The 72,089-nt window shown below is 35.6% G+C and overlaps 2 protein-coding genes and 1 pseudogene across 5 annotated transcripts; all 3 read right to left on the bottom strand.

Annotated features, from left to right (window-relative positions):
* Positions 1-17,453: 17,453 nt before the first annotated feature.
* On the bottom strand, positions 17,454-19,165 carry LOC144998343 (GDSL lipase-like; annotated as a pseudogene). Its single transcript, XR_013660264.1, has 4 exons — positions 18,774-19,165; positions 18,565-18,688; positions 17,921-18,142; positions 17,454-17,842 (listed from the first exon to the last, which is right to left on the bottom strand). The product of XR_013660264.1 is annotated as a GDSL lipase-like (transcript).
* A 2,014-nt stretch (positions 19,166-21,179) lies between these two features.
* On the bottom strand, positions 21,180-27,234 carry LOC145048278 (uncharacterized). 3 transcript variants are annotated; one of them, XM_078996734.1, is made up of 10 exons: positions 26,627-27,234; positions 26,415-26,539; positions 26,119-26,340; positions 25,791-26,040; positions 25,478-25,708; positions 22,567-22,764; positions 22,365-22,486; positions 22,086-22,283; positions 21,757-22,006; positions 21,180-21,676 (listed from the first exon to the last, which is right to left on the bottom strand). In XM_078996734.1, exons 1-10 carry the CDS (start codon positions 26,907-26,909, stop codon positions 21,390-21,392), a joined length of 2,166 nt encoding a protein of 721 aa, XP_078852860.1. In that variant the 5' UTR covers positions 26,910-27,234; the 3' UTR covers positions 21,180-21,389. The 3 variants fall into 3 exon arrangements, with proteins under 3 accessions (XP_078852860.1, XP_078852858.1, XP_078852859.1); XM_078996732.1 differs by having other exon boundaries at positions 26,415-27,234; XM_078996733.1 differs by having other exon boundaries at positions 22,591-22,764; positions 26,415-27,234.
* A 94-nt stretch (positions 27,235-27,328) lies between these two features.
* On the bottom strand, positions 27,329-28,981 carry LOC145048280 (GDSL lipase-like). Its single transcript, XM_078996735.1, has 5 exons — positions 28,701-28,981; positions 28,500-28,621; positions 28,194-28,415; positions 27,864-28,113; positions 27,329-27,772 (listed from the first exon to the last, which is right to left on the bottom strand). The coding sequence occupies exons 1-5, from the start codon at positions 28,960-28,962 to the stop codon at positions 27,504-27,506; spliced, it is 1,125 nt and encodes a 374-aa protein (XP_078852861.1). The 5' UTR covers positions 28,963-28,981; the 3' UTR covers positions 27,329-27,503.
* Positions 28,982-72,089: the final 43,108 nt, after the last annotated feature.

Here is a 72,089-nt window from a genome sequence, read left to right as displayed (position 1 = left end):
ATCAAACCCGTTCGGCTAACGACCCTCCACCAATCAAGGAAGTGGTAGGTGAGAGTTGTGTCACACCCCAAAACCCGAAACGGCGGAAACGTTCTGGGGTGGATGACGTCATGTCAAGTATCACAACACATGCATTATAGTAATCAAAGTACAACAAAATATTGTATTAATAGTAATAGTTTTACATGGTTACATTACAATACAACGAAGTATACAAACAAATATAATAAGTACAACAAGGTACTAAGCCGTCTTCATCAACAGCTCCGGGGGTGTACCTGTCTAATGCTAACATGAGAATACAAGTTATTTGAAAAGCGAGTATCAGCATTTTTACAAATGCTGGTGAGTTCATAAGTATTTAGTGACGTTTCAATCAAATAACTTTAATAAGTAGTGGTTTAAGTGTTTTCTGTGTATTAGAGTTCTTTCCAGAAAATCTTATATTTTCTTTAATAAAGCATCCTTCTACCAAGACTGGTCAGTGTTATGTGGTAAAAAAGTAGTTTTCCCTTAATTGCTATCATTATCAAAATACTGAATTTGATTATTAAAGAAAGCAAGAGACGTCAGGGAAAAACATATGCCTCAGCAGTGAGGATTGCTGACTAAGGCAAAGGAATCATAGACTCCAGGAAAGTATCGAACAAACGACATGCCTGGTTCAGTCTAACCAGTGGAGATATAGACCCCAGAAGGCACCAAATGAAAGGTACAACTGGTAAGGTCTAAAACAGTGAATACAGACCCCAGACATTATCAAATGAAAGATACGTCTTGTAAGGTCAAAACAGAGAATACAGACCCCAGACAATATCAAATGAAAGATACGTCTTGTAAGGTCAAAAACAGAGAAGACAAACCCCAAACAGTATCGAATGAAAGATATGTCTTGTAAGGTCAAAACAGTGTGACTCTGAAAATGAATTTCCAGCGTACAGTGTAAATTGTTGGCGAATTCCGTTACCTTAAGGCCATGAATTATATGGTAACCCGGGATACTCGTAACCATACTAACCGACACTAGAGTACCAGACGCCCTACAAGCGTCTATATAATGTGACATTTGTCACCCCTTGGATTGGTGAGCCGTGGACTATAGCTAGCAGTCAGGTGTGGGGGTGTCAATCCCGTATAGATCTATACACACAATATCCGCTCTCCCTATAGGAGATTCTGGTTACCAACTAGATGACGGAGAAGGCCGTGTCCTGAAGATGCATCCCAAATAGTGGGTAGAGACTTCCAAATAGTGGGTAGTGTGTAAGTGTTGAACTAGAGGTAGAGACTTCCAAATAGTGGGTAGTGTGTTTCTAATGTAAGTGTAGACTAGAGGTAAAGACTCTTAACTGAACTGACTAGAGAATTCATGTATATCTATGCTTGTGTAATATATAACTAATGAATCGAACGACCTTCGGATGGATATCCGATCCCACCATACCACATCTCAACGAAGAAAAGGAAATAGGGCGGACAAGCCTTCCTAAGTCCTTCAATCATTATTTATATGCATCTATACAAGCACAAACATACATCTAACTACGCTTGAGTGTGTATCAAGTGGTATCATACAGTGAAGTATAAGTGTACGGTGGAACATCTGAGTCGTGAAGTATAAGCGTACAGAGTGGGAAAATCAAATCATGAAGTATATGTGTACCAAGTGTAAGTGTATCACGAAGTGGAAACGACGATAAGTGAGGTAAGGGCGTCTATTAAGTATAAGCGACTACAAGTATAAGCGAAATAGAGACAATACCAAGTATAAACGCATCACAAAGTGAAAGCGTTATTGAGTATGAGTTTAAAAAAAATAAGTATAAGTGAAGCAGCAATAACTAACAAGTAAAAGTATACATGAAAAACTTGGAAAAACCTTTATACTCAGGAAAATGGAACTTTGATAAAACAATAAAAGTAAGAACATGAACAAGTGAAAGCCCTTTTTAAAGCCATTTATAGTGTCCTACTAAGTAAAACAGTGTACAGTGGTAAAATCTTGTGCATGCGGGTTATCAATCACATGTGATTGATATGATAACTGGCATGTTTAACTTGTATTCCCCCCTATAAAACATGTTAAAACATTTAAAAGGTTCATTCAGGGGTATGAACTCACCTGGTGTAAGTAGGTCCGACGAAGGTGCCGTTTGGGCGTTCGGTGTCACGCGAGGACTCGAACACACTCAATGACCTATTTAACATATGACAACATATGTTCACATACAATTAGTATATTTAATACTAATTAAACAAATATACGCGCTCAAAGGAGCGGAAAACACTTTGGTTAAGTGTTTGGGTGTCCCGGGTAGCATCTAAAGGTGTGTATGGCTGAGGAATGGAGTTTAGTCTCCAAGAGTAAACTCCCAAAGCTTAGTTTATGGCCCAGGGACATCTCACCATGAGTTTACGGCCATAAACTCATGGTGAGGGTATCTAGTGTGTTTCAAAGCTTAATCTTGTTAGTGGGATTTTTCTAAGTATAATTCTAAAAAGGCATGAGTGGGTTTGAGGCTTCTAAGGGCATTTTAGAGGAGTTTACGGCCTAGGGACAACTCCTAAGGGATTTTACGGCCGTAACCCTCATTCCTTGAGTTTTGTGAAGTTTCAAGCCCCTAATACCTTGCTAGTAATCTATAATGGAGTGTGAGGCCATTTGGGGGAATTAAAACTATCATTTTGGCACATTTAGGGGTGTTTACGGCCTTGGTACCTACCTGGGCCGTAAACTCCTTTTAATCCCCCAAATCTTTATGTTTTAATGATCTAAACCCTAAATGGTAAGCCCCTAATTTGTGTATGAAGTCCTAGGGTGGTTTGGGAGTGTTTTTGGGGCTTTATGACTTGTTTAAGAGGTGTTTACGGCCTTGGCATTTGCCTAGGCCGTAAACTCTCTTTTACCCCCCCCCCCCCCCCCCCCAAAAAAAAAATCATGTGATTTAATGTTTAAGCACTCCTAGGCAAATCCCTTAATTTATTTCCAAGCCTTTAGGGACTTATGGGGGTCATTTTGGCCTCTTTTAAGGTGTTTACGGCCTAAGGAGGAGCTGTGACATCCCCATTTTCACGGCCAGAAAAGACTGATTTGTTTATGCTTTGTTTTATAAAATCAGAGTAATCTTTTAAAGAAAACGGTTGCGGAATTTGTTCCCAAAACAAGATATGATAATAACATATCCAAACATTTCTCAAAGAGAATGTATTTTCATTTAATAATAAAACCTCGGGATGTCATGTTCCGATACACACATATAAGCATAAACAGAACTTACATTCAACTACACTAATGATTTACATCTCCTTTAATCTCTCAATGCAAAGCAGCTTCGTATCGATACATGTGATACAATTAAACTGAGTGGGTCAGGCTTGGTAGCCTGGTGAGCATATAGGGTTTTCAACCCACAATAATATAATTATTATATTCAATCATCAAACAATCAACCCAATTACCCATCCCCGTTATCTCCATTTATTTCTTAAGAACCTTCCCTAAGGAATTATCCTAAGGGTCATCTCCTACATCATATTTACCTCTCATCTCCTTACATCACATTTCCTTGTATGTTTGTTCCTAAGGACTTTTTCCTAAGGATCATCGCATGAATACGTAGTCACAACATCGCCTGGACTAGTAAGTCATAATAAGGGTTAGACTATCATCGCATGAATACATAGCCACAACATCGCCTGGACTCATAATTCATAGTAAGGGTTAGAGTATCATCGCATGAATACATAGCCACAACATCGCCTGGACTCGTAATTCATCACCTACAGGTTATGAGCCTGCTGGTGTTTCCACGGGGTCATCTAGAATAGTCCGTGGTCGCCATCTATACTCTGGTAGATGACTACATCGCCAAATTTCCACATCGCCGGTCAAGGTTATGGTATCTCTTCTCATCTCACATCACCTATTTATCATTACCTAATTATCATCACCTTTCTATCATCACCTATTTCTCATCACCTAATTATCATCACCTGTTTCTCATCACCTAATTATCATCACCATTATATCCTCACCTTTCTCTTATCACATTCGTTCAACACACATCAACTATTTCATCTACCCATGTTCTACCCAACATATTTGTAGATATAAATTACATATATAGTTTAAATCATTTAACACCCATATAAAAACATCAATTCCAAGCCCATCGCATATAGACAATTAATATATAACACATAGCACGTATTTCATAGCTAATGCTTTATATTTATGTGTTTAGAAGAGAGTAACCGCACACTCACACATATAAACCACAATATATATACACATAACACGTATTTCGTATAAAATACTTCATAATTATGCGTTAGAAGAAAGTAACTACACACTCACTTGATCAGAAGATGATCGGATAGCATTACGACTTGTAGAAGTAGTATTCTTCGGTAGATCTGGAAGATCTTCACAAAAACCGGACTCCTCGCGGGCAGAGCTTCGGCTCGGGAATTGCACTTCTCGGGATCTTCGGGGCCTCGGGACTTGCTTCGGGGCTCGGGAATGATACCGGGGCTTCGGGATATTTCTTGCACGAAAAACGATGCAAAAACACGAGAAAACGGGAAGAAATGAGCAACTGAATCGGCTGCACTCGACTTCCTTTTATAGGGGGCTGGAGCCCGATTTACGCGGGGCGTAAATTTCGTTATGCAGGGCGTAACGACAATAAGGTCGCTGACTCCCCCCATGGATAATATCGGCCAATTTTTATTTAAATTAAATATCGAAATTATTAAATAAACTTCAAAAATTCATATCTTCCTCATACGAACTCCGTTTTCGACGTTCTTTATATCCACGCGTAGGTGAGACTACGATCTACAACTTTCGTTTAGACTCCGTCGGCTAATTTTGACTTTATTGTTATTATTTATTTTTAGTAGGCCGGGACAGGAAAACTCCGTTATAAAATCATAACTTCTTCATCCGACGTCCGTTTTCGCCTATCTTTTTATCATTTTACTACAATTAATGAGATCTTCAATTCTAATTTAGATTGTTTTGGCTAAAAACCGCTCGGTCTAAAATCGAGCATTCGGGCTGCATACTGCTAAGTCGAAACTTCGAAAAATCATAACTTCCTCATACGAAGTCAGATTCGGGCGTTCTTTTTATGCACGCTCATGGTTTAACGTATTCTACGAATTTCATTTAGATTGATAAGGCTAAATATCGCTCTAACGTAAATTCACTTTTTACGTCGCGCTGTGTCGTGTTGGTTCTGTCGCGAAACTTCGACAGGTCATAACTTCTTCGTTATAACTCGGATTTCGGCGTTCTTTATATGTACGGAAACCTTGTAACGTATACTATAACTTAGTTAAGATTATTCATTCTAAATAATCTTTCATAAAAAATTCATTTTTGACGCCTATCGTATCTAAATTGACTAGCCCGAATCTACGAGCGTTACAATTATCTCCCCCTTAGGATGATTACGTCCCGGAATCATCAATGAAATAGGATTCGTATACTGACTCCATAAGTTATCTCTCCATCCTAAGTAATAACCTTGATGCTCAATTCTGCATCTACTCTTCGTACTATGTTGGACTTTCAATCGAAATCTTAAAGTTACAAAAATAAATCCTTATTGTTGACTCCTTCTTCTTCTTAGGGTAAATACATTCATTTATCTATTTTAACTAACCGATGGGTCGAGTCCCGATGACCTCTCATCGTAGTCGGACTCAATTTAATATGACCGCTAGGGTCAGAATAACCATCATCCCACTAGCCATTACCGAAACAAGGGTAATGACAAACTTGAATAAAATGAAATCAATTACTAGCTTCTTGGTAACCTTGCGACTTTCCCTGATCTAAGTGCGATTCATGTGTTTCCGGTAGTATAGATCTCTACTACCATTCACACCTACTCATACTCGTCCCAAGTATTGTCTCGCAGTTAACCAAGTCACCATACATAAATCATATAATCATTCAACACACCAGATAACAAAAGCAGGGTTTATATTAATTCTTGAAACTATTACACAAAAGTTCAAGTTCACCCTATACTATGCCTCTAATAGGCTACATCATAAGTTACTATTCACACTGTTACTTCATAACTTGATCGTTGGATATAAAATCCTCATCCTTGATTCGCTTCGTCGAGGATCATGTGGAATGCCCTTGGCTGTGGCAGTACATTTTTCTTTGCAGCTTTGTCTTTCTTTGGGCAGTTCTTCGAAATATGACCACCATCTCCACATTCGTAACACTTCCTATTGTCGAACATACAATCTCTGGAATAATGACCGATCCTACCACACTTATAGCAGGTCACTTCTCCATCGCATCTTCCGAAGTGCTTCTTCTTGCACTTTTCACACCACTTGGTTTCATCTTTTTCTCCGGATTTCGAGAGTTTGGTTTCTTTGTCGATCATTGAAGATCCCTCGTGTTTCCTTTTCCCTCCAACTTTAACTCTCTCTAGACCCTTTTCCCTTATTTGGGTCTCAACATTATTGGCTACCCAGATGGCGACTTTCAGAGTGATTGCTTGCTTGACTATCGGACCAAAGTCCGCTGGTAATCCATTGGCAAACTTGTTGACCTTGGAAATTTCAGTTGGAATTAGGTATGGAATAAGCTTCATCTTCTCCGTAAAGCTTGTAGCGTAGTCAGTGACGCTCAATTTTCCCTTCTTTAAATTCTGGAACTCATTGTTGATTTCCAGAAGATCCTGCTCAGAGTAGTATTGCATTTTCATTTGCTCCACGAACTCTTCCCAAGACATCTTGCTAGCTTCCCCCTTGGGCATTAAACCATCCAGTAACTTCCACCAGCTCAGTACTCCAGATTTTAACAGAGGGATTGCAAGAGCGGTCTTCAGTCTGTTGCTACACTCGCAACTTTCAAACATTGTCTCCATCTCGGAGATCCAGTCCATGACTTGCACTGGTGTCGGGCTCCCAGAAAGACATGGTGGTTTGGATGCCATGAAATCCTTGTACTTGCATCCACGTCCATCATTGTCTCCATCCTGATTGTTTCGGCGAACTATTGGTGGGTTAGCTTGACCAATGGTCCCACTATAGTTCCCTTCTTCCGACTGCCCCTCATTCAGCTCAGGTTGTTCAACTGGTATTGAGGGTTCACTCCTGTTGTTCAGCAACAATTGTCTCATTTCCTCCTTTTGTTCAGCCATCATGGCTTGAATCATGGTTCGCACTCTAGCCATTGTAATTTGTTCAGGTGTTGCTGCTACAACAGCCACTCGCTCAACCACAGGTGGTTGATTCCTATTTTCGTTCATGTTTCCAGCTCCACTCCTGGTTCTTGTCATTTTTGATCTATACACCGAATAAGGTGAAATTAGATCCTTATTCATGATAGATATTCAAATCATCCTTATCACTCCGAAACGTTTACATGCTAGTTCTAATATCGTAGACGTACGCTTAGAATCCTACACACATAAGGTTTCCAGATCCGGTCGGCAACAAACCATAGATCCGAACAAATAATATCATATATGGCAACATATAACATTTAGCACATAAAAGCATTTTAGGCATCACTCCTAAAATAAACTAGTGCTTGTGTCAATTTAGGTGTACTACCTAACATATTTTAGACACACTCCTCACAATCATTACTTAGCATTCTAAGTTTAAGTCTAGAAATTTCCTACAATTTCCTAGTTCGCTTAAACTAATGCTCTGATACCAACTGTGATATCCCCATCTTCACGGCCAGAAAAGACCGATTTCTTTATGCTTTGTTTTATAAAATCAGAGTAATCTTTTAAAGAAAACGGTTGCGGAATTTGTTCCCAAAACAAGATATGATAATAACTTATCAAAACATTTCTCAAATAGAATGTATTTTCATTTAATAATAAAACCTCGGGATGTCATGTTCCGATACAGACATATAAGCATAAACAGAACTTACATTCAATTACACTAATGATTTACATCTCCTTTAATCTCTCAGTGCAAAGCAGCTTCGTATCAATACCTGTGATACAATTAAACTGAGTGGGTCAGGCTTGGGAGCCTGGTGAGCATATAGGGTTTTCAACCCACAATAATATAATTATTATATTCAATCATCAAACAATCAACCCAATTACCCATCCCCGTTATCTCCATTTATTTCTTAAGTACCTTCCCTAAGGAATTATCCTAAGGGTCATCTCCTACATCATATTTACCTCTCATCTCCTTACATCACATTTCCTTGTATGTTTGTTCCTAAGGACTTTTTCCTAAGGATCATTGCATGAATACGTAGTCACAACATCGCCTGGACTAGTAAGTCATAATAAGGGTTAGACTATCATCGCATGAATACATAGCCACAACATCGCCTGGACTCGTAATTCATAGTAAGGGTTAGAGTATCATCGCATGAATACATAGCTACAACATCGCCTGGACTCGTAATTCATCACCTACAGGTTATGAGCCTGCTGGTGTTTCCACGGGGTCATCTAGAATAGTCCGTGGTCGCCATCTATACTCTGGTAGATGACTACATCACCAAATTTCCACATCGCCGGTCAAGGTTATGGTATCTCCTCTCATCTCACATCACTTATTTATCATTACCTAATTATCATCACCTTTCTATCATCACCTATTTCTCATCACCTAATTATCATCACCTGTTTCTCATCACCTAATTATCATCACCATTATATCCTCACCTTTCTCTTATCACATTCGTTCAACACACATCAACTATTTCATCTACCCATGTTCTACCCAACATATTTGTAGATATAAATTACATATATAGTTTAAATCATTTAACACCCATATAAAAACATCAATTCCAAGCACATCGCATATAGACAAATAATATATAACACATAGCACGTATTTCATAGCTAATGCTTTATATTTATGTGTTTATAAGAGAGTAACCGCACACTCACACATATAAACCACAATATATATACACATAACACGTATTTCGTATAAAATACTTCATAATTATGCGTTAGAAGAAAGTAACTACACACTCACTTGATCAGAAGATGATCGGACAGCACTACGGCTTGTAGAAGTAGTATTCTTCGGTAGATCTGGAAGATCTTCACAAAAACCGGACTCCTCGCGGGCAGAGCTTCGGCTCGGGAATTGCACTTCTCGGGATCTTCGGGGCCTCGGGACTTGCTTCGGGGCTCGGGAATGATACCGGAGCTTCGGGATATTTCTTGCACGAAAAACGATGCAAAAACGCGAGAAAACGGGAAGAAATAAGCAACTGAATCAGCTGCACTCGACTTCCTTTTATAGGGGGCTGAAGCCTGATTTACGCGGGGCGTAAATTTCATTACGCAGGGCGTAACGACGATAAGGTCGCTGACTCCCCCCATGGATAATATCGGCCAATTTTTATTTAAATTAAATATCGAAATTATTAAATAAACTTCAAAAATTCATATCTTCCTCATACGAACTCCGTTTTTGACGTTCTTTATATCCACGCGTAGGTGAGACTACGATCTACAACTTTCGTTTAGACTCCGTCGGCTAATTTTGACTTTATTGTTATTATTTATTTTTAGTAGGCCGGGACAGGAAAACTCCGTTATAAAATCATAACTTTTTCATCCGACGTCCGTTATCGCCTATCTTTTTATCGTTTTACTAAAATTAATGAGATCTTCAATTCTCATTTAAATTGTTTTGGCTAAAAACCGCTTGGTCTCAAATCGAGCATTCGGGCTGCATACTGCTAAGTCGAAACTTCGAAAAATCATAACTTCCTCATACGAAGTCAGATTCGGGCGTTCTTTTTATGCACGCTCATGGTTTAACGTATTCTACGAATTTCATTTAGATTGATAAGGCTAAATATCGCTCTAACGTAAATTCACTTTTTACATCGCGCTGTGTCGTGCTGGTTCTGTCGCGAAACTTCGACATGTCATAACTTCTTCGTTATAACTCGGATTTCGGCGTTCTTTATATGTACGGAAACATTGTAACATATACTATAACTTAGTTAAGATTATTCATTTTAAATAATCTTTCATCAAAAATTCATTTTTGACGCCCATCGTCTCTAAATTGACTAGCCCGAATCTGCGGGTGTTACAGGAGCTTAGGCCGTAAACTCCTTTTCCACAGCTTCTAAGTCCGATTTTTGGGCTATGAACACAAATCATAATGTTTAGAATAAGCTAGGGTAAGCGGACTTACTATTTGGAAGCGTTTGGTTGCGGATTTGGGGCGAAAACGGGTCTAGTGAGAGAGTATAGAGAGAGATTGTAAAAAAGGTTGAAATGGGGTTTACTCCCCTTTATGTATGGGTGGGAGTTGGAGCTCAGTGGAATTCTACCCAATACTGCCGTTAAACGGGGCTTTTGGTCGCACCCGATTTAGTGGTCGTAATAATAAAACTAACTTTTCCCAAATAAATGGAAATGTGTGTTATGTGTTTTTATTTCCTTTTATCACGACTTAACGGCATATTAAATGTAAACAAATGGAATGTTTATTAAATTGACGACCTTTAATTAACGGAACTTTTATAAACTGAAATATTCCGTTAACGGTAACAGGGAAATTTAACGGGACAATTTGGGTTGTCACAAGTTGACACCCATTCAACTACCATTTTATAGCCAGTTTCCTTATACTCCCCTTATAGACCGACTTTGTGAATGTAGCATACTAGAGGTTCAACTAACTTTGTCTTATACGTATAGGAATAATTAAACATTTGAAGTCTACATATATTATAAGGCGTATTTTTCAAAACTTTTTCAAAAATACTAGATTATATTTTAATATTTGAAAATTAAACCATTAATTTAAATTTATAATTAAGTTCAATTAATATCCAAACTAATTATTTATACACTTAAAAAGTAATCATATTAATCAACAAATAATTAATCAAGTCAAAGACTTATCTTCTAACTTCTATGATTTTATTTTATAATGATAGATTCAGTAAAATCGGATTTGAAAAATAAATATAGCAGATAATTATCACATATAAGCAGATTAAGCAGATAAGCTTCCAAAAATTAGATCTGAACTTAGATCACGTCATGAACAACGACTTTTCAAAAAATTTAGTTTCTTTTTATTTGATCAATTCACCAATGTACAAATACATGTAAGAAAGTCATAGACTTTGATACCACTGATGGAAAATGTAGGTTACAAAATTCTATGCACTAAATGGAATGACATTTAACAATTAAATGACTAGGGCACATGTAACCTATGAAGGATCTGTCTTTCACGTGAAGACAACATACTATAACTATAATCCTACAAGACTTTTGTATATGTAACCTAATTCATAAGGATGAAAACTTACCTTAATGATTGTTATTGCAAATAGTCTTAAATTTTTCTTCAAATATTTTGGAAGCAAGCACCACAAATGTCATGCCTCTGATGGTTCACACTCAACGCAAGCAAGAAGGATATTGAGGAGAAAAGGAAAGGGGATCCAAATTTCAGCCTAACTTTTATAAGGTATGAGTGGACGAAAATCATAGCCCTAGGGGCCTTTATATAGTGCAGTCAAGAAAACCCTAGATAAACCCAAACCCAATATAACAATATTATCTTGAACCGAGTAATTATCTAGCTTACTAATTATCCATCGAGGAGGGTTCTAGAATGCTTCTTGTTCAACTATTGAACAATTGCACTTCAATACCTGCACTTTCAATTATTTGTTTTAATCACCAAATTAATTCCAATTAATTTCTGATTAGCTATTAATTAAGTATTAGTATTTCTAATTAATATATTATTTCCACAATATATCAAGAAATTATTTATTTCAATTTATTAATCAAATAATAAATCATTCTCTCTCTCCAAAAATATATTGTCTATTGCTAGATTTGTGAACAACCTAAAAGGATTGTGCTACTATCAATTCAAGTTTATACCAATTATAGTTATGCGCTTAAACACCTAATCCAATACTAACATCCTGATCATATCAATCATGGGCCGCCATTAGTGCCTTCGACGCGCCAAACACAGTGATGAGACTCACCTCAGTCTGCTAAATCTCTCTAATAAAATCTCGGACTGTTGATTCTGAATAATACCCATTCTAACACCATCAAATAATGTCCAATTAATAATTGGTCCACAACCCATAACCAAAATCCTAGTCTGGTGTCCAACCCTGAGGGTAAAAGTCTATTTAAACCTTTCCTTGATTAGCCCAAAGTCCAAAGCCCAATCCAATAGCTTCAGAAAGTCAAATACGGCCTAACTTCCTAATTACACCGAAAATCCATCATTGGCCTAACCCAAGATGGCCCAAGACCTAGCAATGACCCAAAACTCAAAAGACTAACAGGCCAACAAGTCCCAAACCCTAAAAGTCCAAAATATGGCCTAATATGTGAAAGTCAATAAAAGTCAAACTGTTGAGTACGTTGGGCGTACTCAGACTTACGCTTAGCATACTCCTTCCAGGGTCAGTACGTGTAGCGTACGAGATGGGTACGCCCCATGTACTCCAGACACAACCAACCCATCTTATTAAGCACTTGATTGGTTAAGCTACTAATCCATACTCTCAGATCTGATCCCAAATTGTGACTTGACATCTAAAGTTAGCAACTTTACTCCCATTCATAACTTAATGGGATCCAAAACTCAAAAAGAACCACAATAAGGACTCTAACACATTCACGGACCAAAATAAATCATAAAGATTACATTTTTATGGACAAAGGGCCTCAAAGTTGCTACAATCTAACATCAATGGCTTCTGGAGTAGGACCATACTCTCAAATATGGATTAAAGGACCCAAAAATGCATAAACTAGGCCATAAACTAGATCTAGCATAAGAAATCATCAAGTAGAGACCTTTATACCTCAAATAGCTTGCAATGATAATGATAATCCTGGATCTACAAGCTTAAGCCACACCAAAGCAAACTCCAAGTGTTCCTTTTCCTTCAAACTACCCAAAAACACCACCAAAACTCACTTTCAAGCTCAAATATCATAAATGGAAATTAGGGTTTTGATCTTAGGGTGTAAGGGAGTGGAGGCTGACTAAAGGATACAACCAAGGCAACATAAGTTGTTTAAATAGGGCATAAACCCTGATTTTTAGGGTTTGACCATTCTTAGCGTACGCCCTGCGTACTCCCACATATGGCTAGCGTATACGGGCACCTCCACAACCGTCAAACGAGATAGTACGAAGGAACAAGAGGGTCAATTCCTTGAAGAGCTTAAATCAAATCAAATGGAAGGGGGTTGCGATCGAGAATCAATTAGAAAGAGAAGAGGGTTGCGATCTTTGGTGATTGTGTATGACGATTGAGGGTGAAGACTAAAAGAAGTGTAGCGATCGGTTTCTTGGGAGGGTACGAATTGAGTGTGAATCAACTTTAGAAGAAAAAAAAGAGATTTAATAAAGTCAATTTTTCTTGCTGGATGTTGGTATACACGAAGACAAACAATAAATCGAATGGGTTGTTATCTTTCATTCTTCTCCCAAAGTGAGTTTTTTGGTCTAAATGGTTACTATCACATGGTAAACCAACTATCACATGGTGAGAATGACTAAAAGAGCACGTTGTATCCTAGTTTAGGGACCCATAAAGTTCGACAAAATTTTAGGGACTGAATCGACCAACGCAACAAACTTTGTAGGGATTTTTTGTTATTTCCCCATTTAAATAACAAGAAATTTGAAATAGGGATGTCAATGGGGCAAACAGAACGGGGGTTGCAGCCCCCACCCCCACCCCCGAAATTCCTCTGTTCCCCCACCCTCGAAATTTTCAACCTCCTTACCCGCCCCCGCCCATGCCCTTGAATTCCTGGATTATCCTCGCCCCTTTTTGAGTTTGAGTTGTCTTTTTTTTTTTTGGGCTAAATAATTTTTTTGGGGCAAAAATAAGTTTTGTTTTTGGGGGGTAAAAGATACTATTTTTTAGGTAAAAAATAATTATTTATAGCATAATTTTACATGTTGAAAACAAAAATGTTATTACATCTTAAAAACATTATACTATCAACTTATAAAGATGGTATATAGTTGAATTTTAGAAGCTCAAAATGATTGTTATTATATATATATATATATATATATATATATATATATATATATATATATATATATATATATATATAATAACAATGATTTTGATACTGCAATATTTACAATCAATTTATGCATTAAAATCTTGTAAGTCATAAATTTAAAACTAAGGACTGGTCGTCTCTTAAATATATCAACATCGAACAAACTCTTCAAAAACAAGAATTAGTCAAAATTGAATCGATATTTCCTTACATTATTCAGTCGATTAAATAGGTCAACGGAGATACACTTTATACGTCATATCTTCTCTCAGATCTGTCAAAATGGTGCTACCTTAGATGGCTCACCATCGCCATCTCTCTAAAAAAAACTAAACTCCATCACCATGTTGCCATCCCCCATTTGTAAATATATCACCATAAAACCTAGATGAAGTCACATTCTCCGCTATTTTTTCCTTTAATGTTGTAATATTTACTATCATACAAGGATCATTTTAAAGTATATAAATGCTATTTTTTAATTAGTTTGATACTTCTCAGTGGCATTTAAGTGTTATTTTTCCTATAGGTTAAAAGTACGGGTGTTGGGAGAGCTCTAGACCGACATTTGTTTTTCCTCTGGCTCTCTTTATTGTTGCTACATGTAACTTAGTGAGCTTCTATCCATGAATCATTTTTGCTACCGATCCATGGTTTTCCCTTCACTTTTGTTCATATATTTGTGAGTTTCTCTATAGATAATGCTTTCGTGCATTTTAAAATAGATGCATGATGTATCCCCCTTTCATTTATAAATGTTCTGTTTTTAGCTACCAAATTAATTCTTTGGATTTATGTTATTTCATATATTTGTGTCCTTTCATATTTTATCAACACATCATAATCCTGCGTAGGTGATGATTTAGAAGTTGTAATTCATGAGGCAACTATATGCCAAAGTTTGAAGGGATGTTGGTTGACTACATATTTTAAAGGTTTGTAAACATAGTAATGATATTATCTTCCATAATTGATTTTAATCTTTGTAGATTAGGTAGTCAAATTTGTTACGTTGAAACTTTGAAAGAATGTGCATTACATGAAAGAAAAGTTAAAAGGACTTATTTTGACTTTTTGGTATTGTTTCATATGGGAACAACTTCCCATATTTTTATATGGAATCCTACAAATAGGATTTGTTATTTTTGGAAAGTACATTCAAGCCTTTTAGTTAATTTTAATGTTATATGATGGTGATTTCTATTTTTTGGACAAAACTACCTTTGCTTTAGGATTAATGTCTTTTGTATCTATTGGGATGAAGTGTAATATGGTATTCTGGCCTACATTGGACGATTTTTCCCTGAATGTTGATGTCACTGTTTCTTTTTGATGGGGTTATTCGGAATATGGAAACTGCTATATTTGGTATTTGATATTATTGTAATATATATTCTCTATTGATTTAAAATGAAATCAAATTAATTGGTACAAAGGATTAAGATATTATGATGGAAGATTTCTGGTGGCGTTTGGGGATATGTTTACTTAATCTAACCAGTTGAAAATGTCATTAAACGGAAGTTGTTGAAGATAAAGCAGAGTCTCGATGGTTAATTGAAACTTCATTCACTTTGGGTGATATTTATGGAGGTGTTATAAAACATTGCTGATGTCAAGGTTAAAATGGAGTGCTGAATAGTCAATGGATATATCACCTCTCAAATGACTGTGAAGTTGTTTCTCTTCATCATTTATAGATTTTGATGTCTTTATTTGTTTTACTCTTTTTAAAGTTGTTTATTTAGTTTAGGAAGAATTTCATATATGCCCTTCTTAAACTTCAAAATATCATATTTGCTCAACTTAATTTCTCAATATCATATTTACCCTTCGAAATATCATATTTGCCCAAATCCTTTTTTATAATGTTTTTAATATTTTATAATCATTTTTAATACCTTAGAATTATTATAATAATTAAAAATTTAAACATATTATCTTTATGTGTATGATAATCGAATGTGAACTTCTAAATTGTTTGAATGTCGCCCTCTTGACAAACAAAAAGATTCATCTCCAACCCTCTCTATGGAATGTATATTTTGATTGTTTAGTTTTTGTTGTTGTTGATTATTATCATGTTATAGATGGGGGGATGTTTTAGATATTATCATTGATATTTTGATTTTTAAAAAGTTCATATACGATATTTTGATATTTAATAAGGGCATATATGATATTTTGATGTTTAAAAAGTACATATATGATACTTTGAAATTTTATGAAGGGTAAATATGATATTTAGAAATTTTATGAAGTGTAAATTTGATATTTAAAAATTAAGTTTGGTAAATATGATATTTTGATGTTTAAAAATGGTATATATGAAATTATCACTTTAGTTTATTATGCTTAGTTTATGTAATTCTCTTTTGTTCTTTGGACTCTTTGTATCAGTCCAACTCCCTGTTAATATTTGTTACAAAATTTATGTTAAAAATATATTAAATCATGTAGTTGGCTTTATATTAAAAAGTTTGCATTAATTATGGTAATATCGTTTTACAATCATATATTACTAACTTAATAAAGATTGTAATTTTTTAAATTCATTTATTTTGAAATGTATTTTTTTAAAGCTTTCTGACAGATGTAAATAAATTTAAAATCATAATGGATATTAATTAAAAAATGATTAAACTATTTAAGATTCAAATCAAAATGGACCATTAGATAAAATCAAGGGTAAATTACACGGATTGTCTATATGGTAGGGTGTTTGGTTCCTAACAACTTCTTTTAATTTGGATCATCTATTCTAAAAAGACTGATTTAGTTCCGTTCTAAAAAGACCGATTCATCAAGACCAAGCGTGTAAGAAAAATATAAATATAAAGTAAGGACGATCCGAGTTAAAATAAATATAAAATAGAGATGGTCTGAATTAAACAAAAAATGTTATTAATCAAACATGCAGATTACCTTAAACTAGAAGGAGCATTATTGTAATTTACCCTAAAATCATTAATCCCTTTTTATAATATATTTGATGCAAATTCATTATTTATTGTGAAGTTAGATTTCATTAAAAAAAGATGCAAGGATGCTTAAAAGAGGCATAAAAGTTGTATGTTTTTTAGGTTTTTATAAAATTTCTATTTGTTTTTGTAACGTAGTTGAAAGATAAAAGTTACTTGATAGTTGGTTGTTGTTTCACATCCTATTAAGGTGAAAACAAAACTTTGAAAACCCATTAATTTTGAAATTGGTCTTGATAATGAAATATATTATTCAAAAAAAAAAATTAAAGTAAAAATGCAGCCACTAAAAACTAATTAAGGTAACAATTTCTTCATTTTTCGTTTAATCACAATTTTCTTAAGTTAACAATTATTTCTATAGCTTTTGTGTTAAAGACATTTAATCATTGTGGTAATGCGTTTTACCTAACTTCCTAACACATGCAATTTTTATGGTTATAAGAAAGGTAAGTACAATGTTATTATGAGTGGTATGTTGTTATTTGTAACAACGGAATTCAAAGCAATGAAACTCACTCATCTACGAGTACCATATTGTGAGAGGTTCTTCATCCGTTCGCTAAGAGCAGTCGAGTGATCATAGTTTGCATACATGAGTCCTTCAAATTGTTGTGTCAGCTGTTGTAATTTCTTGGAAAATGCGCGATTGTGTATACTCGATATTGTGTTAAGTTCTTCATTGCAGGTAGTGCCTGGCTGTTGTGCACGAACATAAGGCAAGAAACCTAATGGTGGGGTGGAAACAATACCAATCTTCCTCCCACCTTTTTCATAGATTCCCTTTTTATGTTAAGAAAAATGAGGTGTTTAAATATTAAGATAATTAATTAATTAAAAACGTAATTCCTGCTTAATTACCTTGAACACATCGGTCAAGTTTCCAATCACCATTCCCACATACTCCTCGTAATGAAGATTACTCAGGTTGTTGGCGGTGAGGTCTATATAGTCGTTGCATCCGCAGCTAAACAAGTAGACAACATTGGATAACAGTCGCTCAACTTTCACATCACCTAAATCTTTCCTATAACGTTTTTGTAAATTGGATAAATACTGTAGCTGTGTTTTGAGATCAAGTACCTACATTCAATTTGTTAAATGTTATTTTATAGTTATTTTGAATTATTATTTTTTAACATGTCATTTTATGAGTTTTTCTATTTTATTAAAATAGACATAATATTTTAATATAATAATTACAATAAATGTAGTAATAAATGAATATCAATTTCATTAATAAACTTACCTTTTAATTTCAAAATTCCTAAAATTAAAACTTATTAGTTTCTTTTATTTATTATTATTATTTTTTTTAATTTAAAAGATAAAAAAATATTTTCATTATAATAATTCATTATTTTTCTTATTTTCTTATAAATTCAAAATTCTTAAATATTTTAACATTTATATTTAGTTTTTTTTTAAGTTAACCCATATAATAGATGGCTCTTACGCCTAGTAAAATATATGAGAAAACTTAGATATGAAGATGGAATACATACCAATAATTTCGTATTGGTTTCAACTAAAGGACCACCTCCCTTGAAGCAAAGTTTGCTCCATATAGAAATTCATTATAATGGGTGTCGAGATACGCGGGAATGAGAGGCAATCCAGCATATTCAGCTGTCAACAAAAACAAAATCAAGAATAATAAGAAAGAAATTGAAAGAAAAAAAAAAGGATTGTCGATTGTTTGAGATGTTGTCACCGATGAAATCAGTGATGAGACGACCATTAGAGAATCTTCCACTTGGCGGATTGAAGTATGATTCTCCGTATGGCCAAAAATTCGCTTGGAAGCTCGGATCAGTGTTTATGTAGTTATTATTTCGAGGATCAAAAAGTGAATCTCCAAAAATAAAGAGCCCAACATGTTTGTTGAAATGCCCTTGAGAATTCTGGCAACCTGTAAAGAGGAGGAACAAACACAAAACAACAAGTCGGAATCCCAAATCGCTTTTAGCAACTGCCATATGTCTAAAGTTGATCATCTTCAACCTTCACTTCAAGACTTTGAGTAGTTAAATGTAGAGTAAAGAGCAAATTTGGTCTAGTTTGTTGTTTCCGTTGACTTTCATTTAAAGAGGAACATTTTTTAGTCCTTATCTCAACGTCGTTGTTATACAATTTTATATGAATTTAACCATTTAAGTATAATATACTTACCAAACTATTAGAAAACAAAGTAGGATCTTTATTTGGATAAAATATAGTTTGAATGAATTTAAAATGTTTATTACAATAAAAACGTCTTAATGTCTGTTATAACGAAAACAGAGTTTTTTCAACATTTTTGTGAAGTTCTAAAATGAAACATAGATCCATTGATGTTCAAAACATGTTCCATGCAACATCACAAACATGTTTTAAGAGTTAGGTTACAAACTATTGCAAAGGTAGGGCATGTTTGTCAGTATAATATATAAATAAGCATGTTATTAATTTTCTGTGAAATTTATGAAGATTATGATATGTAGTTTTTTCAAACACGTTAAATCGATACAATAAACATATTTTGTCGGTTGAAATCGAGTCTAAGGTGAATTTGGATAGTATGGCCATTACTATAAGGTGAATATTTTTCCATGAAAAATTCATACCGGAAAAGATAAGTTGGAGAACACGACGAATGATCATTTGGGAAAAACTTAATTTAACAATGATTTTAACAAACAAACAACATAAACCAATCTGTCAAAAATCAATTGAAAATTACTGACAAAATTCCTAAGAAAATTAAGGAAAATGCTTCTTTTCATTAAAATACTAATTATCTATCCGAAATAGCGACAAAATACCAACCAAAATCATTTTTTAAAGAGAAATAAAAAACTCTCCTACATTTTATTTCTACTATCTTTCTACCCACATTAAATGTTATCATGTGGATTAAAATATTATCAATTTTATCAAGGTTTGATATGGTAGAAGGATAAACAAGAATAAAATGTAAGAGGATATATATATATATATATATATATATATATATATATATATATATATATATATATATATATATATATATATATATATATATATATAAAACCTTACTTTCTTTGAAATCTATATGCATTTTCTAATTCTGGTGGAAGGCCCATTCGACATACATGACTACAAGCATAGACGTTTATTATTATTATTTTAGAGCAAATTATACTAATTGTTCTTGTGGTTTTGGGTTGATTTACATGTTTGATACTTAATTATTTTATTTTATTTTTTATTTTTTTTAACTTGGACTATCAGTTTTGTTTGGTATTTAATCTTTACCAGAAAAGTAATGATTGTTATACTTTATTAGCATTTTACTTTGTGTATGTATGTACTTGACTGTATGTGTGTATGTGTGTTTAGAAAGGGAAATATGGGTATTATGAAATTGTAGAAGATTATCAAGACCATTTCTATTAAGGTTTTAAACAGTTTATGTAAAAGTTAAAAAGTATATTGCTATTATTTATTTAAGTGAAATTAGGTTGCTACTAAAGTACTTACTATTCAGTAATGCGATTAATGCAATAAATAGGATGCTACACACTTTTATCATCATTCTAATTTTATTATAATCTAATTTGACAAACTTATTTATGTTTTATAAGTACAAAATCAATGGTTTCCCAAAACATTACTTTGATACAGGACTTCGGTAATTTGAAAAATGATTACACACTAAAGGTTGGTATACTACATTTATGGAAACCAACATCGGATTCAACCCCAAACATTCCTAAATCAATCAAAGTGATACTAATTGATGAGAAGGTATTTTCCATTTTTATAACATTTATTTACTTTATTGTAATTTTTTTATTTCTACGTTGATACTTTTTATACAAAACATACATTATTTATGTGAATATAGTACAAAAGTTCAAGCTAGCGTGTATCCAAGGGATTTCACAAGAGTGCAATTCAAACTTGTGGAAGATTATGCTATTTTGATAAAAATCCCCCACAATTGCCCCTAATAGAGCACCTTTTAAAATTAGTGATGTAAAATACAAAATAAACTTCTATAGCAACACATTTGTTGCTGGATGTTTGGACCTTCCTGAAGTTTTTTACGATTTTTTTTTTCTTACGAGACGTTCATTTCTGCAACAAGTCCATCTAATAATTCAATTGGTAACTTTTTTGCCTTATTCCGAACAAATAATATAAATACATCACATTTTCATATTATACTATATATGAGTTTATATCATGTGGACATATTCTTTCATATGCTTGTAGATGTTATTGGTGAAGTTGAACTGGAAGATAAACTGCTAGAGACTAGAAAAAACACGTTAGCACAGAAACTTGTCTTCAAGCTTGGGATGAACTAGTCCATGAATCTAGCAGCTAAGTTGGTATGTTGGACAATATCATTATGCATGCCTTGAAACAGGCTTTTTAAGTTGTAGGGTGATGCGACTTTGGAATCTCCTTCCCAATACAGCTTTGCGAATTGCAGGTTCGCTGCTTCAGTAGGATGAAAGGGATCGAACAATAAATAATCGTAAGGATTATCACACAATTCAAACTCTCGTGGTTCTCTCTTCCCTCCACAACTATTAATCGCTCGAAAAGGTCCAATACCACAACATGCACTGTTTCCTACCTTTAAACCTGCAAATCCATTCAAAGCCAAACAATAAATAATGATAGTTCGGTAATTTAATTAACGCGATGAAAAACAGGAGTACAACCATATTTTGATGGGTTTTTCATTCTATTCGTAATCTCAGTTTGGAGCTCGAACGTTGAATACATGAATCCTTCCCATTGTTGAGTCAGATCTTGCAGTTTCTTGGAAAGTGCGTTGTCGTGTAGACTTGATATGATGTTAAGTTTTTCATCGCAGGAATTGCCTGGTCGTGTTGCACGAATGGGTAGTAAACAGCCTAATGGTGTGAGCATATTGATTCCAATTTTCCTTCCTCCTTTTTCATGGATTGCCTTTTGAATTAAAACAAAAATAATTGAAAATATATATTGATGGAGGTAATTGGAAACATTATATATTTGTGTTAATTACCTTAAACACTTGCGTCAAGTTTCCGATCACCATTCCCACATACTCCTCCTGATATAAATTACTTTGATAGTCGTTGCTTCCACAACTGAACAAGTAAACGGCATCGGATAATAGCTGCTCGGCTTTCACATCACCTAAATTCTTCCTATACTGTTTCACTAAATCAGTGAAATATTGTAGCTGTGTCTTGAGTGTTATCTACATTTATTAATTTATATATGAAATCAATAGATGAGGAGAGATTCAATGGTAGAAACGAACAAAAGTATATCCACATACACTTGAAGGTAGTGTTTCATTTAATACGCCAGCTCCTGCGGATGCAAAGTTTGCTCCATACAGAAATTCATTATTATGGGGATCCAGATATGCAGGAATGAGAGGTAGTCCAGCAAACTCAGCTGTTAAGAGAAGGGAATTAATATAGGAATTTAAAAAGGAGAGTGATAGTTTGGTGGTGGTTTGAGATAGATATTGTCACCGATGAAATCTGGAATGATACGACCATCGGAGAATCTCCCACTTGGAGGATTGAAGTAGGATTCGCCATAGGGCCAAAAATTCGCTTGGAGATCAGTTGTAGTGTTTATGTAGTTGTTGTTTCCAGGATCAAAAAGTGAATCACCGAAAATGAAGAGGGCGACATGTTTGTTGACATGCCCCTGAGAACTCTCGCTACCTGTAAGGATCAACAGAGAAGAAACAACAAGAACTGAGATACTCAAATGGGTTTTTGCAAGAGCCATACGTATAAAGTTGATCTTATTGCCTTCCAGTTAAAGCATATTTAATTTAATAATGCATGAAAATTGGTGCATTTTATAAAAAGCTTTGCAAGAATTGTGTGTTTTGTAAAAATGGGGATTTGGATCCATACAGAAAATATGATTAATACGAAATTCATTTTACAACTTTAACCCTCTTATATCATATTATATTCAACACTTTATAGTTATAACTTATAATATCTAGTTTTTTTATTTACAATTTTAGTTCTGTGATACTTGTTTATTTTTTCTCAAGTTAACCGGTATATAGGCGTGAGCATTATAATCGGATATCCGGTTTTGGAACCGAATCGTCTTAGAACTGCCGGTTCCCGAACTAAAAGGTTCTTAAAGTTTAGGAACCGCCTTAAGCGGTTCCGGTTCCGGTTCTTATTTTATATATATATATATATATATATATATATATATATATATATATATATATATATATATATATATATATATATATATATATATATATATATATATATACATTTCTAGTGTCTTACAGTAATGCCTATTGATAATCAACATTATAGGTAGAACACGACATACCATATATATATATATATATATATATATATATATATATATATATATATATATATATATATATATATATATATATATATATATATATATATATAATGTTATGTTCTACCTTTAATGGTGATTACTAATAAACATTATTGTAAGTTACTAGAATGTAAGGTATTAGAAAAGTAATTTTTTAAATTTTAATATATAAAATTAAAAACTTAGTTAATAACTTTTGATATTCTACACTACTATGTTTTGTTCACAGAATTTTTTTAGATTTGATTTATGTTATTTATGTTGTTTAGATACATGACATTGAATTGAATAATAACATTTATACACTTATAAACTAAAAACAAAGGATATATACAATGAAAATATTTTTTTTTGCTTTTAAACATCATTTTATTATATATATATATATATATATATATATATATATATATATATATATATATATATATATATATATATATATATTATCTTATGTTCTACCTTTAATGGTGATTACTAATAAACATTACTGTAAGGTACTAGAAAAGTAATTTTTAAAATTTTAATATATAAAATTAAAAACTTAGTTAATAACTTTTAATATTCTACACGTCTATGTTTTGTTCACAATTAACGAATTTTTTTAGATTTGATTTATGTTAGTTATGTTGTTTAGGTACATGACATTGAATTGAATGATAATAGTTATACACTTATAAACTAAAAACCAACCATAATTTAGGATATATACAATGAAGATATTTTTTTTGCTTTTAAACATCATTTTATAATACTTATAATTTAAAAGGTAAGCCATGAAGTTATAACTTTTTCATAATATAATTTTTTATTTCTTAAAAATAAGATGCCGGGTACCTGAAATCGGAACCGGTTCCGACGGTTCTGGGAGCGTTTCCAGATCTTTATGAACTGATGCAACTGGTTCAGGTTCCAAAATTACAGGAACCGCCGGTTTCAGTTCCGGTTCCGATTCCTATAAAATTAGGTGGGTACCCACCTTTGCTCACATTTAGGTTTATAGATTATAAAATTTTCAGTATATTTGAAGCAATTATGACTGAAATACTTTGTAGCTAATCATATTGTTAAAATCAATGAATAACCTAATTCATGAACTTCTACAGTGAGTCTCCGATGCATAGGATAGGATAGGATAATTGTTTGAAGCAAGTCCTTAGTAAGTATATTTGTTATATAATTAAAAAAATAAAAGAACTTGTGTAATTTTTTAAGGATTTCATTTTATTTCAATAGGATAAATTACATAAATCGGTTCAGAGTTATAGTAACAGCCACCCGTGCTAGATTTTGTGACCACATGACCATCATTTTAGCATTAATAGAAATTGGTATGGTGACATTAGCAAAATCTTTTCTAACGCGATTGTTTAATCATTAGTTTAGTCTTTAGACAGTCGCTATCGGAATCATATCTTAAATTTAAACAACAAACACTTTGAAATAGAAATGTCAACCGGGGCAAACGGGACGAGGGTTGTAGCTCCAACCCCCACTCCTGAAATTCCCCTTTCCCCCGCCCTCAAAATCTTCAACGTCTCTACCCCCCCCCCCCCCCCCCCCCCCCCCCTTGAATTCCTGGATTACCCTCGTCCCTGATTGATTTTAGATTTTTTTTTTGCTAAAATAAGTTATTTTTTTTTCGGGCAAATGAAACTATTTTTTAGGTAAAAAATAATTTTTTATAACATAATCTTACATGTTGAAAACAAAAATATTATAATATCTCAAAAACGTTATACTAACAACTTATAAATATAATAGTATAATTGAATTTTAGAAGATCAAATTATTGTTATATATATATATATATATATATATATATATATATATATATATATATATATATATATATATATATATATATATATATATATATATATATATATATAAACCGGACCACATTGGGGCTTGGGACGTGACTACTACCCCTGTCACGTCTCCAAAATTAAAACGGAGGTTAACCAAGCCTCTAATATTTTTAACAAATATCATTCATACAAAATCGGGATCCTACGTGTTGGAGTCGCATTGGACATTTTGACATCCTACCATGAAACAAGGATTTTAAATTGTAAGGTGATGTGACTTTGGAATCTCCATTCCAAAAAAGCTCTGCGAATTGGCGGCATGCGGCTTCACTAGGATGAGGGGCATCGAAGAAGACATAACCGTCAGGATTATCACACAATTCAAACTCTCCTAGTCCTCTTTTGCCTCCACAACTATAAATCCCTCGTAAAGGACCACTACCACAACACGAACTGTCTCCTACCTTAAAACCTGCACATCCATCAAATTCCAACCATGATTCATATGATACTTCATGAATTCAAAGCAATGAAACTCACTCAGCTACGAGTACCATATTTTGATGGGTTCTTCATTCGTTCGCTAAGAGCAGTCGAATGATCATAGTTTGCAAACATGAATCCTTCAAATTGTTGTGTCAACTCTTGTAATTTCTTGGAAAATGCGCGATTGTGTAGACTAGATATTGTGTTAAGTTCTTGGTTGCAGGTATTGCCTGGCTGTTGTGCACGAACATAAGGCAAGCAACCTAATTGTGGGATCGTACCAATACCGATCTTCCTCCCACCTTTTTCATAGATTCCCTTTTTAAGTTAAGGAAAAAAAATTGTTTAAATATTAAGGTAATTAATTTATTAGAAACGTAATTCCTGTTTAATTACCTTGAACACATTGGTCAAGTTTCCAATCACCGTTCCCACGTATTCCTCGTAATGAAGATTACTTAGGTTGTTGGAGGTGAGGACTAGATAGTCGTTGCATCCGCAGCTAAACAAGTAGACAGCATCGGACAACAGCTGCTCGGTTTTCACATCACCTAAATCTTTCCTATAACGTTTTTCTAAATCAGAGAAATATTGTAGTTGTGTTTTGAGATCAAGTACCTACATCCATTAACTTATATATGAAATCAATATATGAGAAAACACAATTATGGATATGAAGAAGGGATACATACGAAATTTTTCGTATTGGTTTCAACTAAGGCACCAGCGCCCCCTGAAGCAAAGTTTGCTCCATACAGAAATTCATTATAATGGGGGTCGAGATACGCAGGAATGAGAGGCAATCCAGCATATTCAGCTGTCAACAGAAACAAAATCAAGAATAATAGGAAAGATATTGAAAGAAAGAAAGAAAAAGATTGGCGGTTGTTTGAGATATTGTCACCGATGAAATCAGAGATGAGACGACCATTAGAGAATCTTCCACTTGGCGGATTGAAGTATGATTCTCCATATGGCCAAAAATTCGCTTGGAAGCCCGGATCAATGTTTATGTAGTTATTGTTTCCAGGATCGAAAAGTGAATCTCCAAAAATGAAGAGCGCAACATGTTTGTTGAAATGCCGTTGAGAACTCTCGCAACCTATTAAGAGTAGGAACAAACACAAAACAACAAGTCGGAATCCCAAATCGCTGTTAGCAACTGCCATATGTCTGAAGCTGATCATCTTCAACCTTCACTTTGAGTAGTTAAATTTAGAGTAAAGAGCAAAATTTGGTCTAGTTGTTGTCCTTGACTCTGATATAAAAAGGAACATTTTTAGTCCTTATCTCAATGTAGTTTGTCTACTACTTTATATGAATTTAACCATTTAAGTATAACAGACTTACCAAACTATTAGAAAAAAAAAGTAGGATCTTTAGATGGATTAAATATAGTTTGAATGAATTTTAAATGTTTATTACATTAAAACGTCTTAATGTCTGTTAAAACCAAAACATAGTTTTTTAAACATTTTTGTGAAGGTTCTAAAGTGAAACATGGATCCATTGATGTTCAAAACATGTTTCATGCAACATCACAAACATGTTTTTAAGAGTTAGGTTACAAACTATTGAAAAGGTAGGGCATGCATGTTTTTCAATATAATATATAAATAAGCATGTTATTAATTTTCTGTGAAATTCATCCAAATGTAGATACAAAAATTAAATACGCAAAGCTGAACTTGTAGCTAAAGACTAGAATAAACACGAGAGCACAAAATTAAACTTGTCTTTAAACCTTGCTCAACTAGTCCTCTATAAATATAAATACTTATCTATTGGGTGGTATGTTGAATGATATCAACATACGTAACTTGAAACAAGCTTTTTAAATTATAGGGTGATGTGACTTTGGAATCTCCCTCCCAAAACAGCTCTGCCAATTGAAGGTTCGCTGCTTCAGTAGGATGATAGGGATCGAACAATAAATAATCGTTAGGGTTATCACACAGTTCAAACTCTCGTGTTTCTCTCTTCCCTCCACAACTATTAATCGCTCGAAAAGGTCCAGTACCACAACATGCACTGTTTCCTACCTTTAAACCTGCAAATCCATTCAAATCCTAGCAATGAATTAAACGATGATAGTTCATGATCAATTTAATTAAAGCAATGAAACTCAGGAGTACTATAACCATATTTTGATGGGTTTTTCATCCGTTTGGTAATCTCAATCTGGAGCTCGAACTTTGAATACATGAATCCTTCCCATTGTTGCGTCAGATCTTGCAGTTTTTTGGAAAGTGCTTTATCGTGTAGACTTGATATGATGTTAAGTTCTTGATCGCATGTATTGTCTGGCCTTTCTGCACGAACTGGTAGCAAACAGCCTAAGGGTGTGAGCGTAGTGATTCCGATTTTCCTTCCTCCTTTTTCATGGATTACCTTTTTTAATTAAATCAAAAGATGATTGAGGTTATGTAGTTTGAATATATTGATCAATGTGATTGGAAAGTGTTAATTACCTTGAACACTTGAGTCAAGTTTCCGATCACCATTTCCACGTACTCGTCATAAAGAAGACTACTTTCGTTTCTTTCAAGGAGGAACTGATAATCGTTGCTTCCGCAACTGAACAAGAAGACAGCATCGGACAATAGCTGCTCGGCTTTCACATCACCTAATTTCTTCCTATAATATTTCACTAAATCGGTGAAATACTGTAGCTGTGTCGTGAGCTTGACTGCCTACATTCATTAATTCATGATATATGAAATCAATAGATGAGGAGGAGATTCAATGGTAGAAACGAAGAAGGTATTTACACATACAATTGTAGGTTGAGTTTCATCTAATACACCAGATCCCGCTGATGCAAAGTTTGCTCCATACAGAAATTCATTATTATTGGGGTCGAGATATGCTGGAATGAGAGGCAATCCAGCAAACTCAGCTGTTAATGGAAGGGAATTAAGTTAGGGATAAGAAAGCGATCGATTTATAATAGAGAGTGAGAGTTTGGTGGTTATTACCGATGAAATCAGGAATGATACGGCCATCGGAGAATCTTCCGGTTGGTGGATGGAAGTATGATTCGCCATAAGGCCAAAAATTCGCTTGGAGCTCAGTAGTAGTGTTTATGTAGTTGTTGTTTCCAGGATCGAAAAGTGAATCACCGAAAATGAAGAGTGCAACATGTTTGTTGAAATGCACCTGAGAACTCTCGCAACCGGTAAGGATCAACAGACAAGAAACAACAAGTGAGATAACCAAATGGCTTTTTGCAAGAGCCATGTATGTCTAAAGTTGGATCTTATAGCTTCGCATTGAGTATTTATATTGCCTTCCATTTAAAGCATATATTTAAATGGTGAAATAGTCAAATTATGGACTAGAATTTTTTTGAAAAATGGGTTGTTTCTAAAAAGCTTTGCAAGAATGTTTTTTTTTTTTTTTTTTTTTTTGTGTGTGTTTTATAAAAATGTGCTTTGGATCCACTTCGAAGATAGGATTAATACATATAATTTCTTTTACTATAATCTCTTTTACAATATTTAAATGTATACCTTCTCCATATTTATACATTTTTTCGATATTTAAATGTATACACTCTCCATATTTATACATATAATCTCTTTTACTAAAAATATATTTTTAAAGTTTATATATAACTTTTAATGATTTATATTGCTAAAAGTATCTTATTAATGCCTACAAATCAGTATCAATATTAAATATATTTAAAATTATATATATCAAATGAATGAATGTAGGATGATTATTAGAAATGTATAAATAATAAATTCATATATAACTAGTGCATGAGAATTGTTAAATCCAAAGATAACAATATGTAAAATCTACATAAACAATAATTGTGGAAGCCAAAATAAAAAATGTCATAGTTCATTTGATAACTCTTAAAATGTTTTAGAATGATGTTATATATATAGTTAAGAATGATGCATTATTTCGCTTCATGAAGGGTGACGAACCAACTTTTATTGTTTTATATATTTTTAGGCATAAAATATGATATGCACAATTTAAAATTTTGGTTTATGCACATGTTGGATTTTAACATATGAACAAATCGATATTGCACACCTCACAAGTGACTTGTCCTTAGATATGATGAATTATCTAGCCGAGAATCGAATTTGTGTTGAAATTGAAAGAACAATATTGCATCCTATAAATACTAGCTCTGTAGATCATGTTTGTAATTTTGAAGTACCAATTCCTTTGCCTAATGATGATAGAGAGTAGGTAGATAATAACTTTGATTTTGATGAGCCTAACTCTCAGTGGAATAGCCGGTAAATAAGAAAGATTGGGGGTGTCGCCATTGATGCAAGTGACATCCTAGTTAAGAACTTTATAAATGATGTTGGAAATATAGGAGTTGATTGCATCCAATACTTTGAGGAAAACATTCATATAGATCTTTGGAAGGAACACTACTAGAAAAAAAGGTGTTTTCCTACGGATAATAGCTACGGAAAATTTCCGTAGCTAATTAGCTACGAAATGGCTACGGATTAGCTAAAGAATGAGACGCCCTAATTTAGTAACGGAATAGCTACGGAATCGCTACGGAATAACTTCGGATACAATTTCGTAGGTATTCCGTAGCTAATTAGCTATGGGATAGTTACGACATCACTACGAATGCTACTCCGTAGCCATTCTGTAGCTAATTAGCTTCGGAATAGCTACGGAATAGTTACGGATGTTAACCCGTAGCTATTCCGTAGTTAATTAGCTACAAAATGGCTACGGAATAGCTACGGATATAATATTAAACCATTAAATGAATAAAGGATCTCGAAGGTGCAAACGACTGTATCAATACTATTAATGACTATAAGTTGTTGAAAATAAAGATAATCGTGTATAATAGAGGTGATGAAAAAAATGAAGAGAAAAAAATGAAGAGAAAAAAACGATGTTTAATGCCCGGAAAATCAAAAATAATAAAATCCGTAGCAACTCCGTAGCTAATTAGCTACGGATTAGCTACAGAATTTTTTTATTTTCTATTTTTCGCGCACAAACATTGTTTTTTTCGCTTCGCTTTTTTTACACCTCTACTATACATGATTATCTATACTTTCACCAACTTATAGATATTAATAACATTCATAAAGTTGTGTGGACCTTCGTGATCAAGTATTCGTTTCATAGTTTTAACAATGTAATTACTATACTTTTTACCAAATTGTGATGAATTTATTTTTGTATATGTATATTTACATACATGAAAGAGTTGTGGTATATGTGTACGTGTATGTGTGTTTTTATACGTGTTTGTGCGTATTTATATGTGAATGTAGATCATATGCGTGTTAAACCATTAAACGAGTAATGGATCTCGTATGTGCACACAACTTTATGAATAATATTAATAGCTATAAGTTGGTGAAAATAGGGATAATCATGTATAATAGAGGTGTGAAAAAAACGAAGCGGAAAAAATGACGTTTGGTGTCCGAAAAACTGAAAATAAGAATTATCCGTAGCTAATTCGCTACGGATTAGCTACAGATAATTCCTATTTTCAGTTTTTCGGGCACCAAACGTCGTTTTTTTCACACCTCTATTATACATGATTATATCTAGTTTCACCAACTTTTAGCTATTAATATCATTCATAAAATCTTGCGCACCTTCGGGATCAAGTACTCGTTTAATGGTTTAACAATATAATAACTATATTTTTCACCAACTTGTGATGGATTTATGTTTGTATACATGAATGAGTTGTGGTATATATGTATGTGTATATGTGTATGTATGCGTTTTTGTGAGTATTTATATGTGAATGTAGATGATAAGCATTAGAGTTTTAAACCATTAAACGTGTAATGGATCCCGTATGTGCACACGACTTTATGAATGACATTAATAGCTAAAAGTTTTTGAAAATAGAGATAATCATGTATAATAGAGGTGTGAAAAAAACGAAGCGGAAAAAACGACTTTTGGTGCCCGAAATATCGAAAATAAGAATTATCCGTAGCTAATCCGTAGCTAATTAGCTACGGAATTCTAACGGAAATAATAATAATAATAATAATAATAATAATAATAATAATAATAATAATAATAAGAAGAAGAAGAAGAAGATGTTTAAATAGAATAGTCAAGCATGTTGGTATGGATGCGGCATGCCTGGCCGGTTGGTAAGTTTGTGGTATTGTACGTAGGCAACCCGAGTTCGAATCCCACCCACGTTTTTTTTGCAGGCCGTAGCTAACGGTAGCTAATCCGTAGCAGATTCCGAAGCTGGGCCGTAGCAAATCGGTCGCTAAACGGGTCCATTTCTCACTGTTTACAACCTACCCCCTTGGTTGGCTTTTAAACATCAATACATACAACTTCCATTGATTATTCCTAGGAAGAAGAGTCCCGGACAGAATTTGGATGTTTTTTTACAACCTTTGGTGGACGAGTTGAAGATGTTGTTCACAGATGGCATTGAAACTTATGACGCTCATCGAAAGACCAATTTTCAGATGAAGGTTCTACTTCTATGGATAGTTAGTGACTTCCCTGCTTATGCAATGTTGTCCGGATGGAGCACTCATGGTAATTTAGCCTGTCCATATTGCATGCACCAAACAAAATCATTTCGACTTTCCAACGGACAAAAACCGTGTTGGTTTGACTGTCACAGAAAACATCTACCCGAAAGACACGTATTCCGAAATAATACAGTTAATTTCTTAAAAGGCAAGAAAGTGAAGGGTCATGAAGTGCCTGTTCCATATCCAACCGAAGAATATATTTGGGAGAAAATCCAACATTTTCCCACTGTATACAACGGTACTCCCTATGGTCCAAATTATATAAAACCAAAAGGTTTTGGTATTACACATAACTGGGTAAAGAAGAGCATCTTTTGGGAGCTTCCATATTTGCGTCACCTGTTGATCCGACACAACCTCGATTTGATTCATGTTGCGAAGAATTTTTTTGAAAATATGTTTCATATTTCGATGGGTACCCCAAAGTCCAAAGACAATATGAAGGCAAGAGAGGATATTGAGATGCTATGTGACCGACCTATACTAAACCCCATTAGGGACAACAATAGGAAGCCTAGGAAGAACCCTGGAAAGTACACATTGACAAAGGAACAAGTTAAAAAGTATGTGATTGGTTGAAAGAACTAAAATTTCCTGACGGATATGCATGAAATATAGGTAATTGTGTAAACACCAAAGATTACAGTTTTTGTGGTTTCAAAAGCCATGACTGTCATGTGTTTATGCAACGGTTGCTTCCCCTAGCTATAAGAGGTTTTGTTCCAAAAAAGATATATGAGGCCATATCAGAGATATCCATGTACTTTCGAGTATTGTGCTCGAAAACGTTGCATCTTCAGGACTTGTTCGATATGAAACGTTGTATTGTTCAGACCATGTGCAAGTTGGAGCAAATATACCCTCCTAGCTTCTTTGATTCCATGGAACACCTGGTCATACATTTAGCTGATGAAGCTATTGTTGGTGGTCCGGTACATTACAGATGGATGTACCAATACGAGAGGTAATATCCCTGTTTTAATACTATATATAGTATTTTTAAAGTTATTTCTGGTATTCCTAACACATCGTCCATACATTATAATATAGGAAACTAGGCATAATTAAAAGAAGAATCAGGAACAAAGCACGAGTTGAGGGTTCAATAGTCAATGAACATCTAGTGAATGAACTCGCTACCTATTGTTCGTTATATTTTGACCCGACGATTGAGACACGCCATAATCGAGAAGCGCGGAATTTTGCACCACAAAGTCACAGGTTTTCGAGTGGTGGAGCTCCACTTAGCATCTTTGTCGTCCCATCAAGAAGATTATATGAAAAAAGTGGAAAACGAAAACCCTTAAGTGATAAAGTCCTTCACAAGGCGCACACTTACATATTACTTAATTGTAAAGAAGTTAACCCTTACATCATCGAGTTTGATGAAATGGTCATAAGAACGAATCCAAATGAATCAGTTTCTGATTTAAGAGATAAATACTTTGCTGAATGGTTTGAGGACAGAGTAAGTAGAACCAGTTCAATCGTATTGATAATTATTAATGCATCGTTAACCAACACAATGTATGTATGTTTTCAATGTAGATAATGTATAAGACACCCGATGGAAGTGCAACACACTTAGAAGTTATAGCTACGAAACCATCGAGACATGCTTGTTTTCACAATGGGTATTTTGTAAATGGTTATAAGTTCCACACTCAACAATACGGTGAGGGTCGTGCGACAAAAAACTTTGGAGTATGTGTTAGAGGGGAGACGTATAATGCCGAACAAGAGTCAGACTACTACGGCATATTGCAAGAGATCTTAGAGATCGAGTATTATAGCAGCGGACCTTCGACTGTTGTACTGTTTAATTGTATTTGGTTTGATAACAAAGACGGTGTAATAGTTAACAAAAACAAGTTGGTCGATGTCAAACCCAAATCTCGACTTCAAACTGACGATCCTTTTTGTTTGGCATCACAAGCTGAACAAGTATTTTATACACCATACCCTTCAATGTCAAATGAGACGAAAGATAAGTGGGCGGTTATCAAAACAAAACCAAGAGGGGTATTTGAAGTCACCAAAGCTGAAATGGAAGCAGATGAAGTATTTCAGGTTGAAGAACGGTTTGAGTCACCCCTTACTGTAACTCGTGTGGAACCGCTATGCCTAGCCTCAACTATAAATACATATGAGCAAATATCTGATGAAGCAAATGAGAGAATTGAGGAGGAAGACGAAGAAGTGGAAGATTTTGAAGACGGAGGTGATGAAAATGATTTTTATTATTCAGAAGAAGAATTTGAAGACGAAGATGATGGGGACGAATGTTAGGAGCATTGTCTTTTGTTGATGTTAGGAGCATTGTATTTTGTTTATGTTAGGAGCATTGTCATTTTGAAGACTGTTGTACTGTTTAAACGTTGTTTTGTTAATGATTTTGATTTGGATATCCGGTTGTTTTAAACATTTGTTTTGTCATGACTTATCAATCTTATATTATATATCTGACCATTCTTGTTCTCTTAAATGCAGCATGTCAGGTAATCGACGCAAGGATAAAGGCCATAGTACCAACACTTCTTCTAGCAGTGTGGGGCATAGGAGGGGGGAGGGTTATCCCCTAATTCTACCGACGAGCCACGTTATAGGACATCACTCATACCAATTGATATGCCGATAGTGACAGGAGTCACAGGCTCCAACAGTCAGGGTGCCATCAATGAACAAACCGACATGGCTGATCCTTTAGCAGATTTGGCTGGGATTCTTCGCCATCAGGGTCGAGGGCTGGGTCATATGTCCCAACTCATACAGATAGATTATAGGCTCCAATCCCCACAAATGGGTTATACACCTTAGTTTCCAAATACAGGTGTTGAGTTTCCGACCCCACAAACGGTTTTGAGGCCGGGTGGTCGTGATGGATTTGAGGAGTACTATTTTGAGGGTGCAGATGCATAGACAACCTTTCGGTCGCCACAGACCCCGCACACGCCACGGCCACCGAACACGCCACCGACGCCGCATGGCTCCACCTCTAGAGGTGTTACAGGAGGCCACGACTCGAATGCGAGTGATTTTCAGGAGTCTTCGTTGCCCCTCATCAGCCGAAAAGGGAGAAAGTTAGTGTTTTCATATTTTAAAATTTTAATTTTTGATGTTATAATTCTACTTATATAGTTCTTTTCAATGTAGGTTTGGGTCTAGGAAAATCCATAGCACGTGTATTAGTCTCTATTGGGATAATATGGATCATCCGTGGCCCCGATTTAGTGATATTCCCAATGAGGCCCTTTTGCAGATGTTTTCGCGTTTCAAGGCAATATATTAAATATAAATTATTGTATCTTATACTCATTTGTTTTTACTTTGTATTTTTAGATTTACTTTTTATTTTTTTACAGACCATGTACAGGTGGAATTCACTAGAGAATAGTAACATATTTGATGCCTTCAAGTGTGTCCTCAAGGATAGATACAGGGATCGGATGAAGCATATCAGGATTAAATCTGGGGAAATGGCACGAAATGATGGGAAACCCGTCCCCTTAGGTCATTGTACCTACTACAAAGGGATGCATGACTACCTCCCTAGGCGCGTACCGAAGAATGTGTGGCGATGTTTGTGTGATGTAATGGATATGATACTTTATTATCTATTTTGTTGAATTTTAATCTCCTATTGTATTAGTATCCTTATATATATTTTTTCTTTTCACAGAATTGGTCGACAGATAAGTGGAGAAAGAATTCAAAAATTGCTCAGCAGAACCGCAAAGTCGCAGATGCTAATGGGTCGACAGCTAGGCACACCGCGGGTAGTATAGGATTTGACGAGCACCGTAACAACTTAGTAAGTATCATAATTATAAATTTTATTATCTTATTTTTTTAACAATAACTACATCAACTATACTTTGTATTTTTATGTAGGAAAAGATGATGGGTAAACCACCGACACAATTTGATGTTTTCATCAAGACGTATGGCACAGCTGAGGCGAAAAAAAGATATTTTGCGGGAGATCATGAAAATCTCGAATATTGCTCACTAACTGCCAAAGAAGCACAAGTAACTTATCTTTTATCATTTATATATATATATATATATATATATATATATATATATATATATATTGATTGTCTTAGTATTTTTGTACATGACAATGATACTTTTTTGGTAATTTGTAGGAGATGTATCTATAGGAGATGGCCCAAAAACACAGAGAAGACTCTTCAAACCATAAAGATGATGCGAGGGTATGGGAGGAAATTCAACTTAGGAGAAAAGGAAAGAAGAAGGGTGATATCTATGGCATAGGAGCATCAGATATACATTTTGTGAAACTGGGACACCGTCTTCCCAATCCACCCAATCGGATAGTACACAACAAGAGGTATGTTGTTATGGTTTAAACGTTAATTAGTATGTTGATAATATTGATATAATAAACTAAAGTACATTGCTAATATTGTTTAACTATTGCATTGTGTTGCCATTTTTTTAGGTTGATAGGTTGCGTGCACAAGTTTCTACCATGGAACAACAGCAACAACAAATGGAAATGGTTATGAGGATGATGAATATGTCTGGAAATCAACCCCGTGCTCCCCTTGATAATCCACCTGAGGACAATTGATAAGTATTTTGGAACAATTTAGTTTGTAAACATTTCATATTGTTTGTTTTGTTAAGTAGTGCTTACTTTTGTAAGATATTTTGGATAATGGATTGGAATGTGTCAAACTTGGTATGACGGACGTTTTTTGGTGTATTTTATATGGTATTTGGGACAAATGTGAATTGAATGTGGTATTTGACAAAAAATTGGAAAATTTTAAATTAATTTTTTTTAAATAAAATGAAGTTAGCTACGGAATTGCTACGGATTTCCGTAGCTATTTACTTTCATAGCGATTCCGTAGCTGTTTTGTTCCGTAGCTATTCTGTAGCTATTTTGTTCCGTAGCTATTCCGTAGCTATTTGTAGACGTAGCTATTCCGTAGCTATTTTCTTCCGTAGCTATATAGTGCCGTAACTATTCCGTAGGAAATCCGTAGCTATAATTTAGCCACGGGCCATTATACTACAGCCAATTTTCCGTAGCAATTACGTAGCTATCCGCTTATAGCTATGGAATAGCTACGGATTGTGCCGTAGCTATTGCACCAATTTTCTAGTAGTGGAATTAGAAAATAAAAATCGACTAGCAATGTCATTTGAATGTAAGTTACATGTGAAAAGGAAGTAACACTTTGGCCCATTGCCTAAAATAAAGAGTTTAATGTTTAGGAAAGATGAATAGCAAATGGGTAGAAAAATGTACGACTACAGGAGATGAAGGAAAAAACTCTAATTCTATGCACCATGCACAATCTTGTCAATAGTATATTCATGTAATTAAGAAGAAAGGTCATCGCAGGTGGCATATTACATGTTGGGTAGATGTACATAACTATTTTGGATCTTCCATTGACACTACTAACGTAAATTTGAAATTTACAACAAGCACCTCATACATCCTTCAGTAAATTGGAAAATTTGTTGCTTATTCAATGAAACATATACAAGTAAATATTAAAAATAGTCTGAATGTTGATGTTTCTTATTAGAATGTGTGGCATGGTATCTGAAAATAAATAAAGTCTATTTATAGCACTTGGGAGAGTAACTTTTTTCATGTCACACCCTAAAACCAAGAATGGTGGAATACGTTCTGGGGTGGAGGACGTCATGCACAGTATCGTAACAATTGCATAATAGTAAAAACAAGCGACAACAACCATTGCATTAATATAGTGATTTTAAATACAAACGTGTTCTGTACAGTTAAAAGACACCAAAAGTATAACAAAAATAAAAGATGGGTCTTGTATATGCTCCATCTTCTCAAAAGCTGCACCAGTACCTGTCTATCTTTGACCTAAGGATACAAGTTATTTTGAAAACGAGTATTAGCATAAAGCTAGTGAGTTCATAAGATTTTAGTGTCATTTCTTGTATAAAAGTGTTTACAATCATGTAATATAAAAGCTGTAATAAATGGTGAGAGTAGTAGAAATCCCTAGAAAATCCTATTTTTCCAGGATGATATAGTTGTAAGATAAATCCTTTGAGTGTGTAAAAGTAATTTCATTGAAACTTTCGGTGTTAAAAATAAGGTAATAAATTTCATACAAGTAACGTAGATGCGTAAAAGTATCGGTGGTTGACTGTAGTAGTGTTGCAACTTCAATATATATGTATTTATTTACTTCGGGAAATTTGCTTAGACTTTAATTCTTAGTGTGTTAATTTGGGTATGGATGTGAATTCTCATGTAACCAAACTGAGTGACTATAGAGGTTCCAATAACCTTCCCAGTTATCCGTAGTGTAGTGATGTAGTGCCATCCCTGGGCCTAGTCGGCTCGGACTGTAATTAACAGTTGGGATGTAATAGCGTCCGTCCTATATAGATCTATACATGTAGTGCTGCTTTCCTTTTGGAAAGCCCTGGTTACATGGTATTTACGTAGTAGAGTGTCGTATAGAGGGATAATGTGTTGTATTCTGGATTAGTGTACTCTCTTGTATTATAATATAGTAACTTTTAGTATAATGTAGAGAGTGTTCTCTCAAACATGTCTTAACTCGTGATAGTAGTAATTATAGCGGGTATCATAGTGATAAAGGTAACAAGAAGTAGTATTAACTATACCTATTATAGTTATATAGAGCGTAGAGTCGCATGCCTTTGATTTACAAAGGTATTATATAAGATGAAGACTTTCATATCTAACACAATATATATGATATAGATAACTAAGAAATCAACGACAGTCGGACGTATAACAATATACCCTAAGACCACAATCAAACAAGAACAGGAAATAAGGTGAGCTATCGGTCCTAAGTCCTTGAAGTCTTATTTATATAAATATATTGATGTCAATATGGTTTAAAAGAAAAGTAGTTTAAATACAATTTGAAAATAGTTTAACAACAATTTAGTTTAGGAAATGCGTTTGACAAATATTTAAAACAATTTTATTGACAAATATTTAAAAGTATAGAAATCGTTTTTGGTTGTAAGTTATAAATCACATATGGTTCGAAACTAGAACTTGTTGCATTTACTTGTATCCCCCCCCCCTAAAACATGTAAAAATGTTTAAAAAGGTTAATTAAGGGGGATGAACTCACCTGAAGCGAGTAGATCGGGTGCAAGTGTCGGTTGAGCGTTTGGTGCCAAGTAAAGACTTATACACACTTTATGACCCTAGTAACGTATGAAGACATATGTTTACAAGTAATTAGTGATTTAGACACTAATTAAACACACATAGACATCCTAATGTGAATAAAAGCTCTATGGTTAAGTGCTAGAATGCTATTGGGTTGCAAGGGAGGAGTTTTAGGCCTCATATGGAGTTTACTCCTCACAAACTCACCTTGGGTGAGTTTACGGCTGAGGGACCACCTCCCCAATGATTTTACGGTCGTAAACTCATGGGAGGAATGTTTTTGTGTGTTTTCAAGTCTCTTGTGTCTCTAGAAAGGGTTCTAGGGTCAAATCCAAGGCTTGAGGGGTGTTTAGGGTTCAAATGGGGCACTCCCTTGGAGTTTGCGGCCCTTGGACCATTCCTTGGGAGTTTACGGTCGTAAACACTAGGGTTTAAGGCCGTAAACCGTTTAGCACATCATTCACTTCGTGTTTTGTGGTCCTAAGCTCAAACATACAAGTCTCTAGCCCAAAAATCATGTTAAGGAAGGAGTTAGGGGCACCAAAACACCATTTAAGGTGTTTACAGTTTTGGTGTTTACGGTTCATGAATATTCATGGACCGTAAACCCATGTTTACCTTCCTAAAGTCCCGATTTTTGGTTTCTAGCTTCATGCATGTATGTTTCTAAGTTAAGGATGAGTATTATAAGAGTTTGGAGGGATTTTGGGCTACAAAAACCCCCTTAAGGGTGTTTACGGTTTTGGGAGGTATTCCCAAACCGTAAACTCAAGTTTTTAAGGTTTTTGAGTGATTAAATCTCGAGTTTGTATGAATGCAAAGCTAGACAACAAGTTAGGGAGTATTACCTACGATTTGGAGCTTGAATGAGGTGATTCTTGAACAAACCCACTTGTAGAGAGAGAAAGTAGAGAGAGAAAGTAAAGAGAGAGTGATTAGAGTGGTAAAAAGCTCCATCTAGTGCCCACTCACCCTTTATATAGGGGTTGGGTTTGGGGCTAGGTGGGAATCTACCCGATTAAATGGTCGTAATTAAAAACTTTTTCCAACCAAACGGGAGGGCAATTCATCTATTTTTATTTATTTCATTACGAAAATAATAAAATAAAATAAAATAAAACACTTATTTATTTGTCCACCCCAATATTAACGAAATCTTAATAAAAATAGAATATTCTACTAACGGAAACGGGTTACAATAACGGAAAGATTTTCGGGTTGTCACAATTCAGTTTCACAAGTACATTGCAACTTTGTTGTAACATCTTGTTTCAAGGATTTTCTTATTTCGGGATCGTGGGCAATAAATGGACCAAGTAAAGGCCTTGGGCTTCAAGAGAATATGGTTTAGACCCTATTGAATGTTGATAATATTGATTACGTAATCTAAGACTATGGTTTGTTTTTAGAAGCCAAACGACAAAATGGGAAAAGTTATTTTTTAGGCTTCTTGCATGGATTATGGTTTTTACTTTGACATGTGTTAAATCAAAATTACTAGATAGAAGTGTAGACCTCATCAATGCCTTTCCTTGGATATAAAGATTGTCGAAAACATAGTTGAAATGAAGAAGTTATGATTGTTAGAAATTGAGGTGGATTTGGGTGAAAAGATGACACAGAGTGGGGAACAGAGCCCACGGTGTGGTAGTCTATCAGGCTCAATCCCATGATTTTAGGGTTTTCAACGTATTTAAGCATAACGTTCCACATTTTTTGGCATTTTAGCAGCCTTCATCGCCTCTAGAAGCCCTTGGGAGAAACACTAGTCTCCACCTTCAAGATTTAAGCTTCTCCTCTCTCTTTTTTTTGGGTGCTTTTTATGATATTTTAATGAATTTTATAGATCAAGAAGGCTCTTTTGGTTGTAAGGAATGATGCTTCAGGTTTAGATCCATCAAAGACACCACATTTCTGTACTATTGTAAGTATAAAGTTCCAATCTTGCTATCTAATTCCTTAGATCTTATCATTTAGGGTTTTTGGCACCTTTTGATCCATTTTATGAGTGATATTAGAGTTGAGTGGACTCCAACATCTTTTGATCAATTTGGAATGTTTCTTGGACCCCATGGACTAGGAAATTTATGATCTTTTGCCTTCCTTTTTAGCCATGCAAGTTATCTAGGTCCTTTGGGCCATTATGGTGTATTAAAGTTTAGATCTTGAAACAATGTGACATTATCTATCTAGACATCTTTTTGATTCAGATCTAGAAGTTGGAGACTTTGACTTAATGGATTAAGTTGGGAAAGATGCATTTTTGGGTCCCTTTGAGACTTAAAGTCTAGATCTTGGTGGTTTGGACCTTCCTAATGGATAAAGTTAGAAATTTTATCCATTAAGACCTTATAAAGGATCAGATTTAAGCATTGCATCTCTTAGAATCAAAAGATGATAAATTAAGATCGTTTGAGCTGTTCAGACAAGTTCCCACGGCGTAGCCTTAGGTTGCCACGATGTAGCGACTAGGGAATTATCGACTGTTTTTGTAACACCTTGTTTTGGGTCGTTTCTTAATTTGGGGTTGTGATTCAAAAATCAATTATCATAAGGCTTTGGGCTTTGATGGAATCATTAAAAGGATCGCAAACATATTTGAGTAGGATGGGGGTACCTCTTCGGTACACTACACATAGCGGGTCTCGACCCATTTCCTTTTCGGTGATCAGCTAGTACATGAGGCGTATGTATGGAGTATGCTAGTCATACTCCCATATACGCATTCAGGACATTTTTGGGCCTTGGGTCATTAGGGGTTTTAGGTTGGGATTGTTGGGTCAAGTATGGGAAGGGTAAAAAGGACTTTTACCCTTAGTAAGTTAGAATAAGAATTAGACCTTTGGTAGTGGTTTATTACCTTGATTTATTAATTAGGAATGATTTTGGATATGTTAAGTGCAAAGATCCCTTGTAGCAGTCGTGTGCATGTAATTCAATATTATGTGCGAGGTGTGTCTTCTCATTATACTTCCCTGAGTGGTAGTGTGTGTGTGTATATATATATATATATATGTGTGTGTGTGTGTGTGTGTTGACCAACTAAGTTTATTTGATGTTACTATGATAAGTGTTGTTGTGTGATCTGAGACTTCAGGTAGTCTCCAGGATTGCTGATAACTCACAGGATGTGTTGTATGTCCACTGAGAGTTTGAGTAGTCTCCAGGGTTGCTAATAACCCATAGTTGTTTATTTGTGTTGTTTTGTATGTGTTATTTTATGGAAAGTCACTAATCTTTGTGCTTACGGTTTGTGATTTAAATGTTTTCAAGTTTTCTTTCCTTAAAGGAAAGACACGGCTCGATTGTATCGCATTCATGGGAGATTTTTGCACATAATAACGTTTAATGATACTTTGATAAATATATTGAGTTAAATGGTTTATCTAAGATTTTCTTAAGTTGTGAATTGGATAATCACCTAAATTTTAAAATGAAAAATTTAGGTTGAATTATGGGGCATTACAAGTTGGTAACAGAGACTTAGTTTGAGGGATTCGAGCATACTCTTGGGTGTGCCTGAAATCAAACTAAGGAATTGGTAAAAATTTCTATAAGAAAACGATTTTCTAAAAAGTTTTTAAGATAAGGGGGTATGATGTGTGCAATCAATCGTGCTCAAGTAAGTATTTCCCAAAATACCCATACGTGTTTTATGATTGATATTAGATGTGAGTATATAAGAATCGCATGCTAGATTAGGACTAAGGATTTATTCAGTGTTGCATGGTAGGATAGCTTATTAGGAGAGATGCATTATGCTTGTTCTCTGAGTTGGTAGTGATGCATGCTAGTGACTAGTGATCTTTAACAACTTATGAGATAGGACTGCCAAATTATGCAATGCTTTTAGTCCTAGATGCTCGAATGTTGCTTGCTTTGTGCTTTGTAGGAATCATATTGACGTAAGTTAATAATTGCACGAATATGTTAATTTACATGCTGTAAAGTGTAACGACCCAAAAATTCAAGGTAAAAATTTCATTTTTCAATATAATTAAAACACTTTAATAACTTTGTTGAAGACATTGAAAAGCATTTAGAATAAAACAAATATCAGAGTCTGATCCCAAAGATCACATATTGTGGAAACATGGGTGTATGCGTTGCGATCGTCCCGAGCTCTGTCGTTTGAAAACTATAGTACCTGAAACAAAACTGAAAATCGTAAGCACAAAGCTTAGTGAGTTCCCCAAATACCACACACCATACATATCAAATAATCCATACATTCCATATATAATCGCGAGCTATATATATATATATATATATATATATATATATATATATATATATATATATATATATATATATATAATTCATATATCATAATCAATAAAGGTGTTATGTTTCGCGCATAGTCTTGCCATTATACCACGAGCCACCTTGTGGTCTTTCTTGCCAGGCTGGGGGCCACTACCCTAGGTCTTACAGACAAGTGCCAGGAGCCACCTCCAGTTCTTCCATGCAAGCATCACAAAGACAACTAGCATACATCCTACAACTAGTTAACTAATAATTACCAGATTTCCAACTCTGGTCTTTCATACAATGTGCCAGGAGCTGTGTTAGCACACTGTGGCACGCGTATTAAGAAAATAAATTATCAATGCTGTTTGCACAAAAAAATAACACAGGGAAGCAAATTGAAATCCTCAGGGTCACAACCTAATGGTCAATGCTTTTTTTGAACATGCACAATCTAGTCTAGAAAACAAAAATATAAAAGGAGATTTAATTAAAAACTAAAAACTAAAAATTCAGTGATATTTAATTAAATGAAAATAAATAATAAAAACGGTTTCAACTCTGCTTCGGCTTTCCTAATCATGTAATCAACATTGACTTGCTTATTTGAGATGCATGGTACTGTGAAAAACTAACAAGCTCTAGTATAATCTCTTTTAACTTATTTAGTTAACCAAACTAAGCTCTTTAATTAACCCTAACTTTTTACTGTTCAATTAAACAGGCTCTTAATTAAATCAAAATAATTGCATTAAGTTTTTTGTAAATTTTCCAACAATACCCAATACTTCTCACAAGTTCGGAAGAGTAAATTTATGATTTTTCAATTTATACCAGCGTTAAATCCCAAAATGGAACAAATCTGATACTTGTTACTTTTACTAGTTGAAAAGAACAATTACGGATTCTAATAACTGATTAACTAGAATGATAATATGCTAGCTAGGTGATCAAGCTAACAAGAATTTAAAACCAAACATTCATTAAGAACAAAACTGAACAATCTAGATAGAAACACAATTCAAAAACCAGATCTAATGATCAATCACATGAAAAGTACTTGTCTTTGTAGAACTGAAAACTAAGGTTTTAGCCATACATGGCTAAAATCTACTAAAAACAAATGAAAAGAGACATCAAACAACTAATCTTACTAATCTACTTGAAGGAGATGATCCACAGTCTTCAGATCTTCAGAAATCGTGGAAATTAGAGAAGAAATGCCTCTAAAATTGTATTTGTGTTGTCTGCTACCTCTGGAATCACCAAATTAGGTCACTGGAAGGTTATGAGGGTCTATTTATACATCCAACTGTAAAAATGACGTGCATGCGATCGCATGTTTCAAAGTTGCAATCACATGTTTTGACAAAACGCGTCACAAGCCTTTTTAATGAAGTAGGATGCTATTTTGTCACTTTTGGGATACCTCCAATCGCATAGAGGGAAGTTGCGATCACATGTACATACGTTGCGATCGCATGTTTTCATTTTTTACTTCCGGATGAATTTTTGGCACTAAAAAACCTCAAATCCAAGTTGCGACCAAAGTTGCAATTGCATAAAGGCTCCATGTGATCGCATGGACTAGAGTTGTGATCGTAGAGTTTGCCTAAGACGTCTGAAATTTCGTCTACTTTCAGATCATTTTGAATCGCGTCAATCAGAGTTACGGTTCATGAGATATGGTCAAAATACTAACAGTGGGTCAATGCTGCCAGCAACATCCTTTAACTTTAGATTGCATATTCTATATTCGTGTGATCAATTTGATCGAATGTTTCTTGACCAAAGCATCTAGAAAGCATTCCTAATAATCCTTCTTAACTCCTAAGCTCCATTTTAAGCTCCGAACATGCATCCTGCTACTCCCAAAGCACTGAAACACTTGAACTATCTGAAATTCACATAAAAACATGACCAGTACGTCATCTGAGAAGACCTCTTGGAAGATGAAAGGGAGATATGTGACAGAACTACTAAACAAAATTAACTCCCGTTATGAGAAATGTAGTCCGAGTGGAACTAAAAATGTCCAAATGATACGTAATCTGAGAAGACTGGCAGTCCTGTTAGAAAAGAGAAATCTAGGGATATCATTCATAAGTCAGTTGATAAATTGTTTCTAAGAAACTTCAACGAAATGCTAGATATAAGAAAAACCTAAATGAAAGAAAGTATTTCTAGAAGTCCAAAAGTTCCAATTCTATCAATCAAGAATGATCTATAACTCTGAATGCAAAAGTCTCTTCAAATTTGAATTCTAAAAAGGTTTCACAACCACAGTCTTCTTCTCTAGAGGTTTCAAAACCAAAAGTTTTCCAAAAACCAACATTTTCAAAACAAACGAAACCTTTGGAAAAGACAATACCTAATTTTTCTCCAAAAGCAAATTTTTCAAAATTTGCCAACACGTCGAAAGATGTTAATGGCAAAGGAAAGGTTGTTTAGGAATCTAAAACTTCCTTCCAGAAGTCTGAAACACACTAGAAAAATGAGGAAAAGTATTTTGAGAAAAGGGTTACCAAGCAACAAATTGAAGCTAAACAAAGGAAATTTTCTTGACAGAAAGGAATCCTAATGATAATAGGATTGTTGTTTTCAAAATCACGAAAGAAGAGAATTCCACTTTGGTAAAATGATCTAACTTGGTTGATGAAGCTATAACTTTTCCTGTTTATAAGAAAGCCTCACATGGACCCAAACAACTTTGGGTTCCTAAATATCTCTTATTTTTGTAGGTGATTTGTGACAAACAGTTCGACTCTGAATGGTATATTGATAGTGGTTGTTCGCGTCACATGATGGGAAAGAGAGAAGAATTGAGGGAATTCAGATTCTTGAAAGATGGAGGATGAGTCAAGTATGGAAATAATTAAATTGGGAAATCAAAAGGATATGACATGATTACGAATGTCGAATTTTCTATTCGGAAGGTTGCCTATGTGGAAAGTCTGCAACATAACCTCATAAGTGTATCTCAATTGGTTGTAGGTACTGGTCTGAAAGTGTCGTTTGATGATGAGGGATCAGATATTACTGAAAATAAGTCCAAGAAAGTTCTTTTGAAGTCAATGAGGAAAAGCAAAATGTATCTGTTGAATCTGAATCCTATCAAAGGAAAGCCTACCATATGCCTTCTTACAAAAGCATCTTCAGATGACAGTTGGTTATGGCACCAAAGGCTCTCGCATCTCAACTTTCAGGATCTCAACAAACTCATACTTGGCGATCACGTGCGAGGACTTGCACTTCTGAAGCTTGAGAAGGAACATCTCTGTGTTGCCTACGAACTTGGGAAGCAGAGCAAAAAGAGTCATTCGACAATCAACACCAAAGTGATCGATCCACTTAAACTACTATATATAGATCTTTATGGTCCTTCTGCCATATAGATCATTAGTGGTAACAAATACATATTAGTAATCGTTGATGACTTTTCTAGATTTACCTGGGTTTATTTTCTTAAACATAAATCAAAAGCCACTTCTAAGCTTAAGGACTTTATTAAGCAGATCGAGCTTCAACTATGAAAGCTAGTCTAGAATGTTCGCAATGATAATGGTTCGGAGTTCAAAAACCAAGTGTTTATAGAACTCCTAAATGATAAGGGAGTTGCTCATAACTTCTCAGCTCCTTACACTCCTCGGTAGAACAGAGTCGTTGAAAGACGAAACTGGTCTCTATGTGAAGCTGGGAGGACCATGTTATCCTTTGCGAACATGCCACTGTACTTTTGGGCTGAGGCGATCGGAACAACTTGTTGCACTCATAATCGATCACTCCTCAATAAACAATTTTCTATAACTCCTTATGAGACTCTAAATAAACGAAAACCTAATGTCAAGTTCTTTCATGTCTTTGTTTCCAGGTGTTTTATCTTCAGTTCTAAAGCGCAAAGGAACACGTTGGACGTGAAATCAGACGAAGGAATCTTCCTGGGGTACTCTCTGACTTCAAAGGCATATAGGGTTCTAAACAAAAAGTCGAAAAAGATATAAAAAAAAAGCTATTATGTAACATTTGATGAAAACTATCTGAGAAGTATCAGAAGACCGATTGTTAATAAGAGGAGATCTTTCCCATGATAAATCCGATGACGATTCCTCTTTCAAACCTCTATGAGGAATTCATGAACCTGTTTCATGAGCCAAAAAGGCGATCACTTCAAAATCAAAAGCAGCAAATAACAAGGAAGATGAAATCAAGAAGATTTTTGATGATTCTGCGAAGGATATTGAAAACGAACCACAAAACTATGAATGCTTTTGTTCAGGAGAAGAATGCAGATCCCGAAGTCAGCTTAGAACTATCTTTCCAGGGGGATTTAACTCCTCTAGTTAACCACAAATGTCCAATCCGGGGGGAGCATCCTATTCTAAATGATGAGCAACATCCATCATTCGAGGGGAGAATGAGAATGACAATAATGATTCGGATGCCCAGTTGGAATTCGAGGACGTGAATGCAGAATTAGATCCATCCTATGATCCAAACTATCATGCTCTCACCAAATGGACCAAGGATCATCCTAAAACACAAGTAATTGGAGAAGCATCTTCATGAGTTCTTACGAGAGCATGACAAAACGCAAAGCAGACTGTATTATTATCCAAGATGTAATTTTGCATGTTCAATTCTTTTATCACCAAAATTGATCCCAAAAATGTTAAGATTGCTCTTGCTCATTTTTATTGGGTGCAAGCAAGAGCTCAATGAGTTTGAGCGTAACAAGGTTTGGAGACCGATTCCAACTCCAAAGGATGTGTTTGTTATAGGATTGAAATGGGTGATTTGAAATAAGCTTGACATAGAAGGTAACGTAATAAAAACAAAGCTCACTTGGTCATAAAAGGGTATTGTCAAGAGGAAGGAATATACTACAAAGAAACTAACGCACTAGTAGCACAGCTGGAGTCTGTTCGCATCTTCCTGGAATATGTATCTCATAAGAGCTTTGAAGTCTATCAAATGGATGTCAAGTATGCTTTTCTGAATGAGGAACTAGAAGAAACAGTCTATGTGGAACAACCACTTGGGTTCGTAAACTAGAAATATCCAAACCACTGGTATATTCTGGATAAGGTTGTGGATGGTCTGAAGCAAGATCTATGAGCATGGTATGAAACTCTAACTCGATTTTTAAAACAATCTAACCCAACCTTCTTTCGCAAGAAAGATGATAAACATCTGATGATTGTCCAAATTTAGGTTGCTGATATCATTTTCGGATCTACTAATCCTAGATTAACTGTTGAATTCCAAAAATTGATGGAAACTAAGTTTCAGATAAGCTTAATGTGTCTGATTAACTTTTTCCTTGGATTGAATATTAGATAGATTCAAGAGGGAATATTCATCAATCAGGAAGCTTATACAAAGGCGTTAGTTTCCAAGTTCGGAATGGTGGGAGATTTGAAGGTAAAGGTTCCAAGGGCATTCAAAACAAAACTTACATTGTCATTGGACAAACCGACAGCTGATATGACTCTCTATCGACAAATGATATGTTCATTGATGTATCTAACAGCAAGTCATCACGAAATTATGTTTTCGGTTTGTTATTGTGCAAGGTTTTAGGAAAATCCTTGCGAACCCTACATGACTGCAGTTGAGAATATCTTCAGATACCTGAAACTAACTGTAATGCCCGTAGATTCGGGCTAGTGAATTTAGAGATAGTAGGGTTCGAAAAAGAATTTTCGACAATATATTATTTAGAATAAACAATCTTAACCAAGTCGTAGAATATGTCTCAAGGGTTCCGTACATATAAAGAACGCCAAAATCAGAGTTATAACGAAGAAGTTATGACCCGTTAAAGTTTTACAGCAAAACCAACACGGTACCAGGAGACATAAATAGTGAATTTTTGATAAAGGACCTTTTAGCCTTAGTGATCTAAACCAAAATTTGTAGTATACGTTAAACCAAGAACATACAAAAAAAACACCAAAATCTGACTTCGTATGAGGAAGTTGTGAATTTTCTAAGATTTCGCATAACAGTGCACGATCCGAAACTCGTATTTTACTTCGAGCAGTTTTTGGCCTACGCGACCTAAATGAGAGTTGAATATCTCATTAATAGGAACTCAATGATAAAAAGACAAATGAAAACGGAGTCCGTATGTAGAAGTTATGAATTTTACGCGGACATTTAACAGTATAATCTCCTCCTACTATTAAATTTAAGATCGGTCGAGAATTAGCCGACGGTGTCAAAATGAAAGTTTTAGATCTTGTTTTTACCCACGCGAGGATATAAGGAACGTAAAAAACGCAGCTCGTATGAGAAAGTTACAGGGTTTAGAAGTCTGCAGGCTACTGCTATGAAATCGGGTGACGTGGCTGAATATGGGCCAAGGCTTTCTCCACAAGGAAAGCCACCAGAAGGTGACATGTGGTATGGAATCGATGAGTAGGTCCTCCTACTCGAAGAGTAGAGCTGTTTTCCAGCCTATAAATAGAGGTGTCGGGATCCCTCATTCTTCACACCATTCAACCTCTTTTATCTCTCTCAAAACTCTCTCTCTCTAGCTCCCAACCCCCCCCCCCCCCCCCAAGCCTAGGTAAACCCCCTAGCACCCGAAGGAAGCCCCAAAGCTCCCGAATTCCCAAGAAAATATCCTTTTGGCTCGGGAACGCTGCTCCAGCGAATCCCCGTTTTCTAGAAAACCCAATGTAAGTGAGCTACGCCTAACCTATATTTAGTATAGCTTATGTTTCAATATAGTAATGTTATTAGGAACTTATAATGAATATGTGGGTTATTATTATGAGTTATAAAAGTGTCGTTATAATATCTTTTTAACCACTCACGGTATGGGGAATCTGGTTTAAAGGGCTGCATAGGGTTGTTGGATTCAGAAGTGCTATACGCCAAAATGATCCTACCCTCCGGTGTTTCATGTCTGGCCCCTATCTGTACATAGTGGGTGAAGAGTATTGTTTCACGCTTATATAATAGTAATAATAGCTAGACTATTAATTAGTCTTGTCAACCGTTAGACTAAACTCTAGTGGTAATGATACTAGGTTTTTTCCGAAGGAAATTGTTTTAAGATAATAAAGCGTTGTCCCAGTACATAGTCACCACCTAACCAAGTGAGTGCATAGACCCTTTCATCTTACGCATAGATATTAAGTATTTTATATAAATTACGTGCTATGTGCGCATATTATCTGAATACTTGTTGTCTATGTTAGATGAATAATTTTATACATGTTTTAAATGATTCAAACTGTATATTTATTTTATATCTACAAATATGTTGGAATAAAACATGGGTAGATGAAATAGTTGGTGTGTGATGAAATAAAATGATGAGAGATAGGTTATAATAGGAAGGTAATGATGATTAGGTGAGGATAGATAGGTGATGATGGATCGGTGATGTAGGATGAAAGATACCATAACCTTGTCCGGCAATGTGGAGATGTAGTTATCTACCAAAGTATAGATGGCGACCACGGACTATTCTAGACAACCCCGTGGAAACACCAGCAGGCTCATAACCTGTAGGTGATGAATTACGAGTTCAGGCTGCAACTACGTATTCATGTGATGATACTCTAACCCTTACTATGAATTACAAGTTTAGGCGATGTTGTAACTACGTATTCATGCGATGATACTCCAACCCTTACTAGGCGTGTATCGATGAGGAAATCCCTGAATCATTACTGTGTATGTGATGTAGAAAATGATCCTTAGGAAAACTCCTTAGGAACGAACATATAAGGAAATGTGATGTAAAGAGATAAGAGGTAAATATGATATAGGAGATGATAAATCTTTCGGGAATATTAAATGAAGAAAATGGGGATGGGAAATGGGGTTAATTGTTAGACATGTATTATATGAAGAAACAAATTAACTATATTATTGTGGGTTGAAAACCCTATGTACTCACCAGGTTTCCCAACCTGACCCACTCAGTTTATTTATATGACAGGTGTTCATATGAAGTCACTTTACACTAAGAGATTAAGGAGATATATAAATCACTACTGATAATGAATGTAATTTTGGTTTATGCTTGTGTTTCTGTATTGACGATAACATCCCACATGTTTTAAAATGAATAAAAATACTTTTTCTTCAGAAATGCCTTGATAACGTATTTATCATGTTTTGCTGGGAACAAATTCCACAATATTTTTATTAAAAGAGGTACTCTGATTTTTATAAAGCATAAACAAAATCGGTCTTTTCTGGCCGTGAAAATGGGGATGTCACAGTTGGTATCAAAGCATTAGTTTAAGCAAACTAGGAATATGGATTTATTTCTAGAGTTAAACTTAGAATGCTAAGCAATGATTGTGAGGAGTGTTTCTTAGGTAATACACCCGAATAAACACAAGCACTAGCCATACCATATATAAGGAAAAAATGACGATTGCTTTACTCACCACTCTCAAAATATCTAGAGAAAAATATTTCATTGTACATCTTCTTCTGAACCGCATCCATGGCCACTTCTTATGAAACTCCATCTGCTGCTAATCAAATTGCCTTATCGATGCTACTGTGCATTAAGCCCAACCATAACCCTTTTCTTGACCTCGATTCATCCAAGTATGTTAGCCCCAAAACTAAGGATTCAATTTAGTAATCAATGAAGTTAATTGCAATTAAGGTGAAATGTAGAAGAAGAAGAAGAAGAAGTAAAATCAAGCATGCACACATCTATTACGAGTAAATGTCAAGTACATCTTGAGAAAGTACAACCACTACAGAGTTCTGACTGAAAAAGTATAATCTGACACAACTCAGTTACTATAAATAGTACCCCTCCTACTAGCACAAGAGTGTGCAGCCGTACACACGTGTGCGGCCACACGTACATGTGTGGTTGCAAACATTACAAGCTCAATACAAACAATATTGCAATACAAACTCTGACATCCTGAATAGATCTATACAACAATTATGACTAGCTCAAACCACAAAATTATGGACCTTCAATCTCCCCTTTGTTTTGAGACTAGCATAGTCTTGAACTTCATTCGTTTGGCTTCTCAGCAAGCTTCTCAAACAACTTTAGATTCGATCTCCCCATCAAGCCCATCCACATTCTTCCATTAATGATCGTAGCCACCATTACAGTGGATTCTTTAGCAGCAGCTTCCATGACCTCTTTTCTGCAAATGATTTGATGAAGAGCCAGAGTCCGTATATCCCTTTCTATGAAACGAAGAAGATCTTTGGAACTAATCAATCACAAAACGTGTTCTCGATCCTTGAATTTGATAGCTGCAGTTGCAGTTTCATTATCATAGGCCCAAAATTCCATATTATCCAGATATCCCACATGAAAATGTTGAGGAATAGGAATTTCCTTTTGTTTCTTAGTTTCAGGCCAGAGTATGATCTTCATGGGTTCACCTGATTCCGGATCAAGAACTTCTTTGTCTTTTCTATACAAAGCTCTTGTAGTATTCATTGATGGAAAGTTTTCTCTGACTTGTCTGTCAAGAAACCTTTTGAAATTAGAGGCACTGGGATTATCAGAGTGATTATGGAATGGGGCCTTGGATAATTCGGCTAGATTAGTTTTGGTCGAAGAGTTGAAATCGTGGGTGCTTTTGTAACATTCAGATGCTCCTGAGTTTCACTTTACAAACTACAAATTCGTCTCTGGATCAAAGGCCCACATTTGGATACCGAACCTGTCTCCATACTCATCACCGAACTTTCTTTTCTTCAAATCCGTTACAGTCAAAACAGGGTCTTCTGCCTTGCGATTTTCATTAGAATTTTTCATGAATAAAAGGCCTTTGCTTTGATTTGCAATTACGATTCTTTTGCCCTGTTTGATTGTGATTCTGGCTCTGCTTCTTTCTGGTTCTTTTTCAAACCTGTTGATAATTGTAGTTGATCTTGGAGCAGGTGAGTTGATAGGAAGATCATCAGTTGCAGAAGGTGATTGAACTGTGGGAGGATCAGCTATTCCATGTGGCTGTTGGAAGAGGGCTTTGACTTTTTCACCAAATGCATCATACAAAACGTTCTTGAGATTGAAATAATTGGCTAATACAGATCCAAGACTCGTTTGTAGATCATTAATTTGTTTGGCCTTTTCTTCATCCTTCGCCCTGAGCTCAAAGATGTATGCAAAAAGCTGATCCATCTGAATTGACTTTTCGATGAGCTCTTGACGGAGAATCCCAATCTCCTCTCGAAGATCAGGCAAAGAATATTTGTCATCACTTGTCCGACCCTCCTTAAATGACATTCCTTTCCCGTGTGAGGAAGTTGGACTAGATTGAACCAGATGTTTTACTAATCTAATAGAATCTTCATCTAGTGAAGGCCGAGTTGGAGAATATTCTGGAATGGATGAGGATCCACCAATCTAAAACATGGTACTCGAACCTTCATCTGTTTGCTTTGGAGGAGAGTGAGCAGAGGTAGCAGTGATTGTTGAAAGAACTTGAGGTGCACATCTTACATTGTGTACCTCCAGACTTGCAAGAGATTGGCTTGTTTTCATGGAAGTCTGAGAAGTATGAGGTTCAGTTGAATAAAAAATGACTGGAGCAGAAGTTGAGATAAGTGACACAGAGGGAGGAATCTCTGATGTCACATCTCCTTGGCTTGGTGTGACCTCCAAGGGCTTTGAAGTAGAGAGTAGAATCTTGAGAACATTTCCTTCATCTTTATTCTTGGTTGCTAAAGAAGCAACTTCATTGACTTTATTAACACGGATGCTGGGAATTTCAAGAAAAGGATCAAAATTTTCATCACCAAGATCAAACTCTATGTTTGTTGGAATGTCGTCATTGATCCCCGTAAAGTCATTTTCTTTTAAAAACTCTACATCATCATAAAGATCATCGTCATCATCCTCTCGAGTAGATTTTGATTCGTTTGCTTTCTGAAGATCATGTTCAACAGCCACACAATTTGTGGAAGAGTCATGAATTTCCTCCACTTCTGGCTCGGATGGAGAATGAAAAACATCTTAATTTTGCATCGGAATGGATTGTTCTTATGATTCTTCTCTATCATTCTCTTTAAAAATTCCATATTTTATTAATGGAAATTTTCCTTCAAATACAAACTTCCGCCTCTCTTTTGTTTCATTAGTCCAAAAGTACTTGGACCAATGGATTTGAAATCCAAAGTATCATTTCCTCTCTGCAGCTCGGGGTGAGTCACATTAAGGATGATTTGCAAAAATCTTGGATACATCTAGAATTTGTCCCTTTTGCTCCCTTCAAGGTTTAGTATCATTTCATTCATTATTAATTTTGAGAAATTGAACTTAAATCCTGCAGCCAATGCTGCAATGGCACCAGTGTTGGCCAGAGAGATCTCGTTTGCTCCTGATCTCCTGCTGGAAATGCAGCTCACAAACACATGAGCCAAATACTTCCAACACGTAGGAAGAAACTTCTTAATTGTAGGGGGAAAGGTTCCCTCATTTCCCATATGCTCTCAGACATCCTGAGTTTGATGAACGTCAATCTCCATGGTGTACTTAGGTCTATCCTCTATTTGGAGAAATTATCTAATGATGCTCTCTGTTACTTGAATTTTCTTGTCTTCGATTGTTGCTTCAACAAAATTTTCACCCTGATCATTCTTCTTTACAACAACACTCCTCCAGAAATACTTAATCAAACTCTGGTAGATAGCAGGACTTGTAGTTAGGCATGAACCAAGCAGGATTTCTTCAAACCATCCACAATGAATTTCAAGTCATTGTGAGCTGCAGGAGGGTCTTCGAGAAAAATTGCGGAGTTGTGGACTCTAGCGAATTCCATGTCTCCCATCTTAATCTGAAAGTCAACACACAAAATTATTAGGGCAAAACTATTGAAAATCATGTAGCTGCACACGGAATTACGCACAGCCGCACACGTGCAAGTGTGTAGCCGCAACTGCACATGCCTAATCGCACAAAAAAAATTATACAGCCGCACACGGTCAGCCGCACACGCCTGTGTGCGTCCGCACTCGAAGACAAATAGTGTGATTATGATTCAACAGCAAACGATGAAAACTTTTTATGAAAATAATCGGAAAAATAAGCCGTGTTCATAAGAATTACCGAGTAAGAGCTTTGATTTCACGAAAAAATTATGGAATATATAAGGAGTTTGTGAGAAAAACGGGTGTGTATGCGGTTGAGGCAAGAAACAGTGACGGTGAAAAACTCACCGCACACACACTATTTATATACACAAAATTTTCATTTCATCCCCTTTACCTTTTAACATTAAAAACCGATGCCCCTTCCACTCACTATTTTCTCAAAAATGAATTATTTTGAGGATTTTTAAGAGATTAAATTCATGATTCCTAAAAAATAAAATAAAAACTAAAAAAAATAAAACTTATTAAAAAAATAAAAATAAAAAGTATAAATAAAAAAATAAAAAATAGAATAGAATAGAATAAAATGAAATTGGAAATACAATAAACGACGAGGAATTAAAAAAATCAATTTAATCCTATATAAATTATTTTAACCTATTACAATTAGGGATCAAAGTTTTTAGACAACCTTTATCTGCTTGTCGGTACCTTCCATCTTCACATCTTTATTTGGTCGATCGCCGGTATTGTTGTCCACTTACACACGAAAAATTGTGAAAAAATTAGGACATACTATAAGTGACAAGACAATGTGATCCTAAGTTCCTAGATAATATATATGATCCTATGTTTCTAGATATTATATCTTAAGGACCATTCAGCTGACAACGACCAAGGATATTGTTGTCCACCTAAATTGAGCAGTGAGATCTATAGACAATCTTTGAGTGTTCAATTTTAATTGTACTGGAACATGTTTCCCGCTTCCAGATATGCCCCGGTAATCAAAGACTTCCAGAGTACTCCTTACATCGGATAAGTAGCCCATCATTAGGGGAGAAGATAGATTCAGAGTATTATCAATTATAGTGCATATACTGTGTACCAGGTCGGATTATTAGTCACGCAAAGGAGACAACATATGGCTAACAGATAAGAGGAATTTCATATATATATATATATATATATATATATATATATATATATATATATATATAATATGCAGAGAAATAGACTTGCATATGTTACAGTCCAGGTCGGATCTCTTCCAATCACGCAGAAGAGGTAACATATGACTAACAGACAGAAAGAAAGAAAGAAAATGATTTTCTACAGACCTAATTTATCGGAATTTACAAGTCGCTCCATCAATACCGGAATTAAGGACAAAATCCGCACATCGAGGAAAAGTTAAACCACGATTCCATATATGAGTTCATTTAATGTGACGAGTAGATTCCCATATATATATATATATATATATATATATATATATATATATATATATATATATATATATATATATATATATATATATATATATATATATATATATATATATATATCTCCCTGCTCAACCTATCCAAGCGTCGTATTGTCAGGCTAAACGGAACTATCTAGGTCAAGATTTATCAAGTCTCTAGATTCCTTCAGTTCATCTGCAGCTAGTCAAGTTCGTTAAATTCTTCGTGCCTACCAACGTACCAAACGAGATCATAGACCCTTCAACTTTGGGTACGTTACGCAGACTTAGATTGCCTGTTATCACTTAATAATATCACTTCTCAAAACATCTCCTTCAAGCACATTTATAACTAGCATAATAATTTTTTTTTTCTGATTTTCTAATGTTTTTGGATTTTCTAATTTTTTGATGTTTTTGGATTTTGTAATTTTTTTTTATGTTTTTGGATTTTCTGATTTTCTAATGTTTTTGGATTTTTTAATTTTCTCCCCCTAAATTTGTGCATATAAAAAAATAATAAAAAATGCGCAAATTTATCCTAAGATAGACATAAAAAAAATTAATCCTCAAAACGAATCATTTTTAGAAAATTAACCAGCACGTCGAATCGAGCTTTGTTAAACGGCTTGGTGAACATATCTGCTACATTATTATCAGAGCGGACCTGTTCTAGCCGAATGAGCGAACGCTCATAACATTCTCTGATAAAATGAATCTTGATGTCGATGTGCTTGGTTTTTGACTGCTGGACCGGGTTTTTGGCAATTTGGATCGCAACTTCATTATCACAGAAAAGAGGGGTTTCTTGAAAATTCAAACCATAGTCCAACAGCTGATGTTGGATCCAGATGACTTGTGAACAACAAGCAGGCGCAGCGACATACTCCGCTTCTGCTGTTGAGGTGGAAACGGTATGTTGCTTCTTATACTACCATGAAACCAATCTATCGCCAAGAAATTGGCATCCGCCTGAAGTTGATTTTCTATCAAGCTCACACCCGCCATAGTTGTTGTCTGCAAAAGCATAAAGATCAAATTCTGGATTTTTCGGATACCAAAGACCTAGTTTTGGGCACCCTTTGAGATATCGAAAAATCCGTTGAACAGCAAGTAAATGAGAGAGTTTAGGATTAGCCTGGTAGCGAGCACATTGACAGACCGCAAACATTATGTCAGGTCGACTGGCAGTTAGATACATGAGTGATCCGATCATTAATCGATAATGCATCTGATATACGGATTCACCCTCAAGATCAGGGGTCAGAAGAGGTCTTTCCGCCATGGGTGTAAGAGCAGGTTTCACGTCTCGGAACCCGAACTTCTCCAGTACATCATCCAATTACTTTGCTTGGTAAATAAGGATTCCGGTTGAAGATTGTTGGACCTGAAGCCCCAGAAACATGGTCATTTCCCCAAGTGAACTCATCTCAAACTGCTTCTTCATCACTGCTTCGAACTCTTTGCAAAGTTGTTGTCTTGTCGATCCGAAAATAATGTCGTCTACATAAATTTGAACAAGAATTTGATCTAGACCGACATGTTTGAGGAATAAGGTTTGATCAATGGTGCCTCGGGAATAGCCGTGGTTGAGCAAATGCTGAGTCAGGGTAGCATACCAAGCTCTAGGAGCTTGATGCAGTCCATACAAAGCTTTGTCTAACTTGTAAACATGGTTGAGAAGTTTGGAGTTAAGAAAACCAGGTGGTTGGTCAACGTAGATCTCCTCCTTGACCTTGTTATATAAGAAAGCCGTCTTGACATCCATTTGGTATACTGTGAAGTTCATATAGGAAGCATAAGCAAGGAAGATACGAATAGCCTCCAAACAAGCGACCGGAGCATAAACTTCCGTATAATCAAGACCCTCAATTTGCTGAAACCCTCGAACCACTAATCTTGCCTTGTTGCGCACAATTACACCAGAGTCGTCTTGTTTATTCTGAAAGACCCATCGGGTTTCAAGAGATTTCTTTCCTTTTGGCAGCTCCACCAACGTCCATACCCTGAGCTTCTAAAATTGATTAAGTTCATCATGCATGGCTTCAACCCAGTTGGGCTCATTCAGAGCCATTTCAACATTTTTGGGCTCAATCTGAGAAATAAAGCAAGAATAGAGACATGTATTAACATCTCCACTCTGACTTCTAGTTTGAACACCGGCGCTCAGCTGGCCAATGACGTTCTCTATAGGATGATCGTGCTAAATGCGTGCAGGAATCTCGTAGTTGATATCATTGACAGAGACTGGAAGAGTATGAATGTTAACCATTCCATCATTTGTTGTGTGATTCACAGAAGATGAACAAAGTTTGTTCATAGGATCTGCTACAAACTCTTCAGCAATACTTTCTAGAAAGAGAAGTTCTATTAGATTTGAAGTTACAGCGGAAGTCTCGTGGTTCATGAACTCCCTTTCCACCGGAGTTAGAGGAGTAGCAACAACATCAAGAGAAGGTTGGTAAGGAGAAGACTCAGTGTGAACAGAGGGCACCATTGGAGGACCAGAAGAAATCAATGGTGGTCGGTAGACAACTTCATCTTCTTCATCTTCAATTCTGATCTTCGAATTTGACGTGGATCCTTTTTTATTATTTGATAACACATTGAATGATTTGAAATGAGATGTGTAGTCAAATAACCAATCAGGATCCACTCTTGCATCTATCTCATTTTTTTCGAGCCAATGAATATCGAAGGATTCTACAATCTGTTTTGTCTTCTTATTGTATACCCTGTAAGCAGTTCGAGCAGCATAACCAACAAAGTAACAATCATCGGCTGTTGCATTGAATTTGGGGTTGGATTCCAAGTGAAGAAGGGTGTAAGGACAGCCAAATACACGGAAATGGATGACAGATGGTTTGTGTCCGTATAGAATTTCGTACAGTGTTTTCATCCTGGCTTTGTTGATCAGCACACGATTCTGAATGTAGCATGCAGTGTTAATCGCCTCTGCCCAGAAGAACACAGGAAGCTTGGAGTCACAGAGCATCGTCCTTGCAGCATCTTTTAGAGTTTGATTCCGGCGTTCGGCAACCCCATTTTTTTGAGGAGTTCGAACGGAACTGAACTGACACACAATCCCTTTCTCAGCGCATAAATGGTCAAGAGCAGCATTGTTGAATTCTATTCCATTATCAGTGCGTAATGCTTTCACTCGATTGTTGGTCTGATTTTCGATCCTCACAATGAATCTTTTGATGAGGTCAGGGATCCCAGCTTTTTTGGACAAGAAGAAAACCCAAGTGAATTGAGAGTAATCATCTATCACAACAAGGGAATATTTATGCTGAGAACATTAACCGGACCAAATAAATCCATAGGTAACAACTCGAGCACTTGACTTATGGAGTTTATCTGCTTTGGAAAGTGTGGTTTCCGATGATGTTTTCCCCGAGCGTAGGAAACACATTTTTCAAAAGTAATGAAATCTTTGACAGGTAACCCATGGACCAGTTCGTTTTTCGCAAGCCGATTCAAGTTCTTTGCATTCGCATGACCGAGACGATGATGCCACAACATCGCATTTTGTTCAGAAGCTTTGGAGAAGAGACAAGTGATATCGTCAGGGAAATTGCTATTCATGTCTATAATGTAGGGATTTCCATCTCGCTTAGATCTTACAAGAATCCAATCTTCAAGGATGACAATACCAGGTTTTAATATCAGACACTCCTTATCTGTGAAATGAGTAGAGTAGCCCTTGTCGCATATTTGGGATACACTCAGCAAGTTGTGCTTCAGTTTAGGAGCAAAGTTAACATTCTCAAAATTCAGCGTTCCATTTGAAACAATTCCATTTTGAGTAATTTTCCACCCTCTCCACCCGCAAAAGAAACATATCCTCCATTAAAAGTATGAATGTCATGCAATTGGGATATGTCTCCAGTCATGTGCCGGGAGCAGCCGCTATCAACATACCAAGGTCTGGCGACATTCCTTCGCAACTGTCCCTGCATGATGAGTGGAATCATTTAGTTTTGGGAACCCAGGTCATCATAATCCTGGGTTGACCCTTTCCTTTCACAGATTTTCATTTGATTCTTTCTTTTCTTTTGATTTAGAGGTGAATGGTGACTGATCTGAAGTTGTTTTTAAAAGTGATTTTGGTATCTACTGAAAGTTAGGTTTTGAAAATTTTTTAGTTTTTTACGAGGTGATGGATTTTCTACTTGAAGAGTTTGAAGATCCAGTCCTGCTCTTTGGCAAATTCAGCTTAGGCTTATCTTGAGTTAATTTTGGCAAACTCCTGTTGTTTTTACGAAAAACCTGTTTATTCTTCTGAGACTTTTTCATTTTCAAGTCACCAATTCGAGAACGAGTTCTGGGGTTTTTTCTAGTTAAAGATCGCCCCCGAAATTCGTTCTCTCCTCTTTTTGTTGTATGAGAAACAAACATCCGGTTCATACAATTTCTTGCAATGTGTCCAGTAGTGCCACAGTTAAAACAGATTTGTTTATTATCAATGGTTTTGGCACTGTTGTTAACATATTTATTCTTCTTATTTTCGTTATTAACACTTCCACATTTGCAAGTTCCATCGCAGGATTTTGAGGCAGATGTGGAGGGTGTAGAAACATTCAAATCAGATTTATCATCATCATTCACAGAAATATCAGACTAAAATAAAACACCTCCAGACACAAAAGCATTAGCATTTTTTTTTGACACAGACTCATCACAAGAATTAACACCAGACTTAGACACATGATTATTTGACTCAAAAGTTTCAGCTTCATGCTCCCCCTGAACTATTGATATATCTGCACTTAAAGTAGAAACGTTAGTATGCAACTTCTCATTATTAGACTGTATTGCCTACTCAGAAGCTAACTTTCCCTATACCATACTAGGTTCTCTGTCAATTTCATCTTCAGACAGAGGAATAGCAGTGTAATTGTGATTAAAGGGAGGAGGGGCACTCTCAAATCCTAGTCCAACTTTTATTTTATTTCCATGAGTGATATCTCTCCAATGTGATTGTCCTTCAATTAATTTTGCAATCTTTTCACTTGACCCATCGTATTTTTTGAAATTAAATTCAGCTTTTTCAAAACAGTTTTTTAATGTGTCAAGTTCCGCGGTTACAACAACAAATTTTCTTTTGAGATGATCATAGTTCTCACATTTGTTGCTGTAATCCTCTTGAAACTTCTTAAAATCTTTTTTTTATTTTCTAATTAAGTTTTTAAGGGCTTTTGATTTTTTCTAAGAGTATATCCCTCATATTTCAAGCCCTCGTTCTCTCTTTTGATTATCTCAATTTGATCTCTTAAAAACTTAACAGTTTTAATACAGGATGGAGAGCAACCGAATTCACTAACCTCAGATTTGACCGGTTGAGGAGTGGTCTGCACCATGAATGCAAATTACAGATCCATCATTTCCTCTTCTGGATCAGCTTCCATTTCTTCATCTTCTTCCTTGATTTGAGCAAGATTCGCCTTTTTAGGTCCCGAAATGTTTAGGGCATGAACTTGATCTTCCCAGCTAAACGATTGGGCCACCATTGCCATGTTTGCAGATTGATTTGTTGAAGATGATCCTTTGTTGTTGATGTGAACATAAGTTACTGGCACCATGGTTCTTTCAGAGTTCTCTCGTCGATCGGGTTTTGGGCTTTCCCTTGCAAAGTGACCTGGTTCATGAGAACTGTAACACAATAACTTTCCTTACTAAATCCCATCTTCTTGTCAGAATTTACACTCCAATTGTTCTTTCCAGTCTTCTTTGAGAATTGTTTATCCCTGAACATTGTCATTGCCATCTGCCAAGTAATATCCATCTCTTCCACATCTTCAGGGTGAATTTGGTCAAGATCAGCGAATGAAAGTTGTGGAGAGAGCTCTGCAGCAACAAAGGTATTGTAACAATTTACTAATCCAGTAGCTAGAGCCAAATTTTCCTCTTTTTCACTTGCAGCTGAACTTTGGGAACCAATTCCTTGAGATTGAGCTGAAACACATGTGGAAGAACCAACACTCGAACCAACTTGAGATATGTTTTGAGATTGAGGGACTTGAGTTTGTTGTATTTGAGGTATGTTGTATGGTGTGGTTTGATGGGCTGCATAAGGTTGAATTTCGGGAACATGAATTTGAGAATTTGGATGGGTGGTAAAGCTTGAGAAAGCGGTGTTGTTGTTTTGAATTCCAAGATTAGCTGTAGAGTACGAGTTGACATGGTTGATTTCTATTTGTTTATCATCAAGATCGCAAGATTTGATGATAGCCATTGTTTCAGATAAGCTCAATCGGTTCAGGTCTTTTGTATTTTTAATCACTGAGACATTCATGTCCCATGATTTTGGAAGAGAATTTAGCAGCTTCTTGTTAATTTCGGACCTAGTAACGATCACGCCTGTAGAGCTCATTTCAGTGGTTAGTGTGATAAATCTTTGCAGTTGATGTTCCATTGTTTCTACCAATACATAATTGAACATGTTGAATTTTTGTCGGAGCATGTCTTGTCAGCTTTGCTTCATGTCTTCATTTCCTTCATAGACTTCTATGAGCGCTTCCCACAGTGCTTTTGCTGATGTGTATTCAAGAAATCCTTGTGCAATCTCAAGAGACAATGCCATGGTGAGTGTAGCGAGTACCTTTTCTTGTTCTTCAACTCTTTCAATGTCATCATCAGTGTAGTTTTCAATATGTTTGTCAATTACTGTGCCATCGCCTAGCTTGGATGTAATCCGAATTTGTCCTCTTAAAATACTTCTCCAAAATTTGAAATCTTTCATTTTGATGTATTTTTCAATTCAATATTTCCATTCAGGAAATCCTTCAGCTGATAGCAATCTGGGAATACGAGTAGTGGTTCCCATAATTGCATCCAAATCTTGATGAGCAATCATGCTTTGAGATTCCATTTTGACAAGCTTTAAGTGATTGTTAAAAAATAATAACCACACATAGGTTAATCACACACTTGACTTCAACCGTACACCCAACAACAGAACAGTACTTAACCGCACACACTAACAGCAAACAAGTCTTAACCGCACACGCTAATAGCAAAAAAATTTCAACCACACACAGACTAGTAACAAATCCAACCGTACACAATGTAACCGCACACTCAGCCGTACATTGTAACCGCACACTCAGTCGTACACTTCTCAACAGCAAAAAACCAACCACACACAATTCAAGAATATGCTCCACCGCATACACTATGGCAGCAAACGTTCAACAGTTGGCAGCAAACCTTCAACAGTTGACAGCAAACTCGATTTTCTCAGATTTTTGATGAAACTTGATTTCAAGATTTTGTAAACTATTAAAAATAAGATTCAAACAACAGTTCTTCGATCAAAAATACTTCAAAAACAGTGAAATTTTTGCACCATGACACTCTAAAATACTTCAATTGATACCAAATTGGCTTTGATACCAATTGTTAGTCCCAAAAGTAAGGATCCAATTCAGTAATCAATGAAGTTAGTTGCCATTAAGGTGAAATGTAGAAGAAGAAGAAGAAGAAGAAGAAGTAAAAATCAAGCATGCACACATCTATTACGAGTAAATGTCAAGTACATCTTGAGAAAGTACAACCACTACAGAGTTCTGACTGAAAAGGTACAATCTGACACAACTCAGTTACTATAAATAGTACCCCTCCTACCAGCACAAGAGTGTGCAGCCGTACACATGTGTGTGGCCGCGCACACATGTGTGGCTGCACACATAACAAGCTCAATACAAACAATACTGCAATACAAACTCTGACATCTTGAATAGATCTATGCAAGAATTATGACTAGCTCAAACCACAAAATTATGGACCTTCAAAGCATGATGTTGCTCTCCAACCTATGATCGAGTGTCTTCGTTGCTCTCCAGTGGGTACTACCCTAACAATGGCAGAACACGTTCCATTGGTTCTTCTATCTGATGGATTTTCGATTGTATGCTATCAACAAAGTGAAGCTATGAATTACTTTCGAAGCCAGTTCCATCAAAAAGACTATTTCTAAGGCCTGATTTAGCTATCTGCTAGGGTTTTCTCAATCAAGGGATTCAGTTGATCTAGAATCAATCTCTTCCTCTGCTCTTCTGGGGATGTTTGACCAGATGGGGTATCTGGACAACCTAGCCATTTTTTCCAAGTTCAAGAAGCCCAACCTTCCTCTGATGTGGAATGGCCTATTTACCCTTCTGTTCAAAAGCTTCTAAGAGCGAGTTACAGGCTCAGACAGTGTAAGTAAGCTTTTCTACACTATTCTATGTGGGCTATACTCTAGAAGTAAACTAGATTATAAGTCCATCCTCTGGGCTCAACTGGTTCAAAGTGCCTTATCAACCACCAGTCACTCGGTGATTTCATGTGCTAGATTTTTGTCCAAGTTCAGTTATTGATTTAATTCCAATCTTCCATACCTTGAACTTCATTATGTTTGATCTCTCCAAGTTCGCATTTGTCTGATCAATTTTTGAAGCTATGCTAAACTATGTTCTAGTAGAGAACAAGCTCATAAACGAGTATCGCAAGCAGCATGTATCATGTCCTTGCCCTTTAACTGACGAGATGTGAAAGTCAATGGAGGAGGCCTCTAAAGCCAAAAAGGGAGGTAAAAGGAAAGCGAAGGCTAGACCTTCCGAACCAGCTCAAACTCCGAAGAAGAAAGTCAAAAGAGCCGCTTGTAAGCCAAGGTCACCTTCTCCAGATGTCGAGGAGGATTCGGAGTCTCACACCATATCTGATGTTTGTAGAACAGAGCAAGTCGAACACAAATCCGATGACACAGTTGGGACTTTGCAACCGATGGTATCGGAACCATCCGCTACGCAGACCAATCCGAAGGTAACTTTTTCCATGCCCACCTTCGTTCCTTTAACAAACGATTTGTTTCGGGGTCTTACTCCTCCATCTTTTTAGAATCATGCCACTAGTCAAACCAAAACTCCTATCACCATTGCTCCTTGCCCAAGCATTTCTATTGGAGTTTCACAACCACATATATCAGTTGCTTAATCAACTCCTCTTTACACTGAATCCACAACAACAATCACAACAATAACTAGTACACTGCCAACAACTATCAACATATCTAATACGGGGGCAAGTGCTTCTGGTGTCACTTTTGGTCCTGATTTCACTCCCATCTCACCCTTAAGGCAAAGTGATCCAGATTCAGTGTTTGGTAATGATCGTGATGATTTCCAAGATTTTACCTTCAGTCCATTCAATATTCAAGAGGAAAGTCATGATGATGCGCCAGTTACGAAAGGGAAATTCAAGGCTCTATATGAGAAGTTGGATACTCTACTCGAGTCTTCCAAAACATCAACTAGCAAAAAATACTCATTAGATTTTGTCAAAGATTTAATCGAGAATCTCACCAAGGACCATGCCAACAATCTTCAAGCCACTGCGATAGCAGTTGAAAAGTCTGACAAGACTCTTCGTGAAACGACCAAGAAAGTCGAAAAACTACTGAAAAATTCGACTTAGTTTATGGAAGAGTTTCGTAGTTCATCTGAGAACAACACTATTGATACAAATAAAGTGATCACAAATCTTGGCACTATTCTTCAATCAGAAAAATAAGCTCTCTATAAAGTTTGTTCGGGTCTACAAATTGATAATGCAAAGATGACTATTTCCATTGTTTTAAAGATTGAGAAACTTCAAGCTGATCTTGCCATTAAGAATGCCCTCATGGACAAGCTTGCAGTCAAGATAGAAAAGATTAAAGTACTTTCAGTGCATATATCTCATGCAAACGCCAAAATTGATGAGTTGAAATCCGAGAGGGTTGTTATGAAAAGCTGTGTTGTAGATGCGAATCAATGCCTGCAGACTCTCATTGAGACTTGTGACTCTCTGCTCATAGTTTCTGTCTGACAACATCTTGGTGAGAAACTTAAGCCTGTGTTTTCAATTCTTAACCGATTAGAAGGTACTTCAAAGTCTACTCACTTCCAAAACAATGGGGAGAAGTCAAGAAAACAGTTGCTGGTGGTTATGATGAAAATGAAACAACGAAGTCTCCATCCAAGTCAAAAGATCTGAAGGTTAATGTCGCTTTGGGATCAAAAAGAAAAGGAAAGTTAATTGATGATGATGATGAGGAGGAGGAAGAAGAAGATTTATCCAAAGAGGCTCAACTCAATAGAAAGAAACATGACTAAGAGCTCGATGAAAATCTACAAGTTGCAAGAGAAGTTGATGCTCGGGAAAGAGAGGCTCGTGATGCTGAACTTAAACTGGAAACTCATAAATCTCTTTTCCCTACTTGGTCGAGGGAGCATATTTTAAATGAAGCTATTGATAATTCAAATGTATACTGGTTGGAAACGGTTACTTTGTTCAAATTGGAGAACACTTCGGAGTCGTAACTTGAATTTTTTTATTACTCCAAAGGCGTTTTTGTTTCGTTTTTTTATAAGTTTATGAAAGCTCCAGATTCAGATAGCAATGCCAATCTGGTGCTTATATCTTTTTATCTCAAACATTCAAAGCCTCAATACTAAACCTGGAGTTCAAAGAAAATTTATGTTGTTAAGGTTATTGGTCCTATTCAAATTGAGAGTTTTGTTAATATTCGTGTCAAGGCAGTTCGAGGATCAAGGAATTCAGTCTTTGAGTTCATACTCACTGACTTACCTTGTTTAAATCTGTATGATTGGATTTCCCTGTTTTCTCTTTTTTCGAAGGATACACAGAAATTTGAGGCGATTTTGTAGCATTTGAAAAGAGTGTTAGTCTCTTACATTCTTGAGATTCTGAAAATGGATGTGGAAATTGCTACGGTACTTAGAAAGAAACCCACCATGTAGCCTAAAGAAAGTCTGAAAGATCTTGAAAAGATGCAGAAAGGAAAACTTCTAAAGGATAATTGGAGGATGGTGTACCAACAACGAGACAAGGCTGGTGTGAATGTTCAAAGATATTGTTTCTTTTTGCCTGACAAGCACGTTTATTCTACTTCATGCCCGGAATATGTTTTAGGGTTATCCGAAGCTTGCAAGGAAAATGATGTTGCTGACAAGAAATGCTTTGCAGACATGATTAAGTGGTTCATCACTATTTTCAATACCTTGCTCGGCTTATTGAACAAACTTTTCAAGGTTCAAAAGCGCATTCAGTGGTGAAGAATCTTCCTTCCTTATTGACACAAAGGGGGAGATTTTAGGGATATTTTGTGTTGTGTCAATTGTTATGTATGCTAGAATAGTCTGTTTTGTATTGGGTTGGGCCTATCCACCCGTTTTTTAATGATTCTAAGTTTACACTATTTAAAGTGCATGCATGCACCGTATTAGGGTATCAATTGTATTTTCCCTACTGTGCCTTTACATACAAGTTCTTCATCGAGCTCTTCTAAGGCATTGATTTTAATCATTCACCACAACTTAGATCATTGCTTTTAATGTTTGATTTACATTGCTGTTGAGAATCTATCGATCCATTGTTATTTGTTTCAACAAAAGTATGAATTATGAGGCAAGGAAAGCCTAAAACAAACATCACGTGTGAGACTTATGATTTTTATAAGATTATAACGGTAACAAAAACACATCAAAAACGAAAGTCAAAACTAGACAAAACGACCAAAAGGAAAGTTGTAGAGAATGAAGACACCTACACAGATATATAAGAGTCATTGAGAACGGAGTTTGTATGTGAGAGTTATGGAAATTCAAATTAGAATTTTTACCATCACGCATGCTCGCGTGAACTAACACCCGATTGCATCGAGATACGATATGATGTAGCACACAGAGATGTGGACATGTGTCAGCATCGAAGGGTTCATGCAGTAACAACCCGAAATTTGTTCGTCGCCAAAACCCGTTCTACCCGGAAAGTCGCCGTTATCGGATTCGTTCCGTTTTCTCTTTGGAGTTAATCGTATAAACTTATATGTTTATTTTATTCTAATGAGTGTCTAAATCACTCAGGAACTTATGTTATTAGCCCAAAAACATTTATTTCATGAGTTTTTATAATGTTCCCGTCGGGTGACGGAAACTCAATCGGGTGCGACCAAAAGCCGCGTTTAGCGTCGGTATCGGGTAGAATTCCACCGCGTGCAAATTTTAGGAACTATATAAACGTGTTTCAACTTTCATTTGAAGCTTTTCCTTCTCTCATTACTCTCTCTCTAACCTCTCTCCAAAAATCCAAAGATTAAGGGTCCAAAACTCAATTTTTAAGGCTTCAAATCCTTAAGGTACCTTCCTAGCTTCAATCTATAGCATGTTTAGCTTCCAAATTAGACACTTAATCATGAAATGGGACACAATGTATGAGTTTACGGCCCAGGAAGATGCCTAGGCCGTAAACACCAAAAATGATGGGTTTTGAGCCCTTAAACCCCTCCTTGACTAGTTTGGACTTTAGATATGGCTATGGTACTTCAAGATATGGACTCTAAACATGTAAAACTTGAATTTTGTGATGTTCAAAGGATTTTACGGCCAAGGATCATTCTTGGGCCGTAAACTCATATAATTAGGGTTTTCATGCCCTTAAACCCTTCCAAATCACTTCTATGGCCTAGATATGAATTATAGGACCTTGATTCTAGCATTTGGACACTTGAAACATGAATTTTGGGGGATTTAGATGAGTTCACGGCCAAGGAGAGTGCTTGGGCCGTAAACTCCCTAAAACTTGGCATAAATCCAATTCTAAGGTGTTAGAAAGCCATCCAACACCACCAAAAGCCTTGGAATAAATCAAGGGACCAACCAAAAATACTTTGAGGGCCTAAAACACATCATTCATGGGATTTCTAAGGGTTTACAGCCAATACTTGTTCTTGGGCCGTAAACTCCAAAATTCTTGGTGTTAGAATGCAAACTAAACACCCCTAAGGCCCTTAGATGAATTTTAGAAGTCCTTTCATGCAAGTTTTAGACCTTGAAACTCCTTGAAGCACCCTATAGAAGAGTTTACGCCCATGAGGGGGGTCTCATGGGCCGTAAACTCCATAAACACCCCAAAAGTCCCTTGCAAACTCATGATAGGCCTTGGATAAATTCTACCAATCACATGTGATTTGTTCTAGCACCATTTAACATCATTTTCTTGGGTAAATAGGGGTTTACGGCCTTGGAGCCATGCTAGGCCATAAACTCCCATAAAGGGGGTCTATTTGATGTTTTGTAATCATTCCAAGTCCTTAAACCAAGTTTAGAAATTATCCCCTAAGTGTTGGAAGTCCAAATTGCACCATAAACCACCCTTCATGAGTTTACGGCCGTAAACTCATGGGGATGGGTGTTTTGGCCATAAACTCCCTAAAGGGGGGTGTTCCTTTGATGTCCCAACTCATTTCCCAAGTCCCTTGTGTCATTCATGTCCCTAAACGCCACCCGGGTCCTTCCAAACACTTGTATCGGAGTGTTATCGCGACTTGAAGCATTTGTCCCTATCCAACAATCAATCTAAGTCCTAATTAGATACAAATGTGTATCTTTACATGATAATTAGGAACCTCGTGTGTTTACAAGTTCCGGATCAACTCTTAGCATCTAAATCGTCTCGTATCTCGTCCGGTGAGTTCATACCCCTATGACTTTTTCACTGTTTTCAATGTTTTCAGGGGGGGAATACAAGCAAACTATAACTGTTTTCCAATCACAACATTGATGTGTTTTAAACAATATCTGACAAACCTATAAACTCTTTTACTCCTTATGTATTATGCTGAGCATAAGGAATGACTATTCGATTTCAACTAAATAGATTTTAGTTAAGGAAACAATCAAACTAATCAAATTATTATGGGAATAATTTGGGGGTCTTTACTATTCTTTCTATCGTATACTGATATCTATACCAAGTTATTAGATAAACTATGTCTGATTCAGTTTATCTCCGTATCATTTGAATGTATTGTCAGATAATTTCATGTATGTATCTATAGTTACTGTACTATGTTTCATAATCTACTGTATGTCGATATCTTATGAGAACCCTGTGAATAGTTTAGTACTAGTTTGTGAGATAGTCACTACCCTTTATGGATGATCAGTAAATCCTCCCCGGAAGTGTAACCAGAGTCTCCTGGAGGGAGAGCGCGGAATTTGTGAATAGATCTATTCGGGACTGACAATCCCACACCTTAACTGCTAGCTACAGTTAGGCGGGCACGCCTAGGGTGACAAATTTTTGGATATCGTTCGACGTCTGACAAACGTCAAGGAGGTCACGTTGTCGTATTAGTATGGTTACCCGACTCACAACATGTATTAATACCAGCTTATTCACAGTTTGGGTTCAGAAACTATATCTCGTTCGGGATAGTGATCCCATGGTTTTGCATTTATATTTTATATCTATTTCGGGATTGTGATCCCATGGTATTGTTTCTAGATCTCTTTCAGGATAGTAATCCCATGGTATTATCAAACTATTTTATATCTATGTCTTATACGGGATAGTGATCCCATGGTTTTCTAAATCTATATCTTATACGGGATAATGATCCCAAGGTTTTGTATCTATATCTTATACGGGATAGTGATCCCATGGTTTTCCAAATCTGTATCTTATTCGGGATAGTGATCCCATGGTTTCAATCTACATTTACATATATACATCAACTTATCTCGTGTTTAGTCCGGGATGATAGTCCCATGATCTTAAACCTACACTTTCAGATGTGTCAAACTATCTTATATGCCTTTCGGGATAGTAATCCCAAGATTTTCATTATATAGTTTTGTGTGTTAAACTATACTTTGTGATATACAACCGATCTTATAATTAGGAAAATATGGGATTTTTCTGGGGTAAAATACAATACATAACCGAATTGGTAACAAATGATAACTTAACCAATTTCACATAAGAAAATATGGGATTTTCTTGGATAACAACTTTTTCGGAAACTAAAGGAAACCGATACATTTTCATAAACCAAAACCGCTTATGAACTCACCAACTTTATGCTGATTTTCCAACCGCTTGTATTCTCAGGTCCAAGTTAGACAGGTACCCGGTGATCTCTTTTGATGAGACGGAGTGCGTGGAAGACTCGTCTCAACTTTTGTTTATATGATGCATATGTATATCTTGTATAACTTTACTTTTGAACAAATGTAAACTTTCATATATATGTAATGTAATGTTTGTTTACTGTGATTAC

This window comes from Lactuca saligna, chromosome 5 (genome assembly GCF_052625555.1).
Source record: "Lactuca saligna cultivar CGN05327 chromosome 5, ASM5262555v1, whole genome shotgun sequence".
In the NCBI taxonomy this organism is placed as follows: domain Eukaryota; kingdom Viridiplantae; phylum Streptophyta; class Magnoliopsida; order Asterales; family Asteraceae; genus Lactuca; species Lactuca saligna.
Note: the sequence above shows the minus strand (reverse complement) of the source record. Positions and strands in the feature narration are given on the sequence as shown.

Bases quoted from the DNA above. Each gene is read 5' to 3' on its own strand.
- LOC145048280 (XM_078996735.1), bottom strand. From the start codon at position 28,962: ATGGCTCTTGCAAAAAGCCATTTGGTTATCTCACTTGTTGTTTCTTGT. The intron at 28,622-28,700 runs GTAATAACCACC...TTCCATTAACAG, and splicing joins TATCATTCCTGATTTCATCG to CTGAGTTTGCTGGATTGCCT. The intron at 28,114-28,193 runs GTAATTAACACT...TAATTAAAAAAG, and splicing joins ACTTGACTCAAGTGTTCAAG to GTAATCCATGAAAAAGGAGG.
- LOC145048278 (XM_078996732.1), bottom strand. From the start codon at position 26,909: ATGATCAGCTTCAGACATATGGCAGTTGCTAACAGCGATTTGGGATTC. The intron at 22,007-22,085 runs GTAATTAACACA...TTAATTCAAAAG, and splicing joins ACTTGACGCAAGTGTTTAAG to GCAATCCATGAAAAAGGAGG. The intron at 21,677-21,756 runs GTTGTACTCCTG...ATGGATTTGCAG, and splicing joins GAAAAACCCATCAAAATATG to GTTTAAAGGTAGGAAACAGT.